This window comes from Thunnus thynnus, chromosome 17, assembly GCF_963924715.1.
Source record: "Thunnus thynnus chromosome 17, fThuThy2.1, whole genome shotgun sequence".
Taxonomy (NCBI): domain Eukaryota; kingdom Metazoa; phylum Chordata; class Actinopteri; order Scombriformes; family Scombridae; genus Thunnus; species Thunnus thynnus.
This window is the reverse complement of record NC_089533.1, coordinates 1,348,074-1,400,991: the sequence shown is the minus strand read 5'-3', so window position 1 is coordinate 1,400,991 and position 52,918 is coordinate 1,348,074. Positions and strand designations below refer to the sequence as shown.

At 41.2% G+C, this 52,918-nt stretch overlaps 2 protein-coding genes across 2 annotated transcripts in view; both read right to left on the bottom strand.

Annotated features, from left to right (window-relative positions):
* Nucleotides 1-2,735, bottom strand: part of si:dkeyp-113d7.1 (uncharacterized protein LOC407709 homolog) — a 16,578-nt gene extending 13,843 nt beyond the window's left edge. Inside the window, exon 1 of the mRNA XM_067570850.1 lies at nucleotides 2,329-2,735. The gene's annotated coding sequence lies outside the window, so the exon portion shown is untranslated. The remainder of the gene's footprint in view (nucleotides 1-2,328) is intronic.
* An 11,101-nt stretch (nucleotides 2,736-13,836) lies between these two features.
* Nucleotides 13,837-51,908, bottom strand: si:dkeyp-113d7.10 (putative lysozyme-like protein). Its single transcript, XM_067570707.1, has 6 exons — nucleotides 51,860-51,908; nucleotides 45,919-46,575; nucleotides 20,635-20,988; nucleotides 18,223-18,603; nucleotides 14,485-14,741; nucleotides 13,837-14,286 (listed from the first exon to the last, which is right to left on the bottom strand). The coding sequence occupies exons 1-6, from the start codon at nucleotides 51,906-51,908 to the stop codon at nucleotides 14,041-14,043; spliced, it is 1,944 nt and encodes a 647-aa protein (XP_067426808.1). The 3' UTR covers nucleotides 13,837-14,040.
* Between the last annotated feature and the right edge of the window lie 1,010 nt (nucleotides 51,909-52,918).

Below are 52,918 nucleotides of genomic sequence, written 5' to 3'. Positions count from 1 at the left end.
TTAAAAATATTATAACTAAGAAAAAACAACAATTTTTGAGTAATGAAAAAGAAGTGGTGAGAGTATTGATTAAGAAGCGGGCTAACGAGTATAGATGACATGAAGATATAATCCTAACATGGTTAGTGGCTTCGCCTTGACTTTGGGAGGATGAGCAGGTTTTAGGTATTTATTATTTTGACTTAGATGTTCAGTTTGACAGTTATTCAGTTTCTAATAAAGTCAAAGATGCTTCATTTCCATTTTCTCATGGGGGGGGGAGGGGGAGCCAGTTAAATGGCTTTTGGCTTTTTCCTGCTCTTAACTATGGTTGTTATATCAGCCTTTAAAAACCACTATCAGTTGACCTCTAGTAGTCGGGGTCACGTTTCACATGTCTATGAGTTGTTAACAGCTCCACCAAATAGTACATTAACTCAAGTACTGTATTTAAGTACAGTTTTGACATACTTGTACTTTACTTGAGTATTTCCATGTGATGCTACTTTCTACATTTCAGAGGGAAATATTGTACTTTCTACTCCACTACATTTATTTGACAGCTTTAGTTACTTTTCAGATGAAGATTTGACACAATGGATAATATAACAAGCTTTTAAAATACAACACATTGTTAAAGATGAAACCAGTGGTTTCCAACCTTTTTGGCTTTTGACGTCTTACAAAAAGCAGTGTGTAGTCGGGGTCACATTTCACATGTCTATGAGTTGTTAACAGCTCCACCAAATAGTGATTTTTCCCTCTAAACTTCTCACATGCTTTCATTTCAATAAATGTTCAAATGATCCAATATTTCAGCAAAAATCAAAGATTAGAGAAAAAGTCCAAAAACTGAAAACACATTTGTGTATCAGAACTTTGTTTTTTCTTCTTTCCTCTCCCATTAATCATCTCACCACCCCTCAGATTTATCTGCTGACCCTTTGGAGGGGCCCGACCCCTAGGTTGGGAACCACTGGACTAAACTAGCTAACTGTATATAAAGTAGTGTAAACTAGCTCCACCTCCAGCAGCTACAACAGTAACATGCTGCTCTAACACTGATGCTTCACTATTAATAATCTAATGATGTCATATATAATAATCTATCAGTCAGAGGGACCAAACCACTACTTTTACTGCAATACTTTAACTACATCAAGCTCATAATACTTATGTACTTTTACTGCAATACTTTAACTACATCAAGCTCATAATACTTATGTACTTTTACTGCAATACTTTAACTACATCAAGCTCATAATACTTATGTACTTTTACTGCAATACTTTAACTACATCAAGCTCATAATACTTATGTACTTTTACTGCAATACTTTAACTACATCAAGCTCATAATACTTTTACTGTAGTAGGATTTTATATGCAGGAGTTTTACTTGTAATGAAGTACTTTTACATTGTTGTATCGATACTTTTACTCTAGTAAAGGACCTGAGTACTTCTTTCTGACTAGTACTACTCCTGCTCTGGTTGGGAGCTGCAGCGGCCTCCCCGCACACACAAGCAGAAAAGTTCGGAGGCAGGCCGGCTGGTATCAGCTCTGGCAGCCGTTAACGTCAAAGTACGACAAGTCTGCACTTTTACAAAAACCCAACAGCGGCTGGAGTTGATCCGGATCTGCCGGCTCCAGCCTCCTCTCTGCCCGCTCGGCTCAGACTGCAGCTCTGTGAGTGAAACGTCTCTCCAGCTGTGGTTACCTGTCTCCTCAAACACTCAGGTAGCCTTTTCAACTCGCCACGCAACCTCTGCACAAACTGCCTGCAAGAATCTGGCGCTGATTTCCCTTCAGAGGATGCCTCGGTGTCAATACATGCTCCGGTTTGTGCGCAGGAACTTTAAGTTTCGGAGATTCTCGCGGCCGAAGTGAAAACTCTACATGACAGAGGAGAGAAATGCATTTAAAGCCGCTTTTCGGGCATACAAAGACAGGGCAAGGTGCCATGTCTAGCTAGCTAGCAGAGCTAGCCAGTGGCCATCTTGTTTATCACACTAACAGCCCGCTAAGCTAACTAGCGGGGCTAGCCGATGTTAGCATGGGGGAGAAAGTGAGAGTGGAGCGGGGAGGAGAGGACGGCAGCGGTCGGCTCGCCTCCCCCGCTGTCTGCTGCACTTTTTCTGCATTTAGCAGGCTGACTGCGCGCAGCGGGGAGCGGCTGACAGCTGCGAAACAAAAGACCTAAACTGTGTCAAATTATGAAATCTGTGCGGCCGACGGCGACACGGTGTCTGTCAGAGAGGCAGTGCACAGAAAGCAGGAAACTGAGCGGAGAACAGCGGCACACACAGCCGAGCAGGCGGGTAACAGCGGCGGGAGAGCGGTACGTTACCTGCGGGTGGTCCGGTTCATGGCTCCGCTGCCCGTCACTTGTAGCTAACTCCGCCGGACCCGCCACGTCCTCCTCGGCAGAACAACCCGCCGCCTCTCCGCCTCTCCTCCCCTCTACCGCTGCCTGATCCGCTCCCTGCTTCCTCCCCTCCTCCTTACCGTCCTTCCCTCCCTCCCTCCTTCCTCCCTTCTCTCTCGATCCTCTCCCCTCTCCGTATTCCCTCCTTCCTTCCCTCCCTCCTGCCCGCTGGCCGCTCGTGCACGGTAACTACGGCAACGGTAGTAGGTGGTACAGCTTTCAGTGTCGCGCGCGGTACCGATTCAAGCGGGCACGCGCTCGCCACATTGTTACAGCATCATCATCATCATCATCATCACCTCGTTCTTGTTTTTTGTTTTGGCTCCACGCGCCCGCTGTAGTATGATGAATGGATGAATGAATGAATGAACGAGCGAGCAGCACGCGCCCTGCTGCGCCGGGTCAACGCGGTCAAGTGGCAATTCACTGACGTCACGCCGTCAATAAAAAACAATGATATTAAAGAGGTACTGCAGATTTAAACGTTTTTTGAGCTGTAAACTAAATGATATGACTGTACTGCGATGAAACACATCAATGCTGCTGTTAATATTGATACTGACACCAAACTGATGGAAAAATCATTATTTCATGGATTGAAAATGGCTCAACCTGCCATCTGCTGTTTAAAATCAGCCCTGAAAGCTGTGATATGTACCTTTTCTGCATTAAAACGTCTAAAATTGACTACCTATGTTATATAGTTGTGTACTTAAAATTATCCCAAATGTTTCCAACAATGTTCAAACTCAGAGAAATCTGTAATTTTAATCAAGGTAATGGTCCATTTCATTTGGTCACCTGTCAACGAGGTGGATTGAAGTTAGCCGCCATATAGAAGAAAAGGAGACACAATATCAAAATGAGTTATTACATTACATTGAAGTCTGTTACTGCATTAGTGTTATCATTATCACTTTCCCATCGGACAGTTATAAACATACTCTGTAGTTTAATGTTTTCATACATGGAACAGTGTTTATCCATAATTTCTAAAAGGACGAGTTCACAATGTTCCAAGTGTGTCTAAGCAGCGGTGCGCACATCTCCAAATCTTGAGATTGTATTAGGTGCACGGTTGTGATAAAGACTAAACAAACAAAACAACAACGGCACTCACTAATCCATCTTCTTGTGTTTTTTATTGTGGACAGATGACAAACATGATGGCTTTATGGTTTTGTTTGTCAAGTGTGTGTTAAACCAGCAGTCAGGTGTCTGTAATCATTCCTCCTGTTCATTCTGGATATTCAAAGATCCTTCAAATGTGCTTTCAATGTAAGTGATGGAGGATAAAATCCACAGTGTGTCCACACAGTCATTTAAAAGTCTGTGTGAAGCTTCTATTCAGCTTCATCAGTCTGAGTTAGTCATATCAAGTGGATATCTGACACATTTACAGTCTTTTTAGCATCAAATTCCCTCTTTGTGTTTCCTCGGACAGTGTTTCCCTGTTGAGCTGCAGGTGGAAGTATAGTAACAAAAAGAGGAACTTTGGCACTAAAAAGACTGTAACGTTGAAAGATATCTACTTGATTTGACTCATTTGGACGCTGAAGCTTCATATTAGCTTCAGATAAACTTTGAAATACATTTTTTTTGCACAGAAGGAGGACTGTGGATTTTGTCCCCCATCACTTCCATTGTAAGGTCATTATGAAGGGATCTTCTAATGGTCAGTATGAACAGGAGGAATGATTACAGCAAGAAAAACAGGTTTCAGTGACTGTCGTTTTAAGACACAATTGAAAAATTGATCTAACAGATGGACAAAGGGGAACGATGCAGAAGTGCTTTGAGGAGTTTCTTTGGATGCTTTCAAACACTTTTTTTTCATGAAAGCTTGTTACTATTAGATATGAACATGAGCATGAAAAACATGAAAAAACCAGACGGTTTTCCAAAATGTCTAAATGTTCCTTTAACAGTTTGTTCCATCTGCAGACGGTAAAAAAGACTCGACAGGCCCAGATGGGTAATTGTGAACATTTATTGGTTTTGTTTTGAATTTTAACACTAAAAAGTACCCGCTCTCATTGACTAAAACAGGTAATAAAATAAAAACAAACAAAAAAAAAACAAAACACCATCACCATCGCCTTCATCATCACATCATCATGGCAGACAGTTGTAACTTGGCGTAAATGACATTCAGACGGTGCTGCTGTGATCAACACGGGGCACAAGGTAATACAGCCAAACACATCAGTGAAAAAGTCGAATTCACTGGCGAAAGTTGGCAATAATTCACTCAAAACTGACATTGGTCACAAAAAGGTCAAAGGTCATATCAGTTTTGAGTTAATTCACATTGACTGACGGACAACTCACATGTCGTCAGGAAAAAAAAATCTTTCCATTTCCTGGCTGAGGTCGATCTGTCCCAACCCTCTCAGTCACTGAACTCCAGCACTTTGTAAATTTTATTATTAAATGGGAAACTCTGATTTGGTTTGTAGAGTGCTGATTTACAAAACTGGGCACATTTTTTTTTATCAAAAGTATTGCATTAAATCCAAAACACTGAGATGAACCTCCTTTGACAAACACAAGCAAGTCAGTTCATCAGGATTATACAAGGAGTAGAAATAGCTTTTCAAAATAAAATTTAAAAAAAAACCCTTCTAGATTTTAACATCGATCACGTTTCGCTATGTCATTACAAACAGTCTGCTTTAAAGTAAAACAATTTAAAATAATAAAACTTAAAAACACTTAAACATCCCTTTCATCCCCTCATTCTCACTTTTGCATCAAACATTATGAGGACCTCAGATCGTTCCCTGAGGAACTCCTGCATGAAGTTTAAGAAGCTCCAGCTGTACTTCTACAAACTGACCATAAAGGGTTTCTTTAATGAACGCTTTAGGATTTTTTTTTTTTAACGCTAAGGTCCCTCCAGGCTCCCAGTGACTCTCTTGGCTTTTTACTGCAGATTTGATTCCCTTCTTTTACTCTTTTCACTCCTTCACAGCCTCCTGTTTAAACAAAGAGACTGAACTGGACTAAAATTCTCTCCACATGGGAACCACGCAACCACTTTTCAGAAAACTGCCATCAAATAAAATAAGAATAAACAGGAATCAAGATGTGATATGTACACTTGAATGCGCCTCAGTGCTACAAATGATATGATGTTTGACACAATAAAATATTAACTGATTTCTTGAACGTCCTCCTTTAATTAATTAAATAACATTTGGAGAGAAATGCATCTGGTGGAAATTATTGTTAAAAGTAATAAAAAATAATTTGACAAGTTGTAAAGTCGTGATGAAGTGCAGATTTGTTTCATGATCGTCGGTATTGATACTTATTGATAGTTTACTCAAAATTATGAAATCTTGTTTTTGTAATTATGACATAATTCTTGATTAAGAATTTGAGAATTTTATTTTTTTCCCCCATATCTGCATCACATAATTATAACTTATATGACAATCTCATAATTATGAGAAAAAACATCATAACATTTCTCACAATTATGAGATGGAGATCTTATATTAATGAGACAATATGAGATACTGAGAAAATCTGAAAAATCTAAATTTTTTCCCCTCTTTACCACATAATTATTGACTCAATATCTCATAATTAACAGAAAATATCTTGTAGTTATGTAATACAAAAGTCATAAATTGATATTATTTATTTATTCATTCATTAGGTCCCTGTGTTGTGCAATTAGGGACGAGTATTTTGAGGATTATATCGACTTTTTCATTACTAAAGAATTGCTTTTTAAAAAATACATTTTAAAAAAAGAATAATTTCAGAAGAGGATTAGAATTGATTTATATTTTAAACAAAACTAAATTTCTTTCTAGAGCAGCAGCAGTAAAGCATCCTTATGTACAATAAATAAAAGATCTTGGAGGTTTTCTGACATCATGGTTTTAATATAAACTTTCCTTCCCTTTTGTTTATTTCCAACCAAATGCATTTCTCTCTCTTATGGCTTTGTAAACAAGGACAGGAGGAACAGTGATTGGTTAACATGATGCTGCTGCTGTCAGGGGGGGAAACCTCATAATCACTGCGGTATCTAATATTCGGCTTTCTTAAAAACACGTCAACACGTTTAAATGCAGCGTTCACTTCGATCAGCAGTAGAAGATGCGGAGATACGAGGTTTTTTCCTCTGACAGCGGCTCTGAGCGTTCTCTCTCTCTGTAATCTGTACACAGTGCAGTGAAGCAGCTGCTGTCCTGTCAAAACCACATAACTGCAGTAGTGGAGGTGAATGTTTGCAGACATTTTTGTGCGTTTTATATTTAAAAGTTAAAAAAGACAAAAAATATATATAGAAGCTGGAGCATCAGACAGCAGAAGAAAAACACCTGAAATCAGCTGATTATTGGAACGTTTGATTTAAAATTTAAAAAAAGAAAAGAACAGAATTTAGAAATTAACTTTCTAATGTCAAAAAATTATTTTTCTAATTTTAAAATAATCTGAATTATCAGCCGTCAGCTGCTTTCAGATCAGTATGGAAGTCCACTTCTGCCAAGAAAAGAAAAACAATTATGAAAATTATGAAAGTTCATTCTTGACATTGATGACAGTAGTTGTGATCAAAAACTGTTTAACATAAATCTTTGCAAACTTTTATGCACAAGAGAATAAATGATGGGTCCAAAAACAAAAATCAGCTACTGAAGCATCAACGCTGATTTTTATTACTTGGAGTACTTTCAATTTCAACTTTTAAGCCAAAATTGAAGAAAAAATGGAAATTTGAACATCTACAGTTTCATGACGACTGCATCTGCTGCAGACGATCATGTGATTTGAAGTTTCAGAATGGCTGCTAATGGACCAAAAAACATAATCGTATCATTTACCACGTCCAAGACCTCGTACACAGTCAAAATTATGATGGTAGTAAGTAATTTGTTTGACTTACCATCTTATAATTTTGACTTACTACTTTAAAAATTCTCTGAATTCTGACTTTTTGCTTTTTTATGTCATAATTTTGTTACCATCAGCATTTTAATTCCAAACTTTTCAGTTTTTTTAATTGTCTTGGCAGAAATGGACTTCCATATATCAGTGCATCCTGCTGAGTCCTTATAAACCTGTTAAAACCAGAATTATAATTTAAAAGTGCAGAAAGTCCTGAAAGACGGCGTTTTCAAATCTTCTGCACACAACTTCAATTCTTGTTAAGATTAAAACTTTAAGGACTTTTACTGCTCCGTGCGAAAGCAACATGGGAGTAAAAATCAAACCTTTAAAACCTGAGAAGTTTCTGTGTTTGCAGTCATGTGGTTTTTATTTTTACCCGACAGCTTCAGCCTCCGTTTTTAAAAAAATCTGAGACGCATCCAAAATGAAAACAAACAGAAAATAGAAAAATACACGTAATATAGTCAAATATCAACGCCGTACATCTACTGAGGTAATGAGGTCTGTGTGGAAAGAGGAAAAAAAACAAAAAACACTTGAATGAGGTATGTGAATACGTGTTGAGACTGAAAGTGCAACGAAACGAATAAAACGAAGATGCTCGGCGTTTGTGGAAAAGCGGTTGTGTAATTCAGATGTTAGGCCCAGCAGACAACAAGCTGAAGTTATTTAAGCAGCGTTCAGAGGCAAAGAAAGAAATTAAACAGTAAGTTATTAGTTATTAATTGTCATCAAATTATAGTGAGTTTTACTGCGGACACCTTGGTTTATAATCCGCTGAAATCAAACCCATTTCAAGTTTTCATTTGCTGAATTCCTGATATTTTCTGATGGTAGTCTGATGTTTGTTGCACAGCATCGTCTTATGTTTTAAAATTCACCAAAAGTTCTGAACGTGCGCTCTTCTTCTACAGTTCTTATATTAAAAACAACAACAAACCAAACTCAGCAGAGTTTGGGCTTCATATTGCTTAAGAGACAAACATTTTTTGTTCAAACAAGTAAAAACAGAATCACGTTTCGCTAGAAAAAAGTTTAAAACATTTAAAAAGCATCAAAAACGATGGAAACTGATTGTTCGTGCTGAAGCATCGCAGAGCAAAAACAATATTAATACATGAAAATATCATCGTTTATCTGATCCGTCCATCCTCCACCATCATCATCATCATCATCCCTCCATCCCTTCCTTCAGCCTGGAGGCTACAACCGTTACAGCCCGTGTTGAACTATGGAGCCTTTCAAGGGAACGGAAATGTGAAAATGGAGGAATCATTCAATTAAAAACTCTTGATTCTCACTATGGACCAGTTTGAATTTGATCTTGGACTTTACTTTGAAATATAACACATTTTTATCTTCAACGTTACTTAAACTTCATACGAACGTGGACATCAAGCCGTCACCAAACGTAGGCGTAAGTTCATTTTTCTTCTTCAGGTTTTGTCTGATAATTATAGTGCTTCTATAACAATAATTATTAATTTAAGTAAATAAATTGAGTAATTTGAGGATGTTAATAAATTAATAAACTATTCGACAAATTTTAGGGCACAAAATGGTAATTTTGTGTAATTAAGTGAAAATGTCAGAGCTAAACTTCTGCACACAAGTCTTAAATTTGACAAGTGATAATCAGATGTGATATAATTTCAAAATTTTAAACATGTCTGTCCATGATGTAAGATAATGTTGAAATGTTTAAGTGTAACATTCAGAATTTTTTAAATTTTGTCAGGAATTAGCTTCCATAGCAACAATTTATCTCTGGGATTTTGGTTAAAAAAAAAAAAAAATACCATGAAATTGACAGATTCAGTGTGACAAATGAATGTGGTTCATGAATGTGTGGATGTGAGTAGGACTTCCTGTTGGGCAGAGCGAGTATTTAATCCAGCGTCGTGAGACGTTCAGGAACTTAATTTTTTACCTCGTTCATCAGCAACACAAAACGTTTGAGCCGAGCGTCTGTTTGGTCCTGCAGCTCAGAGTTTACCAAAAAGTCTTCAGGATTACTTTAAAAACTGATCTTTCTTTACGTCTCACTTTGTTGCAAAAAAGACTGAATTTGTGTAAAATCCTGTAAAATATAACGCCAAAAGTCTTCCGGCCCTTTTTGGATCCCTTTTTTTTTTTTTTTTTTTAAATCTTTTTCCTCATGACAGTTTCAGGTAAAAGTCCAAAATTTCAGACTTGTGAAAAACAACAAGCTCTGAACGCTGCTGCATCAAATTATTCTTCAAGTTTGAAAACAAGTTGCTGATTAATCAATTAGTCCGATATCATGACATTATTATAAAGTTGAAAAACCATAAACAGGTACTTGCACACTTCAATGTGTTTTTAGAGCTGTAAACTAAAGTAAATGACTGTACGGTGATGAAACATATCAATGCTGGTGTTAATATTGACACCACATTTACTAAAAAAAAAAAATAAAAAAATTGCCATTTCGTGGGTCGACCGTTCGGGACCTCTCCTGTCACACGCTACACCGCCACGAGGCCACGCCCCCCCAACAGTCGGTGTGTAGTTACTCTTTAAATATGATTTTCTATTTGCTGCTTTTCTCTGTTTTGTATCATTTGTTTGTTTTTGTTTTTTTGATTAAAAACATCACTTAAGACTCTCTCTCTGAAATAAAGATGGATATATGTGACATTATTTTGTACATTTTGACTCTTACTTATATCTGATAGATTTATGTACGGAAGCTCATTTCTGCCAAAAAAAGAAAGGACAAAGTTAGAAATAATAAAAGATATTCTTTTATCAAAATTTTGAATTTGTGAATCAAAATCTTGACTTAATATGTTACGTTATGATTTAGTGAGTCAAAATTTTGAGTTACAATCATAATAAATCACATATTTTGTAAAAAACAAAAAAAACACCAAAAAAAAACCAAAAAAAAAAACCTACCCTATAATTTCAACTCTTTGTTGTAATAATTGTATTAATTAGATCCAGCTTGCATAATGTTGAGATATTCAGTCACAATTTGTATTTAGTACCTCATAATTTAGGATTACTGTTCAGTATTTCATCCATTCTTTTCTTTTGCTGACAGAAATGTGCTTCCATAAATATTTGATTAATAGAAGAAAAAGGAAACAATCGTTTAGTTGCAGCCAGAAAAACTGTAAAAAAAAAATAAAAAATAAAAAATAAAAATTTCCAGCAGAAAACGCATGTGGTCGTGTTTTGTTTTCAGGAGGTATCTGTGTGTTGACGTGAGGTTTCTGAAACATGACAGAGTGAAAACTGGACCAACTACGAGGGCGAGATGAAGGAAAGAAGGAAGGAAGGAAGGAAGAGGAAGAAAAAACGGAGGAATAAACCGTTGCAGAGTTAAAAACCTTCCTCTTTCTCTTTTTCATCATCAGTTTCTGTCTGAAACGTAAAAACTGTACAACAAAAAAAAGGATACAAACTGCTGAGATTCACATTCAACGAGTCCAAACAAACGATGCCACTGACGCACACCGACGAAGTTTATCTTTTCGTTTGTTTGTTTTCCTGTACGAATAACGAGAGAAGAATCCTCAAAAGTCGTCCGAAAAATGTAAAATATGACAACAAAATGCACAAAAATCCAAAAAATTGAAGAAAAAAAGAGAGAAAAAGTCTGTTTGTTAAAAAAAACAATAAAGGGCACTTTAAAAACAAACAGGTAGAAAAATGAAAGGTCACTTCTTCCTGCACGAGTGACGTCCAACGCTGTACAGATCCAACACGGGGAAACAGGAAACAGGAAACGACGGTCTGAGTCCGACTGCTGAGGCGATGAGCTTATTGCAAAAAAATAATATTCACCTGCCGGGACAGAAACTCACCTGCAGCAGCTGGAGGTCGCTTCCTGTTGATGAGGAGGGTTTTTTAAAATATTTTACAGGAGGAGAAGAAGAAGGAGAATGTTTGTGTGCGTTTTTTTTTTAACATGTTTTTTTTTTTTCCCTTCGTCGTCTCCGATGTGACGCCTCCTCATCACTTCTTGTTTCTGGGTTCAGTTTTATTTCCATTCATGTGTTTAAGTTTTCTGTTTTATCCTCTTGGAGTGCAGATCTGTTCGCTTTGTTCTGAATCTCTTATCGAATCTGTTTTTCTCTCAATATAATTTTAAAAAAAAAAGCTGGTACGTATAAAACGGCAAAGAAATGCTCTTAAAAAATGATCCTAAAATTCTTGACGTGGAAGCTCTGAGTAAAGAAAAATACAAAACATTAAAAACCCACATCTTTAAAAAAAAAGTTTAAATATTTAGAATAATTTTAATTTAACGTTTATATATTTTATTTTTAAAACTCATCAAAACTCTGGTTTTCACAGTTTAAGTAAAATAATAACACTTAATTGTAAGTTTCCTTATTTATCATTAATAATCAGTATATTAACAGTTAATAAATACTTTAAAACAGATATAAGTGTTATATATATATATACACACAATTATCTGTTAATATATTTTTTAAAACAAAACTTAAAACTTTTTAAAGTTGCTTTTACTTTGAAACCTTTGCTAACATCCTGTTTCTGTCTTTTCGTATTTTTTTTATATGAAATGTGCAATATAAATAAAGTTTTATTTAAACAGAGAATGAATGACAATATAGAAAAACTGTTGTACTTATACAAAATATGTCTTAATAGGAGAAGTTGTTGACAAATATTGTACATTAATAAAAATTATAAAATAAAAAACGTCCTTGTATCTGCTCATAACTTCATGATTGTGTTTTATTACTTATCAAATGTTTCTAGACTGATTATAAACGATAAATAAAAAGGGACTTTAAGTCAAGTGTTACCAATAATTGCACTTTCTCATCATGTATATAGATGTTTATAATATGAACATGAGGAAGATTAGAAGAATATTGATTGTTTTTACAAAAAATAAGAACAATTTTAGAACTCTGACGCATTTTTACTGAGTAGTTTTATACGTACCGGCCCTTTAAACACTCTTAATGATTTATTTACATCCTGTTTGTTAAATGTATGTTATAAACTGTGACTGTTTATGCTCTTTATGATAAGTTTTTATGAATTGTGAAATCACAAGAGGTGTAAATTAACTGTTTTTTCTTAGTTTACTTCAGTTGTATACATACTGTACTGTATATATATATATATATATATATATATATATATATATATATATATATACTATATATACTGTATATACTGTATATATATGTACTATATGCTTGTGTATAAAACTAATAAAATGTTGGTCACAAACAAAAATTAATTGAACTGTTTAGTTGAATTTTGTTACGTATGAAAATTAACGTTAATTAAGGTCTAAAAATGAGGAGACATAAAAGATTCGATAAGAAATTCATTATCGTGTTTCTGATCAACGAGGAACCTGATTGAACACAGAACCATCAATCAGAACCCGAACCGATCAATTTCTGGTCCTGGATGGTTTTTTTTTTTCTTTTTGATCCAGAATACAGACGTTGTGAGAGTCGAGTCATGTGACCTTCATCCAGAGAGACGCTCCGATTGGTTCTGTCCGACGAGCACCAACAAGGAGGGATAGACCGATGATTATCAGCTACTATCAGAATTTAAAGATTTATCTGTTTTAAATTGAGCTTTAATGTGCTGTGAATCTTTTAATGTAAAGCTTCTAGATGTAATGTTTTCAGGATTATATTATAAAAACATTGTTTTTAATCTTGTTCTGTGAAACACTTTGGGTTCACACTTATAATATGAAACCTTTGCACAAAATCAGTAAAAATCATCTTGTTATTGGAAAACTGTGATTAAAGGCAGAGTCCATCATTCTGGAGAAAGATTGAACTACACCCCTTCCCTTCATGCTCCTTCAGAAGCTCTGCCCCCCCCCAAAACTCATGGATGCGCGTTGCATCCAACCAAAAGAGAAATGTGGCGGACTCCAGAGCGACGCTTCTGCTGTAGAGTCGCTTCTGTTCCTCTCAGACTTTCATCACAACAGTCTGTCGTCACTCCGCAGCTCCACCAGCCGACTGAACATTTAGAGTTTGCGTCTCGGCTCCACAGTGTTTGTAGTTATTGATTAATTGATACGGTTAATAAGTTGACAACAGTCATACAGCAGGATGTTTGCTCAGATTACTGAAACAGACTCTGTGAGACCGTCTGTCTGATGATACTGGTCACAGCATCTCCCATCACCAGTCCTCCCATCATCCAACGGCGGCTGGAGACGGAGACTGTCATGATCACTCCCCCCCCCCCATCCTGTGCACAAACGCCGCCTGCTGATTGGCTGGAGTAGTGTTGCGCACTGTGGGGAGATATTCACTGACAAAAAGTGTGTTGAACAATCTTTCTCCAGAATCTGACTCTACCGATAATTAACTGTTCAATGATCTGCAGATTGATCACTAATGAGGACGATCATTAGCTGCAGCTCAGACTGGACTTCCTGTTCTGGTCGGTCTATCCCGGATGATGGGTCAGTGTACCGTGTGTTTGGTGAAACATTTGATTCCTTCAGCTGACGGGAGTTTATCTGCATTTCTAGAAAAAAAAAAAAAAAAAAAAAAAAATCTTGAGAAAACCGTTTCCAGGCAACATGTCGTGGACTCGGCGTGTCTGTGGTTCTGGTCTGTGTCGGTTCTGTGGATCGTTGGACTCTGTTGAAGCTCTGTTAAGTCTGTTTGTGTCCTCTGATGTTTCCAGTTCAGCCCCAGGTGAGCCGCTCCGTCCCCGGGCCCAGGTTCAGGACCTGCTGGCGGGGTGCTGGGTCCGGATGTGGCTGTGGAGGCGGGTCGCCGAGGAGAACCTCTTCCCGCACTCTGAACAGCGTAACGCCGAGGCGCTGCTGGGCGGGGACGAGGGCGAGGCGGCGGTGTCGGTGGCGGCGTTGTCGGCGGCGTGAGTCTGACGGTGAGCTTTGAGGAGCAACACTCGACTGAACCTCCGACCGCACTCCTCACACTCCGACCAAACCCTCCGCCTCTTCTTCTGCACACACACACACACACACACACACAGAAACCTGATCAATCCTTCAATCAATCAACAGGAAACAATCAATACATCCTCGTTTATACGGTTAATGCTGACATGTCTGTGTACACGATCAATGACCCCAAAAGCTGCTGATGATCAGATCTGATCGGCTTCTTTTTATTATTTTTATATGTTCTTTATTTCAGTTACCTTCCTCCCTTTCTCTTCCTCCTCCCCCTCCTCTTCTTCCTCCTCCTCTTCCTCCTCCTCCCTTGTCGCCAGGGGTGACAGTGAGGTCTGGCCGGCTGGTTCGACGCCGTCGCGGCGTTCGTTGGCTGCGTCGATCGCCAGAGCGGCGAGCGTTTCCTTGGCGGTGGCGGCGGCCTCGTCGTCGTCCTCCAGCAGCTGAGACGGCAGCGTCAGGAGGCGATGCAACATGGACGCCGACGAACGCCGACCTGAACTTCCTGTACGGAGAGAGAGAGAGAGACGGAGAGTCAGAACAAGACGAGCTCCAATGATTCGTCAATCAATCAATTAGTTGCCAACTATTTTGATAATTGATTAATCATTTTAAGTTTTTTTTTAATTGTCTGATTCCAGCTTCTTAAATATGAATATTTTCATTATTGATTAATCTGCTCAGAGAACTAAAAATATATAAATATATGCAAATATACATGATGTTGCACATCGGATGGAATATAATTTATCACATTGAGTTCTATGTGATAAATTCTTGTCTTGATTAATTGTTTTGACTGCAGCAGTAAACGCTGAGAGCTGCAATCATTAGTCGATCGACATAATATTGATCAAATCAATCAGATAATTAATTAGATAATTAAATAATAGTTTCAGCTTCTCTAATGTGAGGATTTTAACGGTTAACTGAATATTTTGGTCACTTTGGGATCTTTCACTGTTTTCTGACATTTTAAAGACAAAACTATTAATCAATAATGAAAACAATCATTAGTTGGAGCTCTAAACAAAAGTCAAAGACATTCGCTTTACTGTCTGACAAAGAAAAGCATCAAATTCTCACATTTGAAAAGCTGCATGTCAGCTGTTATTGACGACTAATAAAACATTTTTTTCAATTTTCTGTTTTCTAATCAATTGATCGTTGCAGCTCTGCTGCTGACACGACGACACGACGACAAACTAACTGAGAAAAACCTTCTGTGAGCAGAAAACTCAACAAACTTCAAGTATATTAAAATCTCCTCAGATATGAACTGAATGTTCTGTCTGATTGATGAATGATGTCATCATCCTGCAGGGTTTTTTGTTTGTTCCTCAACAGAGTTTTGAGCCTGTTGTTTATTTATCTTAAACGTGTTTAATATGAATCATTATTAAAGGGACAGATTTTTATTTGACTATTACCTCTTCACAAAGAGACTTCCTGATTAAATGAAGGTTAAATTAACTTGTTGTATTTGTGTTTCTGCTGTTATTTTCAAAGTGTATTTTTTGTTAATGAAAAATAAAGGAGAAAAAAAAGGAGAATGGTTTCAATGTGTGTGAGGATGAAGTTTTGTTTTCTTCATTTATGTAAGATCAATACACTGATTGATAATGACATCATGTGTCCAGTAGAGGGCAGCGCAGAGAAACTAAACAGCACACAGTGATGAGATGAAGCTGCAGGAGGAGGCTCAATGTTTCCACTACAGCTGAACAAAAATAACATTTTACTGCAAAAAACAGAACTGAAACTTCAGATTTTATTTTTTTAAAGAGCTGCAGCAGCTGCAGGATCATCATCATCATCATCATCATCATCATCATCATCATCATCATCGTCATCTCACACAGCTACAAGCAGCACAACTGAACGAAGCTCAGACGTCCAGTTTAATGACCAGACTGGTTCCTACAGACTGCTGCTAGTTAGCGTTAGCTTCCTGCAGGCAAAACAAAGTAGAATCTGAACTTCAGCTGCAACTAACGATGATTTTCATTATCGATTATTCTGCTGATTGTTTTCTTTATTAATAGTTTTGTCTTTAAAATGTCAAAAAAAAGTGAAAAATGCCATCACAACGTAACTCAAGTTTATACATTCAAAAGTTCATTTTATTTATTTTTTAGCAGGAAAAACAGCGCAGTGATGTTAATCACTAGCAGCTGCAGGTCTGGCTCAGTTTAAGGTCTCCTGCTGTCCTGCAGTGACGACAAAACCAATAAAATATATAAAAACAAGACAAGCAGAGAATTAAAGTTGACGAGTTAGACAAAAGAAAAAAATATACATGTTTTTCACAGCGTTTCCATCATGTCTATAAGCAGCAGTCAGGTGTCTGTAATCATTCCTCCTGTTCATACTGGACATTAAAAGATCCTTCAAATGTGTTTTCAATGGAAGTGATGGAGGATAAAATCCACAGTGTGTCCACACAGTCATTTAAAAGTCTGTGTGAAGCTTCTATTCAGCTTCATCAGTCTGAGTTAGTCATATCAAGTGGATATCTGACACATTTACAGTCTTTTTAGCATCAAATTCCCTCTTTGTGTTTCCTCGGACAGTGTTTCCCTGTTGAGCTGCAGGTGGAAGTATAGTAACAAAAAGAGGAACTTTGGCACTAAAAAGACTGTAACGTTGAAAGATATCTACTTGATTTGACTCATTTGGACACTGAAGCTTCATATTAGCTTCAGATAAACTTTGAAATACGTTTTTACATTGTAAGGTCATTATGAAGGGATCTTCTAATGGTCAGTATGAACAGGAGGAATGATTACAGCAAGAAAAACAGGTTTTATGTTCATTTGGGCTCCTGACTGTTGTTTTAAGACACACTTGAAACATGGTGAACTCGTCCTTTAAGCTTAAGAAGCTACATCATGTAACTATTCTGCATTAAAATGTCTAAACTAGACCTATGTTCTATATTTTGATGAGTTGTGTACTTACATTATGCCAAATGTTTCCAACAACAGTTGGTTTAATTTGGTTGCCTGTCAATGGCGTCATATGGCGAAAGAATAAACACACACAAGATGATGATCCTCTTTGTGCGCATGCATTAGTGTTGTGGTTGTTCACCAGAACAATTCAGTTTTAAGCCACATTTTTATGATAAACTTCTTAGATTTTGGTCATTTTTAACTATATCTTTTAACCGGATGAAGGATTTTAGTCATCAGACGTCTGGATCTTCAGTTATCAGAGAAACAAACTGAGCAAACGTTAGCAGCAGCTCGGCTAACAGCCCCTCCGGACGTCCTGTGTCGGTGAAACACTGATTTTTTAACGTGAAACAGCTTTTTTAATCACAGAGTCTTTTTGTTCTGGAGAGGAGGAGACCTCTGTGGATAATTTGACTCCCAGTAAAAACATCCTGAACAATGTGGTGGAGGAATCCTAACTGGGAGAAGCTGGTTGTTTAACAAAGACAACAACTCCCATGATCCCACGCTACTTCATGACATCATCACACTCTGTGTTTGGTTATTGTTTTAAACGAGAGACCTCTAGCAGCTGAAAGTACGTATCATGTGTTTAACAACTTGAGCCCCGTTTTTTGTTCACATTCAGTCAAACAGTTTCCATTAAAGTCGTGTGAATCAGCTGTTAGCAGTGATCACTGATCACTGTCATCCTGAAGAAAAGGCAGGTTCTGTTATTTATTTATTCTCTTATTTCCAAGCTGAGGTTTATTTGTGATGCATCAGAGATCATAATATCCTCAGGAAGTGTCAGTCACACTGAAACTAAAAATGTGTTTCACATCTGTGTTCAGATTTGAGTTATGACTCAAAGAAGGAGGACGAGTTTTGAGGCAAAGTATAAATCTGAATCAAAATGATGTCATTTCTGAATAATAACTGAAATTATAAACGAATCTGTGCTGGACGCTATGAAGGACATTAAAATGTGGAATAAAAGCATTTAGTGTTTTAAACGTGTGTTGGAGCAGCTCAGGAGATGCTCCTCACCTGTGGGGCTGTGGGGGGGTCCAGGTGAGAGTCCGGACCCAGCGGTCTTGGCCCCTCCCCCGGCATTCCTGTGGCTGTCCTCTTCGTCGGGGGAGAACACCTCCATGTCCTCCAGCGGCATCCAGCGGGGGTCCTGCTGTGGGGAGGAAGGGGAGGGCTCCAGGGTCACTGAAGGGGCGGGGAGAGGCTGCACCTGCTGTACCCCTCCCTCACTGAGGCTCCGCCCACCGCTACCTCCCCCTCCCCCTCCTCCTCCTCCTCCCCCATCTCCCCCGAGCTCTTTGATCTGCCAGACGTCGCTGCACCACTTCTGACCGAAGACCTTGTCCAAGATGGGAACCCAGTCCTGGGAGACCGACAGGACGGGGGGGCGGTCCGGGTCTGAGGGGGGGCAGATTCACAATTAGTAAATAGGCTGCACTTTTCTACCTTAACTGACAAAACACTTTAAGCCTCTCATTCACACACACACACACACACTGACCCTAACCTTAACCACTGACCCAAAAATCAGATTTTTCCCCCGATTGGGGACATGGCTTTTGTTTGTTTCCTTATGGTTGGGCGGGTTGGGGCGGCTGTGCCTCAGGAGGTAGAGCGAGTCGTCCACCAATCAGAAGGCTCCTCCAGTCCGCCTGTCGAAGCGTCCTAGGCCAAGATACTGAACCCTAAATTGTAACTGCTGTGTGTGTGTGTGTGTGAATGTTGGCGTGTGTTGTAAAGCGCTTTAAGTGGTCAGTAGACTAGAAATGTGCTATATAAAAGCTCTATATAAAAGCTCATTTAGCATTTACATTATGGACAGGAAGAGCCGGGGATCGAACCACCAACCCTGCGATTAGTGGACGACCCGCTCGACCTCCTGAGCCACAGACGCCCAACTTTAACTTTATTGTTTCTGAAACAAACAGAGTTTTGGACTGAAAGCTGCTGACAGACGAACAAATCAGCCAACATGGAGATGGGTCACAGAGTCCAGGGGGGTGGAGGGGGGGCAGACTGAGACCTGCACATATAACTTGGACCTGAACACACATGTGTGGCAATAAAAGACTAAAATAAGAGACTCAAACTAAAACAAGCATGTTCAGCCTTCAGGGACTAAAACCAGCCAAGTCATTTAGGAAATGATGTCAGTGTGACGTACAAGTCTCCAAAATTCTCTTCAGTCTAATCAGATATGATCAGCGTGGGAGAAAACGGTGTGTTTAGAGGTGAGAGGACAATATAAACTGAGAAGTGAAGAGAATCGATGTGGGGAACAAGTTGAAGGAGGTAAAAAGATGACAAAAAAGTTTTGAAAAGAACCAAAACTTATTTTAGGAAAAATCAGTCGTCAGCTTCCCAAACCTTCTGGACTACGACAACCCGCGAGGGGTTTTCAGGGAAGTACGAAGGGAGGACGTTTCTCTTCTTTTGTTAATAGTAAAAGTAAAGTTAGGCTTTGTTGTCGGCTTCCTGACTCATTTTTAGGAGGGAGCGAGAGAGTGGCGGTGGTGGAGCGAGCTAGAGAGTGAATGAAGAGGGAGCAGCGGTGGCGAAAACAAAGCCAGTGAGTGAAATATTTTGTGTCGTTTTGTTTTATAGAAATAAAAAAAACATCAAACACTCAGCAGATGATTTACTGTGGAGACAGACGCTCATTCATTCATCACATCCAACTCATCAGTAAGAACAACAGAACGAACTCCTCCTGGGTCTCATCTGCAGGATCTACCTGGTTCCTCAGATGGAAACACAAACAGCTTCGTTTCTCACATTAGTTCCTCTGATTCCAACGTACCTGAACTTTTTAGACAAGCGTGTGGCGTTCAGGAATAAAATGTTGTTCTTTGAGCGAGAAGTTTGGATTTTTTTTTTTTTTTTTCCATTTGGGGGAAGCAGAAGAAGCAGAAACATATTACACCGTTTCTGCAGCTTCACCAAGTTAAATTTAAGACTTTTTAAAGACATTTTAATACCACAGAGAACATTTACACATTTAGTGCCTGTTTTATGTTAAAATGTTATGAAAGACATTAATAAAAAACATAAAGCCTGATAAAGCCTGGAATTATTTAGCAGATGCAATGTGAAATAAATGTCTGTTTATTTAAATTTATGTCACATTTGTGTCATTACCTGTCAGTATATAACAATATAATATATAACTAATGACTCATTAATTAGCAGCAGATAAACGATGGAGAAAAAATAACTTCCCGCCAGTTTTTGCTAAAATTACATTAAAAACATCTTTTAACTAACATTCGTGCCTTCAGCAGGATACATATTAATATTTAAGACCTTCATGAATGAAATGAAAGACTTTTAAACACTTTGAGGCCTTTTTTGAGGAAACCAACGACTAAATCAACGACTAAAAGCTGTTGATATAAACATATTGGTTATTGATTGATTAACTGCACTCACCGTCTCTATCTGGTGTCTTCTTGGACTCTGTGACTTCAGTGAGCTCCTCTCGGGCGTCCTCAGAGCCGCTGGGTGACACCGAGTCGTTCTCCGACCCCCTCCGCCTCCCCCCGGCTCCTCCTCCTCCTCCTCCTCCCCCTCTCCCCTTCTCTCCTCCACCACCTCCTCCTCCTCCCGCACTTCCTCCTCCTCCTCCTCTCTCGGAGCTCTTGTCCAGTCTCTCCTCCAGGACGTGCTGCTCTTTCTCCATCTTGGTGATCTCCAGCAGGAGGTCATCAAACGAAGCCTCCACGATCTTTGTCAGCTCGCACACAGCGAAGTCCAGGACCTGCTCCATGACCGACTTCAGCTGGTCTGCAGGAGAGAAGATCATCATCATCAGTATCATATAATCATCTGTGTGGACATCTGGGAGTCCATTATTGTCTTTATGTTGAAACGTTTCTGGACAAAAACAGTTTTAGAGTCGAATACATGAAGAAAACTTCAGTGTTTTATCGACTGATTCATTGATTTTATTTCCACAGTGAAACAACCTTTGTAGACAAAGTTCACAACGTACAAACAGCAGCATATTTGTTTTATTTGAACGTCTTCCTGTGGATATTACACTTCAGAGACACTCAGAGACACTAAAGCCTTATCCTGACAGGATGAACGTCACAGGGGGAGGTGGGGAATGAAATAATTTAACTCATTGTAACCCTGAGGGAAATGACAGGATCTGGTCTGTACATATGGACATTCAGCAGGACAAAGCCAAAGAAACCCCCCCCGCCCCCCCTGCCCACCTCCCCCCCGCCCGACCTCCCCCCTTGGCTCTCTTTCAGCAGAAACAACTAGTGAAAACAACACTGACATCAGCTTTAAGTTGATATGTTGAACTTGTTAGCAAACACTTGCTTATTTCCACATCCAGCAGTTACGGAGCAACATTATCATTCATGTGGAGTCGTGTTTCTGTCCACCTGGTGAATGTAAGTCCAATATTCACTCTCTTTTAACTCTGTTTTTACTCTCTACCAACTCCTGAGGGAAATATCTGGCTCTTTAGTTGCTAAATGCTCCACTATGTTCACCAGCTAGTCTACAGCTAACTGTGTCTGTTTGGTGCTGAGCAGGTAGTGAACAGTGACTTTTTACAGCTTTTTTTCTCTGAAAACGACGCTATGAGACGCTGAGAGTGAACCAGAACAGTAAAGTTGCAGCCGGAAAGATAAACAATGAGCTGAAACTCACTATAAAGCTCCGTAAAGCCGAGAGGAGCTGCAGAGTCTCTGATAATTCTCTGTAGGTTCATCACTACGAGCCACAACCAACACTGTCACTGTATAGATCAGACTGTGGAGCAACAGAAATATATATTATAGAAATATGTTATATACGCTTTAACACTGACACTTCCTGAGGATATCAGTATCTCTCAGGTCCAGCAACAATAAACCTGCAGAACTTGAACCTGAGAATCATCACACTGAAGTTTTCTTCAGTATCACAGTGATCAGTGACAGTTGTCTGCAGACCGTTAATAGAGACTGTTTGACTAAATGTAAATAACCGCTCAGTGTGTCAGAGTCTGAAAGCCTCTATTGTAGAGTTAACGCCTCATAACCATCTCTGCCTGGAGGGCTTCATGCCTTTGGTCGTGTGTGTGTGTGTGTGTCTGCAACTAACCTCACATACTACTGAACCCATCAGCCTCATATCTTTTGTGCACATTTCATCATCTTCATCATTTTATTTTTATATGCGGAAAACACATTGAAGGAGAATCAACAATAAATGCAAACGCAACTAAAATCAAACAGCAATAATATAATAATAATATAATCAAATGCCTTTTATTAAATCAAATAATTAATTTCTTCCACTGCACTGTAAACTTTATTCTTGTATTTTCTATTTTAGCTTGTTTTTATGTTCTGTTCTCTTTAATAAACTGTTTTAATTGTATTTAATTGTCCTTTGATGGTTTGTTTCTTTTGCACTTTGTCTTGATGCTTTTAATGTTTAATGAAACGCCTCGTTGCTGAAATATAAACTACATACATGGATATATCGATTAAAAACAAATTAACAATGTTAGAAAGTAAAAGTGTAGGAATTGACAATGAGAGAGAAATAAATACAAATCAACAAAAAAAAAACAAATCAAAGTGAAATATGGAAGAAAGAAAAACAACAGGAGTGAAAATTTATATTAACTTTTTTTCTAGAGCAATTATTTTCATTAATTAATTAATCAATCAGTTGTTTGGTCTTTAAAATGTCAAAATGTTAAAAAAAAATGCTGATCAGTGTTTCCCAAAGACGACGTCATCAAATGTCTCGTTTTGTCCACAATTCACAGATCTTCAGTTTACTGTCAGAGAGACGAAAGAAACCAGAAAATATTCACATTTAACAAGCTGCAATCACAGAATTTAGACTTTTTATCTTAAAAAATGACTCAAAACAATTCATTGATTAACAAAATAGTTGGTAATTAATTTAATAGTTGACAACTACACATTGCAGCTTTTTTTTTTCCAATATTGTTACGACATCACTGATCCTCCATACATTCATACACACATCTGTCCTAAAACTCTATTATCACTACTTGAAACTGGACCGGCGGAGACGTCAGTTCCCTCTGATCTAAACATATAAAATAAAAACCAACAAACATTTCCTCATCAACAAACGCTCTCTGCCAAGTGGACTCATAAATGTACAGCTGCGTTTCCCAAACATCCTCCAGTCCATGAACGCATCACTGAACATCACGTGCAAAAAGACAAAAATGTTTTATCAAAGAAACTCAGTGACAAGTAAAAACCATCCAGCACGCGTCCATCTGTCCACTGGCCTCCAATAAAACATGTGACCTTTCTGTCATGCTGTCATGTGACCTGCAGACACAGGATGACCCACTTTCCTCTTTTAAAAATAATAAATAATGAAACCGTTAATTCCCTCTCACTGACAAACAAACAGACCAATGAGCTGCTGACTGTCAGTCACTGTGAGTGTGTGTGTGTGTGTGTGTGTGTGTTACAGAGCGACAGACGGCGTTATGTCTCGGTGCAGATGGCGACGCAGACGTCCACATTTGTCATATCTGACTAATAAGTACACAGTTAATACTAATCTGCAGCGGGTGAATTCACGAGTTTCTGCAGGTTCATCAAGTTAAAATGAAGAAGTTTTAAAGAGGAAGTGTTCTGCTGCTTTATCAAATCCTTCATCATGTTATAATTCCTGCTGTTTTTTGTTTCATTCAGAGAGCTGGATAGAGAGGGGACTGGTTTTTAACCAGTGACGGCTGCAGAACAAGCAGGTGCCAACAGAAACGCGGTTATGACGGTTTGATCATTTTACTTTTACATGTTGGTGTGTTTTTAAGAAATTAATGTATATGAAGACTTGTTGTGTCATTTGACGTGTAAACACATTTGCTCCCCCTGACGGCTGCTGTGGCGTGATCCACCCTGAAACTGACCTGAAGATGAAGGTTTATTATTTATTACATATACGATCATTCACAGTTGGTATTTCCCATCTACTCAGTACTGACCAGTACTGTAGTCACTGGTTTATTATCTCCGGCTGGCTCCAAACAGAGGAGGCGGAGCTTAAACGTCTTCACCTTCTGTTCGACCTGCAGGAACCTCCAGGCCGACATGTTGTCACATCTTACACAGCTGATAAAAGTCTCCAAGCAGGTGTGTTACCATTAGTTTATGTTACTATGATACTGTTGGTTACTGGTAACAGCAATCTGGCGCCAACCCCTAACATCTCTTTAACTTTAGGTTCCCATCAGGATTGAGACCCTCAGATGCATGAGGAAGAGGAGAGGACAAGAATGTTTTTGTGTTTGTTTTTCCCAGATTAGATCATAAAGGTGTGTTGTGTCTGAGATCGAAGGCGTTCTTTGGTTTTGGATTCCAGGAGAATCCACGGCTGTGTTCCAGTGTATTAAAATGCCTTCACTGTAACGGCATTTCAAGTAGACTGCAGCCAGCATGCCTTTGTAAGGGAGCAGTGAACACTTTGCCAAACTCTACTGTTTTGCATCAGTCTGGTTTTAAACTCTGAAACATTTGAACGTGCCATTTTCAATGAAGGCATTTTAATAGATCCTCTGCTGTTTGAAGAGATTATTTTTATTTTCTGCTAATTGTAGGTTGCCGGTCCTGATAAACCACCTAGAAAGCAGAATCTGAACATTATTGCTGCACAAGTGATGATCAACAACGAATCCCACCTTCAGACTCTGAAGGGGAAATCTACTTATCTATTATAAATAAAACCAACTCACTTTACATTTACCTGTCATATTTAAAGAGAATCCAAGCACTCAGTATTAAATTTCTTTATATTTGAACCTTTAAAAAAGTTTTAAAAATGATGTAATTTAACCTGCAGACACCTGGTTTCATTTAAATAATTTTAATTAACAGATCTTTAAAATGAAGAACCAAGCTGAAACAATGGCTCTGCTGCTGTGACTTGGTTTGGAATTGTTTTTAAATTAAGTATTAATATTATAATTATTATTACTACTATTAGTAGTACTGTTATTATTTTTATTATTATTATTATTATTATCTTGTCTTGGCCGTGCGGCACCATGTTTCCATACATGCGTGTCTGCTCATGATCTATAGATACTAAAAGAAAAGGGATCAAATAGAGGAAAAAGATTAGTAATGAATTGATCCGTTCCTGTCACTGCTGTGTGAAACTCATAGTTAAATGTCAGACGTCTGGTCTTTCTATGTTTCCAGGTTCGGGCGGATCGTTGCTGATATTCTGGTGAGTTTACACTTGTAGCTTCGGTCTTTGTCTCTTATAACAGACGTTTTACGGATCCTCAGATTTCTATCTTTGTCTGCACAGTAACAGTGAGAGTGCAGAGCTGTGTGAAGTGTGAGAGGCGTCAGTGCAGAACAAACCAGCTCTGTGTGTTTTTATCTGCTCTCTGATCTGACTCCATTAATCACAGATAAGAGCCAAGCTGATCTGAGAGCAGATCAAAGGACCAACTGGAATTCCCCCTTAATAAGCCTCATTATGAGCGTTAATGAAGGGAAATAAAGATCAAACTGAGTCAGTGTCATCTGGTCAAACACTTCAGCCTGACTCACTTTATTATGTTTTTATTGTGTTATCTACAGATTCTGATTTATTACATCTGATAACAAGTTTTATATTCTCTTATATTTCACTTACTTTACTACAGAGCCAAAAGGCAGATGTCTGGTTGCATTTCAGATTTAAAAACTATGACGACAGAGAAGAGCTGCACTAAAGCCACGTATGTAATAAATGACCAAATATGTAAGATATGCAAAAAAGACGTGAAATATTGTGGAAATATCACAAATCTCCAAATACACGATCAGATAGACAATCTGCAAAGACATTTATGTTTCAGTTAATGTCTAATTCTCCACGAGCCCAAAAACTAACTGAAGTTGTTGCAGCTTTCATATGCAGGGATGTAGACGCCCGTACGGCGCTGCTGAAAACGACGGCGTCCAAGCCTCATTAATGTACCAAAAACACGTTTTACGGACAAGCAAACATTTGAGTGAAGTGGTGAATCTCAAACCTGACAGAGTCGCACTAACTGGACACAGCTGGACATCCAGAGCAACAGATTCGTACCTGACTATTACTGCTCACCTGAAACTGTTATCTTACAAACAAACACCGAGCCATCGTAACGGACAATGCTGCGAATGTGGTCATTTTCTCATAATAGTACTACAACAAGCCACAAGCTCAAAGAGAAAAGCAAAGGATACCGGAGCTGCCTGCACATCAGCTGGTGACTGACGTGGTAACCTGGTGAACAGCAGCACGCCGGAGATGCTGGAAACCTTCCTGGATCTGAAACCTGCCACCTGAAGTGTTCAGGAATGAAGGCGATGTGTGCAGTCCCCAACTCTATCTGTCATTGCACATCTGCACACACAGCTGCTGATCTCCTACAAGTCAAAACCAGTCTAACTTCAATGATTTCATTATTGTGGGTTTAATGCTTTGCATGCCACAGCCTCAGGTGTTTCACTAAATTACAGACTAGTAGCTACAAGTACTGTCAAAAGAGCCCAAATTAGTGTAATATTCCTTCTTTATTGATGCAGTTGTGGAAATAACTTTCGTTGAGTTTTTATTAGCACACTTTATTTCATCTCCAAATTTAGCCCCACTGACGATGTGATAGACTCGACTCTCCAGCTCTGCATCATCCGTTAGTAAACTAGAAATATATCTTTTCGATTTCTATATTTGGGACTCAACAGCTTAAAATACTTCACTTAGTGCACGTTAGTCAACAGCACTGATCACAAAACCAGCCAGCAAGACCCACACGTAGGCTGCAACGTTAACGTTAGCTAGCCAACTTGCTAATGTGTTAGCTAACGTGCCAGACCAAAGACATTTTAAAGTCTCCAGTGTTAGCGTTAAAGTTATTTACCATAAGCAAATCAATGATGCTTGTTTGTTTGTTGATGATGAGCTGAATTCTTACTAACTTGTTCACTTCCTTTAACAAAGTCACAATTAGCTTTTAGCGGTCCAGGCTGTGTTACAGAAGAGGAGAGTCGTCTTATTCTCGTCTTCAACACCATGTCAGTCTATTTTCCATTTTTCAACTGTAGAAGCAGCCGTTCTTTGCTGTCTTATTTGCTGCAGTGGTGTTGGCAGGGTTTGAGTTGCCTTTTAACGAGGCCCATTGCAGCAGCGTAAAGTGAACAACAGCACTGTTTGTCTGTTAGAGACGGAAATTAAATGAATTGAATAAAGATAAAATGATGGGTTAATGTAGGATTAGGATATTGGCCTGAATTGGTTAATCTAAAGTTATTTTTTTAAACTCTTGGGGACAATTTTTGCCCCTCGATCACAGTTTTTAGGGGCATTCTGAGATTTCTTGGGGCATTTTTACCACTGCCCCTTGTTCATTTCCTACGCTGCCTGGTTTATACTGGATTTGTTTACCTATTCAGGGTTGTTCTCTCTCTGCCAGACTGCTGTTCAGACTTTGTTGTGTCTTTTCACTACATTTACCGTGTTGAAACGAACACACTGACTGATCACCTGCGACCGTACAAACACAAATACAGATATAATCCTGACACACCAACTAAAAGTAAGAACACACTTGTGTCCACATGATGCGACCCATCTCTGCACCACACCCTCTGCACTAAAGAAAGCACCGCTACTATTTTTATCTGGTCACTCAATACTCACTGACTGTAGAGTCTGTAGAGTTGCACCATATTGTGTTGACTGCTGTGGTGTGTTGCTCATGTTAAATAAAGACTATATTAATGTAACTGCTTTGGTGTCGATTCTTAATGTAAACATTAATATTTTTAATAATGCACCGGGTCAGAAGGTTCCTCTCTTTCATATCCAAACAAAGTTGGTGTTTGTAACTGAAACATCTCAAACCTAATCGATATCCAATCAAAGTGACAATATCATCAAATTGGGATGTTGTGAATCTGAATCAAATCAAATCAGGAAGGCAGTGATGATACGCAGCTCTAGATCTGAAATATGAGAGTAGACAATGTGAACAACACATGGAAACACCTTAGCAACCACCCTAGCAACCAAGGCCACAGAACGGACCGCCGTTAATCAGCACGTGTGATGACCCGACGTCAGTTTGTTCACCTCAAATTTCTGATCTTTGACCACGTTCAACACCCGACACCAGAACAGGATATAAATAACAGAAAAACACAAGAAGCACAACGGGCCCTTTAAAGGATCTCAGACGACACAGTGATGAAAGTTCGTCTTAAGAACATAAATTATTAAATCAAGAGCACAAATTAGTTATTTTTTCCTCCATGGCTCATCATGAACGACGTACTTCACCTTGTTTGTTAAAATTTGTTTAAAAAGTGGATAATAGACAAAACACAGACACACGTCACATGTAGCTAAAAGCTAAAATGAAATAAAAATACTATAAATTATATAACATAAAATATAAAAAATATATTTAACTTTGGTTGTTTAGTTCACACTCAGGCTGCAACTTCTCATTATCGATAATTTTTTCAATTGATCAGTTAATTGTTAATGTAATGTAAACAATACCTCAAGCTGACGTCTTCAAACAGCCCAAAACCAAAAATATTCAGTTTTCTGTCATATTTTATGACAAACAACAACATTAAATCATCACATTTCAGCAAATGTTTGCAAATTATCAAAATAGATGCCGATTAACTTTCTGCTCATTGTCTAATCAATCAATTGATTAATGGTTGCAGCTGGAGTTTGATTTGAACAAACTGAACCAACAAACAGCTTCTGTTGTTTGAAACGTTTTCTTGTTTTGTTTGAAATGCAACAGCGAGGTGAAGTCACTGCAGGATATTACATCGTTTATGGCCTTGCTTCTGTTAATTTGTCCACTCGCTCTACATGATGATTTAATCTGAACCATGCAGAGAAACTTCTCTTAAAGACTGAAACAAAGCTTCCAGCTGGCAGCACAGCTGCTGTTTCTCCACATTTGCTCTGAGCTGCTGTTGGTTTTTACTTTCTTGTGTTTTTGGGACGTGACTGATTCTCCGTTCAACGCTCGGAGCAACAAACACAACTAATCTTTTCTACACTTGGCAACAGTTTGCTGAGTTTGAGCCACAAAGAGCTTCAATAATCATCAAACACATCACAGCTCTTCATCTCACCAACAATTCACCTCATCCTCCAACACCCAAACACACACAGAGTCACCAGGTTCAGACGGAAGAAGTTACATCTACTGCAGTAAAAGTACATAAGTATTATGAGCTTGATGTAGTTAAAGTACTGCAGTAAAAGTACATAAGTATTATGAGCTTGATGTAGTTAAAGTACTGCAGTAAAAGTACATAAGTATTATGAGCTTGATGTAGTTAAAGTATTGCAGTAAAAGTACATAAGTATTATGAGCTTGATGTAGTTAAAGTATTGCAGTAAAAGTACATAAGTATTATGAGCTTGATGTAGTTAAAGTATTGCAGTAAAAGTACATAAGTATTATGAGCTTGATGTAGTTAAAGTATTGCAGTAAAAGTAGTGGTTTGGTCCCTCTGACTGATATATTATTATATATGACATCATTAGATTATTAATAGTGAAGCATCAGTGTTAGAGCAGCATGTTACTGTTGTAGCTGCTGGAGGTGGAGCTAGTTTACACTACTTTATATACAGTTAGCTAGTTTAGTCCAGTGGTTCCCAACCTAGGGGTCGGGCCCCTCCAAAGGGTCAGCAGATAAATCTGAGGGGTGGTGAGATGATTAATGGGAGAGGAAAGAAGAAAAAACAAAGTTCTGATACACAAATCTGTTTTCAGTTTTTGGACTTTTTCTCTAATCTTTGATTTTTGCTGAAATATTGGATCATTTGAACATTTATTGAAATGAAAGCATGTGAGAAGTTTAGAGGGAAAAATCACTATTTGGTGGAGCTGTTAACAACTCATAGACATGTGAAATGTGACCCCGACTACACACTGCTTTTTGTAAGACGTCAAAAGCCAAAAAGGTTGGAAACCACTGGTTTCATCTTTAACAATGTGTTGTATTCTAAAAGCTTGTTATATTATCCATTGTGTCAAATCTTCATCTGAAAAGTAACTAAAGCTGTCAAATAAATGTAGTGGAGTAGAAAGTAGAATATTTCCCTCTGAAATGTAGAAAGTAGCATCACATGGAAATACTCAAGTAAAGTACAAGTACCTCAAAACTGTACTTAAGTACAGTACTTGAGTAAATGTACTTAGTTACTTTCCACCACTGAAGACCAGGACCACATGATGCAGGATGGAGAACCTGTCAGAGTTCAGACTGGACTGATCCATCAGATGATGTGGACTACACCTGAGTCTTTTGGGGCACAAGTCACCTGGACGGACCAGTTTCAGGTATCTGATCGTCCTCCAGAACTTTCTCTGCTCAGCTGCCAAACTCCTGTCAGTCACACCACACCTACCTGTCATCATACACTTCAATTAAAACCCTCCACAACTACAACTGAGAGTCCTCAGGAGGGCAGAGTGCAACATCTGACTTAACGAGGTCTGTCAGACAAAGCTGCAGCTCTGAGAGGTTTACTGCTGCTGCAACGAGGCCACAAAGATCCTGAATGAGAACATGTTTCATTTGGAAAATAATAAAAATGTTGTTGACGTACAGAACAATGTGGTTTTTATTCACAGACTAACAAACTGGATGCTTCAGCTGCCAGTTTATGAGCTTCACTTAAACCTGCATTCACTGATGTTTAGTTTCCATCAGAAACACGTAGTGAACAAAACTCTGACGTACCATCAGATTTAAGTTGATATGTTGAACTTGTTAGCAAACAATTGCTTATTTCTACATCCAACAGTTATGGAGCAACATTATTATTCATGTGGAGTCGTGTTTCTGTCCACCTGGTGAATGTAAGTCCAATATTCACTCTCTTTTAGCTGTTTTTGCTCTTTTTTAAAGCAAAAATGCCAAAAAATTCTCGGTTTCGAGGTTCTTTAATGTGAATATTTGACATACTATGTGAAAATAAACACAGCAAGACATTTGAATGCATCACTTTGAGCTGTGGGAAATGACAAACAGACATTTTAAACTATTTTATGACGTTGCAGCTCTTAAGTTTACTATCCTTCAAAAATTCCATGTTTAGGTTTAATTTACACATTTTTTGTTGAGTGACTTTGGATTAAAAACTATTTCTATGATATTATTTACACAATTTCACAGATTTGTGAACATAAGCAGTCATGAAACCACAAACCTGCATTAACTTGTGTTTCTGGTGACTTGAATCAGATATTTTGACAACAACATCGCTGCTCATCACTACATTAATCAGCATTTCCAAACTCACACAAAGCAACAACAAACGAAAGCAGGAAACAGAAACTCCAGCATCACAACTAATTACACTTCTCATGAGAAGCAATAAACTGACGGGAATTCCCCGACGTGAAGGGGGAAAAAAAAAACGATTTACTGCCTGGCAGTCACTACTTAGGGCACAAAAAACGCCCCATCACATGTTCCTTAAAATAAACTAATAAAACTTCCTCCAGATATAAATAAGAAACGAGCTGAGAAACATGCAAACAGCCGGTCAGACTCCTGCTGCATATGAACACATGTTCACATGTATGTCCAGATGGTCATGTGACCATATGGCGTGTGGGGCATCAGTCGGGAGGAGTCAGGGAGCCATTGACATCATACAAAAAGAAAAGGTTCAACTGTTTGGTGCTTCTCAACATTAATTATTTACACTCAGTCTTGGCCTACAGCTTCTCCTCAGACTGCTGAGCCACATTCACTCTGAGGGCGGCGGCTTGAAGATGGACATCACCAAGTCTGGACCTGAACTTTGATTTATTGAAGTTCATGGTGGAGAATAGTTTCACTCAGAGATATGTGCTTTCCAAAACAGCACATGGTCGGCTTGAAGACTGTGGAAAGCTCTGGGAAGGACGGGGGGATAATTCTCTCAGAAATGGTCCAAGCATGTCTGCTTTTCATTTGCTGCTCTCGACTTGGCTTCCAGCTCAGAACTGCGCTGCAGGTCAACGAGCTCCGTTTGTAGCACACTGGGGGCGTTTTACACATCGGAGGAGAAGGGGGGGGTCTGCACAAATTTGGAAAGTGGCACCGTGTGTCTTAAAGTCTGCAAAACCGCTGGTCAAATTCCTGCTGTAGCTTTTCAATGGCATCGACATATTTCTCACCGCTGAATGCTGTGCCCTCCTCCACAACACACATGCATGCTGGGAAACTGCAGGGTTTTTTTCTCAGAGCTGGGCGAGCTTTCCATAACCTCAGATTTGTGCATATGACATTTTCAAAAAGCTGCAGTGACGAGCTGAAGGTCTTTACTTCTGTTCTCTACTTAAAAAACCCCTCTTCAACACATTTCCCCTGCGGAGCCACCGTACCTCTGTGAAGAGCAGAACAGCAGCACATGCTGAGTCAATTTCCTCCAAAGAGGCACAGAGCTGGCGGCGCTGTAAGCTCCTGGATCTTCTGTAATTGATGCATTTCATGACAACAGACATCACACTGTCAAACTTCAAGCACTTGCTGCAAAGTGTCTGCTGCTGAATAACTCAGAGACAATCTGGACCTTCATCCTCCAGTTTTCTTTGAACAAGCGCTGCCGGTGCGTTTCTCCTCCCTGTCAATGGCGATTATTCCTACGAGCGACTTCCATGACAGACCAGCGAACTGTGATGTGGCTTCGCATCGGGTTCACACTAACAGGATGTTGTCCATCAAAGCGTTCTTTCCTGAGACCTGCGTATTTTTTTAATTATTTGCAACGGAAGCGCCGCATATTTACACTCTGCTGCAACCGCCAGCAGCGTGACGAGGCGCCAAGCGTCTATTCTGCGGCGAGTGTTTTCACGTTTTTTTCTGGTCGCCAAGAGTTGAAAAATGTTCAACTTTGGGAAAAAGCGTTTGTCACTTTTCACCCAGCCGTCCAATCACAGTGGAGGAGGGGCGGGATAAATACCACAAAGACCAACAATCACATCCTTCATGTAAAAGAGCTGAAAAACAACAACAACAACAACAACGGGCGTTACCCGGGTTACTGGGCTCCGTCCAGCTTTGATGTTTCCTCATGAACCCACTTAATGCGTGTGCATAGCGAGCATGTAATGCGTGTGCGTGGCGGTGTGTAATGTGTGTGTAATGCGTGTGCGTAGCGGTGTGTAATGCGTGTGCGTAGCGAGTGTGTAATGCGTGTGCGTAGCGAGTGTGTAATGCGTGTGCGTGGCGGTGTTTAATGCGTGTGCGTAGCAAGTGTGTAATGCGTGTGCGTAGTGAGTGTGTAATGCGTGTGCGTAACGAGTGTGTAATGCGTGTGCATACTGAGTGTGTAATGCGTGTGCGTAGCGAGTGTGTAATGCGTGTGCGTAGCAAGTGTGTAATGCGTGTGCGTAGCGAGTGTGTAATGCGTGTGCGTAACGAGTGTGTAATGCGTGTGCATACTGAGTGTGTAATGCGTGTGCGTAGCGAGTGTGTAATGCGTGTGCGTAACGAGTGTGTAATGCGTGTGCGTAACGAGTGTGTAATGCGTGTGCATACTGAGTGTGTAATGCGTGTGCGTAACGAGTGTGTAATGTGTGTGTGTAGCGAGTGTGTAATGCGTGTGCGTAACGAGTGTGTAATGCGTGTGTGTAACGAGTGTGTAATGCGTGTGTGTAACGAGTGTGTAATGCGTGTGCGTAGCGAGTGTGTAATACATGTGCGTAACGAGTGTGTAATGCGTGTGCGTAGTGAGTGTGTAATGCGTGTGCGTAGTGAGTGTGTAATGCGTGTGCGTAGTGAGTGTGTAATGCGTGTGCGTAGCGAGTGTGTAATGTGTGTGCATACCGAGTGTGTAATGCGTGTGCGTAGCGAGTGTGTAATGCGTGTGCATACCGAGTGTGTAATGCGTGTGCGTAGCGAGTGTGTAATGCGTGTGCGTACCGAGTGTGTAATGCGTGTGCGTAGCGGTGTGTAATGCGTGTGCGTAGTGAGTGTGTAATGCGTGTGCATACCGAGTGTGTAATGCGTGTGCGTAGTGAGTGTGTAACGAGTGTGTGATGCGTGTGCGTAGTGAGTGTGTAATGCGTGTGCGTACCGAGTGTGTAATGCGTGTGTGTAGCGAGTGTGTAATGCGTGTGTGTAGCGAGTGTGTAATGCGTGTGCGTACCGAGTGTGTAATGCGTGTGTGTAGCGAGTGTGTAATGCGTGTGCGTACCGAGTGTGTAATGCGTGTGCATACCAAGTGTGTAATGCGTGTGCGTAGCGAGTGTGTAATGCGTGTACGTAGTGAGTGTGTAATGCGTGTGCATACCGAGTGTGTAATGCGTGTGCGTAGTGAGTGTGTAATGCGTGTACGTAGTGAGTGTGTAATGCGTGCGCGTAGTGAGTGTGTAATGCGTGCGCGTAGTGAGTGTGTAATGCGTGTGCATACCGAGTGTGTAATGCGTGTGCATAGCGAGTGTGTAATGCGTGTGCATACCGAGTGTGTAATGCGTGTGCGTAGTGAGTGTGTAATGCGTGTGCATACCGAGTGTGTAATGCGTGCGCGTAGTGAGTGTGTAATGCGTGTGCATACCGAGTGTGTAATGCGTGCGCGTAGTGAGTGTGTAATGCGTGTGCATACCGAGTGTGTAATGCGTGTGCGTAGCGAGTGTGTAATGCGTGTGCATACTGAGTGTGTAATGCGTGTGCATAGCGAGTGTGTAATGCGTGTGCGTAGTGAGTGTGTAATGCGTGTGCATACCGAGTGTGTAATGCGTGCGCGTAGTGAGTGTGTAATGCGTGTGCATACCGAGTGTGTAATGCGTGTGCATAGCGAGTGTGTAATGCATGTGCGTAGTGAGTGTGTAATGCGTGTGCATACCGAGTGTGTAATGCGTGTGCGTACCGAGTGTGTAATGCGTGCGCGTAGTGAGTGTGTAATGCGTGCGCGTAGTGAGTGTGTAATGCGTGTGCATACTGAGTGTGTAATGCGTGTGCATAGCGAGTGTGTAATGCATGTGCGTAGTGAGTGTGTAATGCGTGTGCGTAGTGAGTGTGTAATGCGTGTGCATACCGAGTGTGTAATGCGTGTGCGTAGCGAGTGTGTAATGCGTGTGCGTAGCGAGTTTGTAATGCGTGTGCATACCGAGTGTGTAATGCGTGTGCGTACCGAGTGTGTAATGCGTGTGCGTAGTGAATGTGTAATGCGTGTGCATACCGAGTGTGTAATGCGTGTGCGTACCGAGTGTGTAATGCGTGTGCGTAGCGAGTTTGTAATGCGTGTGCATACCGAGTGTGTAATGCGTGTGCGTACCGAGTGTGTAATGCGTGTGCATACCGAGTGTGTAATGCGTGTGCGTAGCGAGTTTGTAATGCGTGTGCATACCGAGTGTGTAATGCGTGTGCGTAGTGAATGTGTAATGCGTGTGCATAGCGAGTGTGTAATGCGTGTGCGTAGCGAGTGTGTAATGCGTGTGCATACCGAGTGTGTAATGCGTGTGCGTAGCGAGTTTGTAATGCGTGTGCGTAGCGAGTGTGTAATGCGTGTGCATACTGAGTGTGTAATGCGTGTGCGTAGCGAGTGTGTAATGCGTGTGCATACCGAGTGTGTAATGCGTGTGCATACCGAGTGTGTAATGCGTGTGCGTAGCGAGTTTGTAATGCGTGTACGTAGCGAGTGTGTAATGCGTGTGCATACCGAGTGTGTAATGCGTGTGCATACCGAGTGTGTAATGCGTGTGCATACCGAGTGTGTAATGCGTGTGCATACCGAGTGTGTAATGCGTGTGCATACCGAGTGTGTAATGCGTGTGCATACCGAGTGTGTAATGCGTGTGCATACCGAGTGTGTAATGCGTGTGCGTAGCGAGTTTGTAATGCGTGTGCGTAGCGAGTGTGTAATGCGTGTGCATACCGAGTGGGTAATGCGTGTGCATACCGAGTGTGTAATGCGTGTGCGTAGCGAGTGTGTAATGCGTGTGCATACCGAGTGGGTAATGCGTGTGCATACCGAGTGTGTAATGCGTGTGCGTAGCGAGTGTGTAATGCGTGTGCATACCGAGTGTGTAATGCGTGTGCGTAGCGAGTGTGTAATGCGTGTGCATACCGAGTGTGTAATGCGTGTGCATACCGAGTGTGTAATGCGTGTGCATACCGAGTGTGTAATGCGTGTGCGTAGCGAGTGTGTAATGCGTGTGCATACCGAGTGGGTAATGCGTGTGCATACCGAGTGTGTAATGCGTGTGCGTAGCGAGTGTGTAATGCGTGTGCGTACCGAGTGTGTAATGCGTGTGCATACCGAGTGTGTAATGCGTGTGCATACCGAGTGTGTAATGCGTGTGCATACCGAGTGTGTAATGCGTGTGCATACCGAGTGTGTAATGCGTGTGCATACCGAGTGTGTAATGCGTGTGCATACCGAGTGTGTAATGCGTGTGCATACCGAGTGTGTAATGCGTGTGCGTAGCGAGTGTGTAATGCGTGTGCATACCGAGTGTGTAATGCGTGTGCATACCAAGTGTGTAATGCGTGTGCGTAGCGAGTGTGTAATGCGTGTGCGTAGTGAGTGTGTAATGCGTGTGCGTAGTGAGTGTGTAATGCGTGTGCGTAGTGAGTGTGTAATGCCTGTGCGTAGTGAGTGTGTAATGCGTGCGCGTAGTGAGTGTGTAATGCGTGTGCGTAGTGAGTGTGTAATGCGTGTGCGTAGTGAGTGTGTAATGCCTGTGCGTAGTGAGTGTGTAGTGCGTGTGCATACCGAGTGTGTAATGCGTGTGCGTACCGAGTGGGTAATGCGTGTGCGTAGCGAGTTTGTAATGCGTGTGCATATCGAGTGTGTAATGCGTGTGCGTACCGAGTGTGTAATGCGTGTGCGTAGTGAATGTGTAATGCGTGTGCATACCGAGTGTGTAATGCGTGTGCGTACCGAGTGTGTAATGCGTGTGCATACCGAGTGTGTAATGCGTGTGCATACCGAGTGTGTAATGCGTGTGCGTACCGAGTGTGTAATGTGTGTGCGTAGCGAGTTTGTAATGCGTGTGCATACCGAGTGTGTAATGCGTGTGCGTAGTGAATGTGTAATGCGTGTGCATAGCGAGTGTGTAATGCGTGTGCGTACCGAGTGTGTAATGCGTGTGCATACCGAGTGTGTAATGCGTGTGCGTAGCGGTGTGTAATGCGTGTGCGTACCGAGTGTGTAATGCGTGTGCATACTGAGTGTGTAATGCGTGTGCGTAGGGAGTGTGTAATGCGTGTGCATACCGAGTGTGTAATGCGTGTGCATACCGAGTGTGTAATGCGTGTGCGTAGCGAGTTTGTAATGCGTGTACGTAGCGAGTGTGTAATGCGTGTGCATACCGAGTGTGTAATGCGTGTGCATACCGAGTGTGTAATGCGTGTGCATACCGAGTGTGTAATGCGTGTGCGTAGCGAGTTTGTAATGCGTGTGCATACCGAGTGTGTAATGCGTGTGCATACCGAGTGTGTAATGCGTGTGCGTAGTGAGTGTGTAATGCGTGTGCATACCGAGTGTGTAATGCGTGTGCGTAGCGAGTGTGTAATGCGTGTGCGTAGCGAGTGTGTAATGCGTGTGCGTAGTGAGTGTGTAATGCGTGTGCGTAGCGAGTGTGTAATGCGTGTGCGTAGTGAGTGTGTAATGCGTGTGCATAGCGAGTGTGTAATGCGTGTGCGTGGCGGGTTTAATGCGTGTGCGTAGCGAGTGTGTAATGCGTGTGCATAGCGAGTGTGTAATGCGTGTGCGTAGCGAGTGTGTAATGCGTGTGCGTACCGAGTGTGTAATGCGTGTGCGTACCGAGTGTGTAATGCGTCTGCGTACCGAGTGTGTAATGCGTGTGCATACCGAGTGTGTAATGCGTGTGCGTAACGAGTGTGTAATGCGTGTGCGTACCGAGTGTGTAATGCGTGTGCGTACCGAGTGTGTAATGCGTGTGCGTAACGAGTGTGTAATGCGTGTGCGTAACGAGTGTGTAATGCGTGTGCATACTGTGTGTGTAATGCGTGTGCGTAGCGAGTGTGTAATGCATGTGCGTAACGAGTGTGTAATGCGTGTGCATACTGAGTGTGTAATGCGTGTGCGTAGCGAGTGTGTAATGCGTGTGCGTAACGAGTGTGTAATGCGTGTGCATACTGAGTGTGTAATGCGTGTGCGTAGCGAGTGTGTAATGCGTGTGCGTAACGAGTGTGTAATGCGTGTGCGTAACAAGTGTGTAATGCGTGTGCGTAGCGAGTGTGTAATGCGTGTGCGTAACGAGTGTGTAATGCGTGTGTGTAACGAGTGTGTAATGCGTGTGCGTAGCGAGTGTGTAATACATGTGCGTAACGAGTGTGTAATGCGTGTGTGTAACGAGTGTGTAATGCGTGTGCGTAGCGAGTTTGTAATGCGTGTGCATACCGAGTGTGTAATGCGTGTGCGTAGTGAATGTGTAATGCGTGTGCATAGCGAGTGTGTAATGCGTGTGCGTACCGAGTGTGTAATGCGTGTGCATACCGAGTGTGTAATGCGTGTGCATACCGAGTGTGTAATGCGTGTGCGTAGCGAGTTTGTAATGCGTGTGCGTAGCGAGTGTGTAATGCGTGTGCATACTGAGTGTGTAATGCGTGTGCGTAGCGAGTGTGTAATGCGTGTGCATACCGAGTGTGTAATGCGTGTGCATACCGAGTGTGTAATGCGTGTGCGTAGCGAGTTTGTAATGCGTGTACGTAGCGAGTGTGTAATGCGTGTGCATACCGAGTGTGTAATGCGTGTGCATACCGAGTGTGTAATGCGTGTGCGTAGCGAGTGTGTAATGCGTGTGCATACCGAGTGTGTAATGCGTGTGCATACCGAGTGGGTAATGCGTGTGCGTAGCGAGTGTGTAATGCGTGTGCGTAGCGAGTTTGTAATGCGTGTGCGTAGCGAGTGTGTAATGCGTGTGCATACCGAGTGTGTAATGCGTGTGCATACCGAGTGTGTAATGCGTGTGCGTAGCGAGTGTGTAATGCGTGTGCGTACCGAGTGTGTAATGCGTGTGCATACCGAGTGTGTAATGCGTGTGCATACCGAGTGTGTAATGCGTGTGCGTAGTGAGTGTGTAATGCGTGTGCATACCGAGTGTGTAATGCGTGTGCGTAGCGAGTGTGTAATGCGTGTGCGTAGCGAGTGTGTAATGCGTGTGCGTAGTGAGTGTGTAATGCGTGTGCATACCGAGTGTGTAATGCGTGTGCGTAGTGAGTGTGTAATGCGTGTGCATAGCGAGTGTGTAATGCGTGTGCGTAGTGAGTGTGTAATGCGTGTGCATAGCGAGTGTGTAATGCGTGTGCGTAGTGAGTGTGTAATGCGTGTGCGTAGTGAGTGTGTAATGCGTGTGCGTAGTGAGTGTGTAATGCGTGTGCGTAGCGAGTGTGTAATGCGTGTGCGTAGTGAGTGTGTGCGTAGCGAGTGTTTGCGTAGCGAGTGTGTAATGAGTGTGTGATGCGTGTGCGTAGTGAGTGTGTGCGTAGCGAGTGCGTAATGCGTGTGCATAGCGAGTGTGTAATGCGTGTGCATACCGAGTGTGTAATGCGTGTGCGTACCGAGTGTGTAATGAGTGTGTGATGCGTGTGCGTAGTGAGTGTGTGCGTAGCGAGTGTGTAATGAGTGCGTAATGCGTGTGCATAGCGAGTGTGTAATGCGTGTGCGTACCGAGTGTGTAATGCGTGTGCGTAGTGAGTGTGTAATGCGTGTGCGTACCGAGTGTGTAATGCGTGTGCGTACCGAGTGTGTAATGCGTGTGCGTAGCGGTGTGTAATGCGTGTGCATACCGAGTGTGTAATGCGTGTGCATACCGAGTGTGTAATGCGTGTGCGTAGCGAGTGTGTAATGCGTGTGCGTACCGAGTGTGTAATGCGTGTGCGTAGCGAGTGTGTAATGCGTGTGCGTACCGAGTGTGTAATGCGTGTGCGTACCGAGTGTGTAATGCGTGTGCGTAGCGAGTGTGTAATGCGTGTGCATACCGAGTGTGTAATGCGTGTGCATACCGAGTGTGTAATGCGTGTGCGTACCGAGTGTGTAATGCGTGTGCGTACCGAGTGTGTAATGCGTGTGCGTACCGAGTGTGTAATGCGTGTGCGTACCGAGTGTGTAATGCGTGTGCGTAGTGAGTGTGTAATGCGTGTGCATACCGAGTGTGTAATGCGTGTGCGTAGTGAGTGTGTAATGCTTGTGCGTACCGAGTGTGTAATGCGTGTGCGTACCGAGTGTGTAATGCGTGTGCGTACCGAGTGTGTAATGCGTGTGCGTACCGAGTGTGTAATGCGTGTGCGTACCGAGTGTGTAATGCGTGTGCGTAGTGAGTGTGTAATGCGTGTGCATACCGAGTGTGTAATGCGTGTGCGTAGTGAGTGTGTAATGCGTGTGCATACCGAGTGTGTAATGCGTGTGCATACCGAGTGTGTAATGCGTGTGCGTACCGAGTGTGTAATGCGTGTGCGTACCGAGTGTGTAATGCGTGTGCGTACCGAGTGTGTAATGCGTGTGCGTAGTGAGTGTGTAATGCGTGTGTGTAGCGAGTGTGTAATGCGTGTGCATAGCGAGTGTGTAATGCGTGTGCGTAGCGAGTGTGTAATGCTTGTGCGTAGTGAGTGTGTAATGCGTGTGCATACCGAGTGTGTAATGCGTGTGCGTAGTGAGTGTGTAATGCGTGTGCGTAGCGAGTGTGTAATGCGTGTGTGTAGCGAGTGTGTGCGTAGCGAGTGTGTGCGTAGCGAGTGCGTAACGAGTGTGTGCGTAGCGAGTGTGTAATGAGTGTGTAATGCGTGTGCGTAGCGAGTGTGTAGTTGAGCGAGGGTGAGGGTGTTAGCTCTGAAGTTAGCAACAGTGGGTTAGCCTAACCAGACCAGGCTCACTTAAGGTGGACTGACCTTTAAGGTGGACCAGCTGTTCTCATTTTAGTGTGAATCTCTGCTGCTGATTGGACAAAACAAGAAATGTGAAGACGATTTTTTTAAGTATAATCTGAGATTTTAATAAACAAATCAATGACTGGATTCACCTTGAAAATGATCTGAATATTAATGGATAATGAAAATATTCATAGTTGCTGCTTTAGTCGACAAAAACTGATCAGTTAACTGTCACATAAGACAAATAAAAGCTGAAAATGATATAAAATATCAGAAAATAGTTTAAACTGAAGAAACATCTTTAAACGTTTAATATCACATAAGACAAAGAAAAGGAGAAACTGTGAGTAGGATTGAAAATGTAATGAAGTGATTGATTACTGATTGATTCTTTCAGCTTCAGAGTGGAGGTGATTAATCTACAAGCTGCTGAAACTAAACCCCAGCAGAGACGAGGAGGAGGAGGAGGAGGAGGAGGAGGAGGAGGAGGAGGAGGTCAGTTTATGTTCCGATCCTTAAATCGTCAGATGCACAGAGAGTTCATAAAAAAACCATAAAAACGCCAGAGAAACTCTTATCCGAATCTAAACACTGTTCTTCTTAAACGCGGGGAAGAGATTAAACATGAGCAGCATAAATCTCCACAGGCTCTTCTTCTTCTTCTTCTCCTCTCAGACTCTCCGTGATCGCCGCAGTTTCAGGCTGATATAAATCTGAGCGGCGGACAGTTTAGGAGCGTTCAGACCGCAGGCAGCTGGACGCTTATAAATCACCTCCGTCCTCCTCCGCAGACACAACACACCTGCTGCTGTTCGCCTGAAATAACCAAAAAACACATCGGACTCCTTCGAACCATCTCTAAACATTTTTACAGCTGCGACGATTTATCAAATCAGCAGAACGTTAACGTGTTATCAATTGATCGTTTCAGTCACTTTTTAAGAAGAAATATTCACATCCTGCAGCGTCTCTAACGTCATCTATGATATATGCAGAAATATGAAGACGTCTCCTTCCACATTTTACAGACTAACGTTTATCTTCAGTATGGATTCATCTGTGGATTATCTATCTATTGATTATCTTCTCTATTAATTATCAAAATAGCTGCTGATTCATTTTCTCTCCATCAACTAATCGATGAATCGTTTTTTTATCAGATGAGTCGGTAATAAAGCTTCATGTCCGTCCTGCTGCTGCAGATCATCTTTTCCTCTTCACCTCCTCTTCATCCTTTGTGTCTCTCCGCAGCGAGTCGACGTCGGCGTGAAAGCGTAGCCTACTTTAGATAGCGAGAGGCCCCACAAAGCGCCGCGACCTTTGACCTCAGCGTGTCGGGAGCCGCGGCCTCATTACCTCGCTGAGTGTCACTGACACGACCCGACTGTGTTGTTGTGAGCGAGAATAAAAAAATCCAGCTCAGATCAGGACTCACAGAGAGAGTCGGACGTGATTCGCCATCGCCGCCGTGATGTCACTATCTGTCCTGGTCGTGGCGTGTCACGGCGGCGGTGGCCTGGTTTTTCGGGGAGGGAGGGGAGGTGGAGAGAGAGAGAGAGAGAGAGAGAGGGAGGGCGAGAGAGAGAGAGAGAGAGAGGAGGAAGATTTGCGTGTCAGCTGTGTGCATGCAGATGTGTGCATGCATGCGAGAGAGTGCAGCAGCAGCAGCGGCGTCCTCGCATCAGCTCGCCGACGGGTTTTCTTTCTCACGTGTCGGTGCATGTGGAGACGTGTGTGTGTGTGTGTGTGTGTGTGTGCGTGTGCAGCTGAAACACACCCAAACAAACAGCCAGTCTGAATGTGTCTGCTGGTTTCCGACGCTCCCAGTTGATGGATTAGTTTCATCCGGATCAGCTTTGTCACCTTCAGGCCGCCAGAACTCTAAATACCAACATCTACACTTTCTATAAAGATGCTAGAAGATGTCCATCAAACAATCAATCATCAATAATCTGATCATCAGTTCATTGTTTTATCAAGAAAACATTTTCTGTTTCTTCTCTTTTAAATCAGTAAACTGAATCATTACTGATGTTTCATCTTTAAAACATCAAAACAAGTGAAAACTGTCTTTAAACTGATTCTTTTATCCAAAAAAAACACTAAAATATTCCAACATAAGAGATAAAAACATGCAGCAAACATCAGAAGCTGTTCAATCTTATGAATCGATTCTCAACGTTGTTGCAGCTTTTTCCTTCTTTTTTAAATAAAACAAAATAAAAACAACCTGAGAAAATATGAATCAATAAGAATAATAATTGTTTTTATCAATAAGATATAAAATAGTGAAAATTGATGATTACAGTTCAAAGTTGTCTGATAATCTTCAGTTTATTGGTTTAAAACTCTGATTAATGATTATTTTCATTATTGATTCATCGTTTTGTTTATTAAAATAATAAAAAATGCAAAACGTGACGACTTCAAATGTCTCGTTACTGATTAAAATCCAAAGATTTTCAGTTTAAACGCATTTATGACCAAAAAAAGCAGCAAATCTTCACAATAAAGAAGCTGAAACGAGTCATTGATTATTTTATCTCCTGATCGACTGATGAACTGGTTTCACTTCAGTATGTTTGTGTTTTATCTGCTTTTACTTGTTAAAAAAACACAATTTAAATAAATGTGAAAACAATAAAACAATAACAATAAAAGCAGATCATGTGTGAATGAGCCGCTGAGTGTCGGACTGAAGACACTAAAACTCAAAGAGGACCAGTTCCTCTGACTGAAAGACGAGTGAAAGACGTCCTTTGAGTGTTTGGGCAGCGACGTCTTTATGACAAGCGTCCGCCATGTTGGAGCTGCGTGTGTTTACAGCAGGGATCCTGAATGGGAAGCCATATTGTCGCACGTCTGCATGGGGGCTGACAAATATACGAGCCGTTGGACTGATGAGCTCGTAAAAATACCAGCCGAGTTGTATTTCAGCACATGTGGACGAGAGGAACATCTTCACCGTTTCACTAACATTCACAGCTTTAAAAGTGATGATGAATGTGATCAGCATTAATTCATTATATATTAATATAATAATCAATCCTTTTGTTCATAAACTGTTTTCATTTCAATCAAAAGATTCATTGAAATGAAAACACAAAAAGATTCTGTTTAGAAAAAGCATCAAATCTTCACATTAACAGGCCGAAAACTGAATATTTGCTATTTTTTCTTAAAAATTCTAACTTGAAAGGTTTAATTGATTATTATATGTCGTTCTCTGCTGCAGCTCTGATTAGATTTGTTGTTGATGAAGAAATAAAAATCAATAAATTGTTATTTCCATCTTCTTGTTTGGTTGTCAGAACGTTTCTACAGAATCAAAGACAAACGTTCAGATTAGTTTTGATCGTTTCTAATTTTATTGATGATTTATGTTCAGTTATTATTGAACTTTTCTGCTTTTTGATTCATTTAAAAAAAGGATTTTGTAGAAAAACATTTATTTATTTAATCAAAGTTACTGTGAATGAAAAACCAGCTTTTATTATCAGCAGCGTTTGGTGTTTGGAGGGAAACAGACTGTTTTAGATGTTTTTATGAGGAGAAAGTTACTGGACTGACGACGCTGTGGACGGTTTCGGTGTTGAGCTGGAAGATGAACCTTCACACCAGCGATCGCTGAAGTTTTCCAGCAGATAATTCCTGATTTCATTTGAACTCTCTCACATTTTGTCTGTATTTTATTTATCTGGACAACCAGCAGCTGTGTTGAGACAATATTTTGGTACCAAACTGCGGCTGCTGACGGGCACCAGCGTGAAAACATTCCCATCGATGCCCAGCTGTGACGCCGCGCATGTGAATCCATCTCGTGACCTTTGTGCCCTTTGCTTTCCCTTCATTTGATACCCTGTTAAAGAGAAGAGACTCCCTCCGACCTGATGACCTGAACCAGCTCTGATGTGGACTCCTGGAGGCCTCTCTGGGCCCCTGCTAGTTGAACCGAGGGGAGAATTTGTGCGCCTCTCTTGGTGATAAATCTGACTTGACCCCCCGTGAAATCAATGAAATACACTTTAGTGAATATCTAAATATTCAGCGGCCGTGCTACATCTTTGTCCTCTCCCTTTTTTCGCGCCTCGGGGCCTTTTCTCCTCCAATGAAAACAGTGATTCAACCTCGCTGAGGTCCGTCTCCGTGTCCCTCCACCATCCTGTCAACCACGAGGTTGCTTTCCCTCCCCTGTCTCCTGCAGTCTGTTGCCTCTTTGTCCTGGTGCCCCCCCCCCCACCACTCACCACCTCAGTAACCACCTCCGCCCCTCCATTCCTGAGGAGGACATGTCAAGGAAGGCTGTAAATCTTATTTTATGATCTACAAGCTTCTGGAATTGAGGCCTTGTTGGGTTTTTTTGAACTTTGCAGTGTCTTTCTCTTCTACCTGTGTTGCTCAACCAGCCTCTTCTCCTCATAAACCTGTTCTGTCAAAGGCTTCAGCGTAAACACATCTGACACCCACACATGGTATTTATGTAAAAATAGGCCTGTCTGCTCAGTCCTGATTCCTCTCTACAATCTCCAATTCAACCCCAATTAAAAGTTGTCCTGACCCACTTCAGGCTCTGCTCCTGCCTGCATGTTGCAGTTTTTTCTCTCTGGTATCTTCAGACTGAAGCTTCTTTGTGCTGCTGAACATGTCAGAGAAGCTCATGAATCTTGGTTTTATCACCTGCAGGCCTCACTTTCTCTGCTGCTCAGTTTACTCATAAACCCTTAAAACGGCAGAGTTACGCAACCCAGCGTTAGCGTGCTGTTAGAGGCTGAGACAGAGGGAGGAGTGCCCCGGACAACTGCTTGTTTGCGTGCCTTTGCGTGAATGTGAGTGTGTGTTGTATAACGGGTGCCTACCCACGACTCGTCCTCGCTGCTCCAGGCGGCGTGTGTCGGTAGGTACGCCGGGCTCGATGCCCTGCCCTCCGGGGGCGTGTAGCTGGAGCTGTTGCTGCTGCTCGGGCTTTGTCCTGCCGCTGTCCGCCCTCTCGCCAGCCTTGTTTTTACCGGGCGCAGCGGACCCTCCGCCGTCCGCGGCGCCGCCTCGGCCCCGGTTCTCCCGTGACTGCAGCTGGAGCCTGAGCCGGTGGATCTCTTGCTCCTTCACGGCCGTCTCCAGCAGCAGGGCGTTCAGGCTGGAGCCCACCGACTTGCTTATTTCCTGAACGGCGAGCTGCACTACTTGCTCCAGCACGGACTCCAGCTGGCCCTGGAAAAACGAAATGTACACGGCCCCGTTCATGTTTTCTGCTCTCTCATTCTTCTGTGCCCGAGCCCCCAGCCCACCCCCCTGCCCTGCCTCCCCGACGCTAAACTGGGTAAAAATCGGCCCCGGGTCGCTGGCTGCTCCGGCGGCGGTCGGGCTCGGCTCCTCCGGCTGCTGCTGCTCTCTCTGCCTCGGCGCACCGCGCGTGTTCAGCCCCTTCGGAGGCGGCCGGAAAGACGCGAGTAGAGGCGCAGCAGCATTTTCCCGCCCACATGTCTTGTCCCGCGCGCGTCGTGCACGCTCGCGCCCTTGCAGTCAGCCACGCCATTTTGGCTTCAGAAAATAACATCAGTCAGGACGGAGTGAGAACCGTGTTATTACTCCAAAATACCTTAAAAATTACACACTGTGGCCGCACATTACTGCGATAACTGCAGTTCTGCTAAACCAGCGGACCTCAGACTAACAACTGTACTGTATATTATATGGAAAATAACACCAGTCATTACACAACCTGACAGCCAGTAACACTTCAAATAAACTGCTGGGTTTTAGCCTCCATTGTTTGCTTGTTTTTGTCTCTCTGTCCTTTTTGACTTATGACAGAAAAACTTTAATTTACAATCACATTTTTACTGATTTTTTCCCCTTTAAGCTCCAAATAAATGATTCATTGTTTGGTTGATAGACAGTTAGATAGATAGATAGATAGACAGATAGATAGATAGACAGACAGATAGATAGATAGATAGATAGATAGATAGATAGATAGATAGATAGATAGAGCAGTCATTCTGAAATCTTTGATCTGTATTTTAATTGTTGGTAGTTAATCTTTTTGATTTATTAATTAATCTTTTGGTCAATAAAATATCAGAAAATAGTGAAAAATGTCCATCACAGTGTCCTTAAGCTCAATCTTGTTATGTCTGAAACTTAAAGATATTCAATACTTTCACAAAACAGAGAAGCGAGTGAGAGCTTTAAAAATCAACAAAAAAATTAAAATATTATCAACTCCACTAATGGATTGATCCACTAATTGTTTCAGCTCTATCATTACCACGTTATGAAGGATTATAAACTGTAACTATTAGCATGAATAAATCATTTAATGCTTTATAGATCAGTGATAAGCAGTTAATCAGAATATGTTTTGCATTGTCTACCAGCATGAAACTTACTTTATCTTTGTGTTTGTCTCTGATGTTATAGAAGAACGTCTGGACTGGAATCTGTTTATTTTATTAACATTTACAGCTACAGACGTGACGCGTCGCTGTGATGACACATTAGAAACTGAGAAACCCAACAACAAACCATCAAGTCTGCATGTAATTGACAAATCCTCCTGTGTGATTTGTTGTGATCTGAATAATTCAAAGCACTCAGAGTTGTTCAGATGTTACAGAGCCGGCGGTCTGTGTCACAGACGTTTGCATTGTAAATGAGACAGTCTGTGTCTTTTCTCCTGTTTCTCCTGTTAGTCCTGCAAAGTACAAACACACACAGTAAATGACTCTTATGTAACATCTGAAACTAGAACAAAAACCATCCTCAGCTCCACTTATTTAGATTTAGATCAAGTCTCAGTTTCCTCAAGGTTTTTAATGAACGATAAAGACAAACTAGCATAATATTTATTATATAAATCCTTAAATTCATATCTATTAGCAGTATAACTAAATGGTATATGTCTGCAGGGTTTTCCAAACACTCATCACCGTCTGAATTTCTTTTCCGACCATATCAGGAAACTCAGGAGACTAATTACAGCATTCAAGAACTACAACTCCCATGAGGCATCATCAGTGCATCTGTTGCTTATGCAAGGTTTCTGCAGGTTCATTGAGTTAAATTTAAGACCTTTTTAATACCACATAATGCAATTTAATACCCGTTATTGACGATATCACACTATAAACTATAAACATACACTCAGCGAGCACTTTATTAGGAACACCTGTGTTGTCTTATGCCATCCAACACAACAACTCTAATACTCTAAAACTCTACTTTTACAAAACTTATAACTACTATTTTGGTCACCCCATTAACATACATGAGGGGGACAAAATATTAGGAACACTAGTATTAGGAAATATTAGGAATTTTGGCGCTTCCAAATTATTAGGGGCCAAGTTTGATATATAAGAGATTTCAGAAAAAATCATTGTAATTATGACTTGAATGTTGACATGAAGGCTGTTTACATTTCAGAAATACTGTAACTGCAATATGACATCAATGCAGCCTAATTGGATATGTTATTATCAAATGCTAACAAAGTAGGTGACATTGGTGAGCTAACGTGAGCTCACGATCATGTCTGCTGAGGTTGATTTTGCAGCATTTTGAGAAGTTAAAGGTTTCAGTGGCTGCTATGTTTGTTATTCTTCTTTACAGCTCTGAGTCGCAAAATATTACAGACATTCAAGGGAAACTTTCTGAAGTATTTTAGATGTCCATCACCTGATACTCCAGTATTCCAGGATGAAGCCTTGTTGCAGCCTGGTCCAATATTCACTCTCTTTTAGTTCTGTTTTTACTCTCCACCAACTCCTGAGGGAAATATCTGGCTCTTTAGCTGCTAAATGCTCCACTATGTTCACCAGCTAGTCTACAGCTAACTGTGTCTGTTTGGTGCTGAGCAGGTAGTGTACAGTGACTTTTTACAGCTTTTTATCTCTGAAAACGACGCTATGAGACGCTGAGAGTGAACCAGAACAGTAAAGTTGCAGCCGGACAGATAAACAATGAGCTGAAACTCACTATAAAGCTCCGTAAAGCCGAGAGGAGCTGCAGAGTCTCTGATAATTCTCTGTAGGTTCATCACTACGAGCCACAACCAACACATTACAAACTGACATTTATATATTATTATTATAAAAAATATAAACGGATGAAAAATTAAAGGAAAAACCTGAATAAATGAGTAGATAAACATAATGAATGCAGATGCTTCCACACAGCTGCACTGCATGGAATAATTATAAAAACACTGAGCAGGTCCAGTTGATTCTGATTTGTATCAAGATGTGAAAAGGAAAATATCTAAGTGACTGTTGATTGTTGGGGCGGATGGCAGCTCAGCTGTGTTTCAATAAGAACAGCGACTAAAGTGACATCTGTATTTAGATCTTTGGGAAAGACGTCAGTAAACAGGGTCAGAAATTGTGGTCGACAGCACACATTTGATGACGGTGATGCTCGTGCATTAGTGCGATATGTAAGGAAAGATAGAGGAGCAACTCTTCCTCAGGTGACTGTGTCAGCAAGAACAGTCTGTCGACAATTACACAGAGAGGGATATTATAGTAGGCTGCAGCACATAAACCCCTCATTACAGAGATGAATGCACATTTGAGAGTTCAGTGGAGCAAAAAACCACAGACGCTGGTCTACAGAGACGTGGAAATACTGTCACCATATTCTTGACAAGTGGACGACTGCATGTGTAACGTTCACCAAGAGGTGGTCCAGGTCTGAGTGCTGGACCCCTACAGTGAGAGGGTCTGGGGGCTCGGTTATGCTGGCATGGTTTGGGTCCACTTGTCTCCTTAGAGGTGAAGGGTCACTGCTAATCAATACAAAGTAGTTGTGAGTGATCAGCTTTATCGTGTGATGAAACATGTCTATCCTGATGGGAGTGGTCTCTTCTAGGATGGTTTGATGAGTATTAAATGATGTGAATCATATGTTATGACCTTCACAGTCACCAGATCTCAACCCAGCTGACGTGTTAGACAGCGTTCTCCACCACCATCATCACAACACCACATGAGGAAGATCTTTATGAAGAATGAAGTTCATCCCTCCACTAGAGTTCAATCAATCTGTAGAATCAATCATAAGGAGCATTGAATCTATTCTGGCAGCACGTGGCGGTCCTACACCTCACTACGACACTTTATGTTGGTTTTTCTTTGATTTATTACCCGTCTATAAGTGTATTAGCATAATGACATTAGCCTGCAGGCCTGCAGCAGGATCATAGCTGGATCAACCTGTTAGGGCGTAGGAGTTTGCCGTTGGGCCCAAACTGACACCTCAAAAATGTGTCTGTTGCATCCAGTTCCCGTTAAATCCGGTGCAACCAGTAATCCTATGCTGCCATAATACTGCATTTGTCTTTAGATTGAGGTAGTTTCATTAAACACAACTTTATCAAGAATATGTCTTGAGTGAACACTAAACATTTAAAATAAAAGCTCTTAAAACTAGACTGTGACACAAAGTTCTTCTTTAAAACAAGACCTGCTTTAGCTCATGTTGTTCTTTACATGGTGCAAATTCCCTTCAAGTAATCACATTATAGAAAACCAGCTGACATGCAGTGAACCAGCAGTTTTTTGGACATCAGTGAGCTCGGGGCCCATTATGCCCAGTTGCTAATCCATCTTAGAGCAGGATGTACAGCACCAGTCAAAGGTTCGGACACACTGTCACGTTCCCTGGAATGAGAGAAAGTGTCCAAACTTTTGACTGGTGCTGTATATAACATATGATAAAATCATGAGGTATCAAATGTTCATGCTGCTGTTATTGTGGGTAAAAATATCACAGTAAACTGTTTAATCAAGATAACTGACAACGTTTCCTGAAATCCTACTATTGCTGTTAAAATATATGTAAATAAATGTAAATTTACTGTTGTTTTTCTTTAATCCACTGAAACAAAACACAAAACTATTCAGATTATTTACTGCAGTAAAAATACCAATAGAGTAACGTAAAAATACTCCATTACAAGTAAAAGTCCTGCATGAAAAATCCTACTACAGTAAAAGTACATAAGTATTATGAGCTTGATGTAGTTAAAGTATTGCAGTAAAAGTACATAAGTATTATGAGCTTGATGTAGTTAAAGTATTGCAGTAAAAGTAGTGGTTTGGTCCCTCTGACTGATATATTATTATATATGACATCATTAGATTATTAATAGTGAAGCATCAGTGTTAGAGCAGCATGTTACTGTTGTAGCTGCTGGAGGTGGAGCTAGTTTACACTACTTTATATACAGTTAGCTAGTTTAGTCCAGTGGTTCCCAACCTAGGGGTCGGGCCCCTCCAAAGGGTCAGCAGATAAATCTGAGGGGTGGTGAGATGATTAATGGGAGAGGAAAGAAGAAAAAACAAAGTTCTGATACACAAATCTGTTTCCAGTTTTTGGACTTTTTCTCTAATCTTTGATTTTTGCTGAAATATTGGATCATTTGAACATTTATTGAAATGAAAGCATGTGAGAAGTTTAGAGGGAAAAATCACTATTTGGTGGAGCTGTTAACAACTCATAGACATGTGAAATGTGACCCCGACTACACACTGCTTTTTGTAAGACGTCAAAAGACAAAAAGGTTGGAAACCACTGGTTTCATATTTAACAATGTGTTGTATTTTAAAAGCTTGTTATATTATCCATTGTGTCAAATCTTCATCTGAAAAGTAACTAAAGCTGTCAAATAAATGTAGTGGAGTAGAAAGTACAATATCTGAAATGTAGAAAGTAGCATCACATGGAAATACTCAAGTAAAGTACAAATACCTCAAAATGACACATAAGTACAGTATTTGAGTGAATGTACTTGGTTACCCTCCAGCTCTGGTGATGTCTGTGTTTGGGGAGTAAAATCCTGACTCATCGTGCCTTTAATTCAGCATTACATCACTGAAAACATCACAGCGTGTCAGCAGCGGGGAGGAGGGGGCGCAGCTCTGCTTTGTGTCCGCAGAGCAGCGGCCCTCCCCGGCTCTCATTGAGCGCATGCCGCAGCAGAGGGACACTCCCCCTAAAAAAATGTGCGCGTTTCCTCCGGGTACTACGGTAATGGGAAAAACCCCGAACCCGCAACGTCAGAGGGGGGCGGAGTCAGCGGCGTGGTCGATCATCTCCGTCCTTTGTTGTGACGAGCTGAAGGAAGCCGAGCAGCACCTGGTCGGGCCACACGCCCCCCTCCCCGCCTCCTCTGGTCCCTCTATAGCCGCCTGTGTGGAGCCCGCAGGCGGCCTGGAGCTCCAGCAGCCGCCCGCTGACTGGCTGGATGTCTGGCGGTTGTTTTTTTTTTTTTAAGTTTCCGTTTGCAGGCCTGTGGTGTGAATGTAACATGTGAATGCGACGCTGTTATGTCACCAGTCTCTGTTTACAGTACATGCCCATGCACAGACTGAATAGTGGGGAAGTGGTTTTGATCGTTTCCTCCTTGTTTCTTGTAGCTTGCACGCATCAGTGATTTCATCAGTAGGAGATAAACACACAGTCAAATCCGTCTTCATCATCACTTCTACTACACAGTTACCCCTTAACATGAACAAAAGATCCCTTACTTTACAGAATTTGATGCTTCAATTTGACCTTTGTGAGTTTATACAGAACTGACCCTTCAAATATAACAAATAAACTGTTTAAATCCATAAAATCATGACTGTGAGCAGATTGAAAGAATCAGACAACAAGGATCGAATTTAGTTTCATTACCTCTTAAGGTGAGTATATGTCCTGGATGAAAAGGCCTTTTAAGGATTAAAATAAAGCGATTTTGTAGCCTGATGGTTATATAACAGTGTACATATTTGTGTTTTTGGTGTGTTATGAGATCAAACACATACTGGTATAGTACTGGTACTGATATGTATGGAAGCCTTTTTCTGCCAG

Coding starts and splice junctions, on each gene's coding strand:
- si:dkeyp-113d7.10 (XM_067570707.1), bottom strand. CDS start 51,908: ATGAGTCAGGATTTTACTCCCCAAACACAGACATCACCAGAGCTGGAG. Junction 20,989..45,918: donor GCAGCGAGGACGAGTCGTGG/GTAGGCACCCGT, acceptor TCTCTCCTGCAG/ACCAGCTGAAGTCGGTCATG. Junction 14,742..18,222: donor ACCCCCCCACAGCCCCACAG/GTGAGGAGCATC, acceptor CTCTCCGTACAG/GAAGTTCAGGTCGGCGTTCG.